Genomic DNA, 52,940 nt, shown 5'->3' on the forward strand with positions numbered 1-52,940 from the left:
TTTTATTATTTTAGCTGCATGTATGAATTTCGGTAACCCCATTATTATTATTACAGGAACTCTGGCTGTCTGGTGCAAATAAAATAATTCTGCAGACTAAATTCACATAAATAGATTAATTTGTGGATTTGGTTCAGTTGATAAATTCAACGAGCGACTCGGACTTGGATTGGAGGACCTTTATAATTTGGAAGCAGCGTCATCTCCGGTGCCGGTGTGGATGACTAACTGAGCACAGAATAATCCGTGGCCATGCCCATTCACTGAGCCACAAATTGGTAGTAGGTAATACACGAAACAGGGCTACGAATCTGACACTTGTCAACCTAATTAGGGCAAATCTTGGCTGTATATAACTGCAACATTTGTGTTGAGACAGCAATGCTAAAATTTAAGAAAAGAAGAAAGCAGGCAGTAGTACTTGGAATTAAGGTGTGTTGATCATCAGATTAGTAGAGAGAAAATGCAGGCTGTGAAGGATAAACTACATGATATGACCGCCATGCGCCAGGCCAAGGCTGAAGCAAAGGCCGAGGAGAAGGTAATGATTAATTAGTACGTACTACGTATAATCAGTGTTTGTTTGCTAATTACTGTATATGGTTGATAATATAATTTATGCAGGCGGAGAAGGAATTGGCAAAAGCGCGGATGGATGTTGCTCATGAGGTTCGACTGGCGAGAGAGGCCGAGGCAGAAATGGAGCTGCATGTGGCCAAGGCTGGGCAAAGGGTTGAGAGGGAGATTGCAAAGCATGAATTCAGTGAGAATAATATTGTGCCTCAAAATAATAATATTAATATGGATGGCAAGGTCTACAACCACGGATCTCAAAATGATGATGCCAGAAGCTATGGAGCTGGATATGCTTCTCAAGCTGACAGCTACTGCGGCGGCGGCGGCACTATTAATAGTAATGCCGCCACTACCAATCTCACAGGGGCTCCAGCTGATGCCACTGCTGCTGCAAATTATACCGGTGCTGGTCGTGCTGCTTCGTTTCCTCACAATGAACGCTTGTGAACTCCTTCTGTTCTGTCGTCTCTGATCAAATATTGATTCGTCTCTTCTCTCATGGACGTTTCAGTTCAATAACAAGCCAGTCCGATCAAAATTAACTGGTCGTTTATATTAAATCTATCTATATATGTTGATTTTAATTCAGTAATTAATAGCTGCTTCCTTCCTTTAATTTTTCCATTTTCTGCTTCATTTTATTTCACGGACGATACATAATTGTCTTTTGTAATTTGATCACTCCACGTAGTAGTGAGAATGCATTGATATTTGTATGTCCCGGTAATTTTCTTAATCACCGCATGACCAAGAAACTGTTTGGAAACGTGATGCAAACCGTGTTTTTAAAATATTTAAATTTTTTTTATTAAATTTTAATATGATTTGTATATTTTAAATTGTTTTGATGTGCTGATGTCAAAAATAATTTTTAAAAAATGAAAAAATATTATTGACATACATTTCAGCACGAAAAATTATTTGAAAAGCAACCGCTACCACACTGCCAAACATAGCATAAATCTACGAGTGTAAATATTGAATCGCAAAAAAAATTATAAAAAAAATTAATAAATAACAAGATTGTAAATTTGAATCTTGAATTTATAATTCTATTTTGAAAGTGACTGTATTTTAAAAAGTCTACAAAACCTTTAAATATATTAGAAAACTCTACCTCTACATAAAACAATTAAAACTTTATAAATCCAAATGAAATAAACAAAGAAATTCAAAATTAAACATGATATAAAAAAAACATAAAAAAAAAATAAAAACCATCAAAGCATCAACACTCGAAAAGCAATTCTAAAAAATTTGATGGTCTTTTCAATGATGATGCAGTAGCTTCTATAGGAAAAATTACCTGTAAAATCACCTATAAAAATTTAAACTCGATCTAATAATTAGATATACTGTTATCATAGTTTTAAGAAGTTAAATAATTCTGGACTTTTCAATTATTTTTTTAAACCTAAACCTATTTAACTTAACTAGTTTATAAAAATATTTATTAAGTAATTTATATATTCAAGCTAGACCAAATTAATTTTATTTAGTAATTAATTTCATATCCTCGGCCTAATACACTGAATCACCTGTGTTTATAAGCCCGGCTATTTCAGAATCTTTAATTAATTTTATGCATGGGAAAAAATAGAATTAAATGCGTAAGATAAGTCTTATATCGAGAAAACTAGGTGGAGTAGAAGAAATGTATTTCAATGTGCACTCCACGCCAGCAATGATTATATCTGAGATCATCATTTGAAAGAAATTACCAGAGATTGAAAGAAATTAACCACGAAAATAGGTGGGGACTGACTAAAATATGAGGTACAGTTGCGATTAGGTTTAAAGAATGGAGAGCAAGCAAGTGGCTGTATCTTGTCAATGGCGTCTTCATCGTGCCTCTCTGTCTCTTGCTTTATAAGCAACTGAAAATAAAACTAATTAGGTGCTCACGTACTCTTCCTCTAAACCACCACACTTCTCCTCCCTCTCTCGTGGTCAAATATACCCGCCCACTAATTGTACGTACGTTTTTCTTCTTGTCAAATGTCAAAGTTGCTGCTGAACCACCCAGCAAACCTCACCAACATGCATGCTTCTAGTTAAATTCATTAATCTCTTCCTGTTTTATTTTACTCCGATAATCAATTCGCTCATGTTTCTTTAGCTTGCTAGCAACAGCCATCATTGCCGGCGCCTCAGCCCCTATCAGATCAACTTAGACTTGTGGTTGGCCGGCACCGAGTACATGTAATAACAGCTAGCAACAAGATCAAGAACATGGCCGAAGCTGCCAAAGTAGCTGAGAAAGATGTGATCACCGCTGTCTACAAAGTTAACCTGCACTGCCAGCAATGTGCACGGGATATCAAGAAGCCTCTTCTGTCCACCCAAGGTGCGTGCATGCATGCATAGTTAATTAAGGTGGAGAATTGATTAGTCTTCGCTTAACTCTCAAAATTAATATGTAAATGCAATGAATGCATGCAGGGGTTCACAGCGTGGAGGCTGATGCTGAGAAGTCCGAAATCAAGGTTAAAGGGGTGATTGACGTGATAAAAATACACAAACTACTAGAGAAATTGAGCAAGAAAAAGGTTGAGCTGGTTTCACCATTGGTTAAGGTCACAGAATCTGTAACGGAGAAGAAGGAAGTAAAGGTTGAAACCAAACCAGCTGTAAGCATATATAGATTAATTGATGTTTAAGACGCAATTATCACAGCTCTATCTTTAATTCATTTCCATGTAAATATGCTGAGCTAACAATGATTTTAATTATCTGTGTTCTATTTTTGAAGCCAAAATTAAGCACCCATTCCATAAAGGTTCACTTGCACTGTGATAAATGTGAGAAAGATCTGCGCGATAAGTTACTGAAGCACAGAAGTAAGGATTTCTTCTCTTCTTTTTTTCATTTTTTAATCAACAATGATGTTAATTCGGACTTAATTCAATCATTATATAATTATTAGTAAAATTATTATGAAGGTATTTACAGTGTGAAGACGGACATGAAAGCACAAACTATAACAGTTGACGGAACAATGGAGGGTGATAAACTAGTAGCTTACATGCGAAAGAAGGTGCACAAAAATGCAGAGATTATACTCCCAAAATCTGAGAAAATGGAGGAAAAGAAAGAAAAGCCAAAAGTCGAGGCTAAACCCAAAGAAGAAAAGGCTGAAATGGTGGAATTCAAGGCAGAGAAGAAAGAAGAAAAGGCTGAAATGGTGGAATTCAAGGCAGAGAAGACAGTGGAGGTAAAGACTGCAGAGAGAGTTGCGCCTTATGTTGTTAACTATGTCTATGCTCCTCAGTTTTTTAGTGGTGAAAATCCACATGACTATGTCTATGCTCCTCAGTTATTTAGTGATGAAAATCCACATGCTTGTTTTATAATGTAGAAGATTCACAAATTAATTTTATATATGTGAGTGTGTGTGTTTGCATTTAATGCCTTAAACGGATACTAATATTGTAGATCCGCATCCGCCGAAGGGTTTTCTTTTGAATTATAAAAAAGAGCTACGAACTTGAGAATTCTTGTGGTGAAAGGGACACCTAGTTTTGCAATAATTCATAAATATGTTTTGTTTCTTTTTATGTATATTTTTGTAATTAATTAGTAAGGTATCTTTGGATTATCCCTCCGATCAACCGAGATTAAATCCATCATTTTTTTTCCTTTTGTTTTTTTGTAATTGCTGGTGTTCAAGTCAGGTTGCACGCATCTTGACTAATCTTACGGACCTTGAAGTTAACGACTATGTAAACTTTCAGTAACCATTATATTAGTAACTTCAGGACTCGAACTTGAAACCACAAGAAAAACAAATCTCTTAATCTCACACTTTTACTACTAGTAATTACTAGATGGTCAATCCATCATTTTTTGAAATATACAAGTCAGCGTGGAATATATGTTTTGTGCTATGGAGACACTTGCTACTTCATCTGGAAAATAACAAAATCGAAGGAGCCTTTTTTTGTTCATGATGCACCCAGCTATATATATATATATATATATATGCAGAAGAAATTAAAGCGCAGTACCTTTCTCATGACATCATTTTTATTACATAATTATGCATGTACTTGTTTAAGAAAATCGTCCAATCCGTCTGCGTGATATCCAGAAAACGCAATCTGTACGAACAGTACTGCCACATATGATTTTCTGCAAGAAAGGATCATATCTCACTGTGTGTGTGAGAGAGAGAGATTAATGAAGGTCCTTCATGGTCATCATCATGCTGAATGCTTTTGTTATTGGTGACTGATATCTTGTAGAAGCTCATAAATTTTGCTATGAACTCTGTTTAAGAAAAAAAAAACGATCAAATTAACATTTATAGCACTGAGAAATAACACTGAATTTTTCTAGTGATAGTTTTTTTTCTTTTTTTTTTACCTTCAATCCTCACAAAAATGTGATCAGCATTTTTCCTTTCCGGATCATGAAGCCTTTTACCAGCCTCCTCATGTCGACTGCGCAGAAATATCAGTTCGTGCTCACTGATCTCTAACATGTTTCCATCATTTCTCTGGTGCATGATGAGAACAAGAATTAAGAATGTAATAACATAAGCTTATAAGATAATTAAAACATATATATATATATATATATGCGCGCTTAATTCTCATACATTGTAGTCCTTATGTAGACCGTCGAGTTGGAGCTGAAATGGCTCATCCAAATGCTTCTTCAGTTCTCCAAGAAGGGACTGTATCAGGGATGATCCGTTTAGTCAGTATATATCAGAGCCTATGATCTGAATCACTACCTACACTGAATTTTGAGAAATTAAATAGGAAAGTTCCTAGCTACCTACCTCGAAAACGAAATCAGGAGATACATCATGCTCTATCAGATTTTGAAGCTTCCCACGGATGATATACAACCTGTTGTTAAGCAAAATTTGTGCAAATTAATTAGCAGCTATCATTTTCTTTATCTCTAATATACCTTAATTAGTTGGCAAAGACAACAGTTCCCAGCTGAATTACGTACTGTTTTGGGCTTTGCTCTTCAACCATATCCTTGGCGATATTTGCAATATCATCTTCCCATCCAGTCAGGATTTCTTGATCTTCCGTGAAGGGATAACTTCAAGCAGGAAAACAGGGTATAAATTAATTAATTACATTAATGAAGACAAGGATATTAAACATTAAGAGTAATTATACATTACTTCACCTTCCGTGCCAGGAGGCTTCAAATGATCGGATGGCTTGACGAAGGTTGTTCTTAGATTTGTCAGCAATCTTTTCAGCCAATGGATATGGCAATTCTATGCCTTCTTGTTCAGCTATGAATTCCAAAACTTGAACAACCTAATTATAAAGTTAACACGTTTGTAAAAGAAAGAAAGAAAGAGATTAATCGTAGCTAGCTAGCTAGTATATATAGTAATTAATATTCCAGTGCTAATATATAGTCACCTCTCTTTTTGAAGGTGGCAAAAGCTGGACAACAGTGCAAAGTGATCTAACTGGTTGAAGCCTAGAGACATCGTTGCAGCAGAAGAAAAATTTACTGAATCCTTTATACCTCTCCAGCACCCACTTAATATAGAGGAGGGCATCTGTAGATAGCATGTCTGCCTCGTACAAAATAATTGCTGCAAATATATATTGTCATTTTTTTTTTATTTTTTCAAGAAAAACCAGTAGGGATCTTGGTTTTTAATTGAATATATCATAGGAATAAAAATAGATAAATACCTCGGCAGTCATCAAGTCTTGACTTGGGATTCATAGGGTTGTTGGAAATAATCCTCTTATTATGATTATTATGTGTTTCCTTGATGAGCTCAACAATGACTTGCTTTTCATAGCCTTTGAGATCAGAGAGATTGACTTCTACGTGTTGGGAGGATACCTTCACTCTTACCTGTATACTTCCAATTTGTTCCCCCTGCATGCCATGCACGGCCACCATAATCATCATTTTTTATTTTTAATTAATTTATTAATTAATTACCAGATGTATGTGTATTAATTGAGAGATTAACCACCTTCAAGTTGAATGACTTGCATTCTTCCCTCGCCTGTGAAGGCATGAAGAAAAACATAAAGAATTCAATGAATTGTTTGTTCGAGCACGTAAGTGGGTTTAATTAAGATTAATCAAGGAATCAAGAAAAAAGAATTAAGCAGTGCGTGTATGAATGAAGGGCAATTGGTGTGTACTAATTAATATTAATTATGAAGGTTAAAAACTCAAGAAAAAAAAAAAACCTGCACTCTCTCCTGTCCAAAGGCTTCCTGAAGCATGGCCCTTATCATGGTTCTCTTTCCAACGCCTGCAGGTCCTTCAAATATGAAATGGTTGCAATCAAAGTCCCTCATCTGTAAATTTTATATATATAGAACGGATTATTTGGCTGTAATGACTCAAAACGCCTCTGGTTAGTAATTAAATTGATCACTCCCACTTGTAATAAATAAAAGAGAGAAGAACAAAACTCACTACACCCTGCATCCTAATGGCTTGATCTCGATTGCAGATGAAATCTTTCAAGGCTTTGGGCTGGTACTTGTTTGCCAACGTAAACTTCCTGTCAATATTCATCACGTCATGAGTACTTGGACAGTCCAGTATGTCACGATGATCATCATTTGTTAGAGATGGTGCTGCAGCAGGTGGTTTTGATTCTGATACTCTCTCCCTCAATGGCTTCTCTTCAGTAACAACTCGTAAGGCATTAACGTCAAGCGTCACCTTCTCTAAGGTCGTCCTGCCTGATGGTTGAGAAGAGAAGGAGGAGGCAGAATGACTGGGAGCTGCAGGTCTTGGCTTCATAGGTTTAATTTTGTCAGTGCTGGTAGCAATTACTGCAGCCGGGGCATTGTTCTCCTTGCCCTTGACGTTGTTAGATTTAGAGGAAATCGAAAAGCAAGAACTCCACTCTTGCATCTTAAAGATGAAAGTTGAAAGAGAAGAGGAAGTGACGGCTGTGGCATGGCTTTCACGGCAGGGACTGGTTGGGGGTATTGGCAAATGATGTCTCTCGCGGCTGATGATGAGGGAATAATCGACGAGGCCCTTGTAATAGGGACTGCATTTTGCGTTCTTGTCATGGAGGATGTTAATGGCTTCTTGTCTTCTATTATGTGCCTCGAGACTCTCCTCGGTTAAGTTGGAATGCCTGGATGACCAATCTGTGCTCTTCCTTCCTGGGAGGATGAAGGTGCCTAGTTTGCCGATGTTACTCCAAGCTTGCCAGTAGGACGACTTGGAGGAGTGATTAAAGTACGCAGATTGGTTGGACGGAGGTAGACGGGGGGCGGCTTTGGATGGTAATGATGTACATGACAGGTAGGGATCGGAAGTGGACTGAGGGATTGCTGGACTCGGCGGCATGGCATAATTTTCGGAGCTGAGATTTCTGTTTGTCCTGGGAAGAGGAGGTGGGGGTGACACTAACTATGGCAAAACATAGGATTATGTGTAAATCAATTTGATTTTGAAGGATATTCCAAAGAATGGCGATTGCATCTATGATCAACAAACGGGTATAATAATAACTTTATTATAATACCACTGCTGATCCGCGGGACTCTTGTGACACGAACTATGCAGAACCTGGAGTTCGACAAAGCACCAGCCTTCAGGTCGTCCATGCCTCTGTCAGAGCATGAATTTCAAGCTACAAAAATCGCTCATGAACTGTTTGATAAGAATTCCCTTCTTGATTTGATTCCTACTCGTGAACTGGTTGATTATCTGATTTTCTATTAGAGGCCTGCTCTATTAACAAGTGCTAGTGTGTACAGGGTCCACAATTTAGCTCTCTATTTTGCCCTTCGCTGTCCTCGAAAAAGAGTTACAGTGAAGCCAAGGCAAAAGAAGTGTTCAAACTCTAGGTTCTTGTAATGGATGGGTGGATTTCTCAGGAAACCACTGATTCGGTGTGATGACCTCCTTTTACCTGATTAGGGAGAACGTAGATGAAGATACAAGTCTCTCTAGGCTTGAGAACGGAACTTTCACCTTCAACTAAATAAATTTATCATAATGTTGCATTGTCTATTCGTCAAACTGGACAGGAATTTGCTGTTTTAGCAAATCGAAGGTGTAGCAAGAATCTTGAATCAGAAATCGAGCGAGCCTATAATAAATTCTAAAATAACTGTACAGAACTCTCAGATGATAAATTTTACAAAATTGCTAGTAACGATGATCTCACTGAACTGCTAGTCTTTGAAGATGATCCAAGAAAACTTCAAAGCTCACATCATCTGTAAACAAGACATCTCCGCCGGGAAGAAGAGTATCAGAGTTGTATGTAGCAGAAGGGTTCAATTTTGCCAGAAGAAAACGGGCCTGAAATGACATAATATGTTAGCAACACAGTACCAAATTAAACACATGTACCAGTTAATTTGATTACAACAGGCCAAATAACCATGCATCTAATACCAAGACACATGGCAATTGATGAAAATAGTTTCAATTTGGATGCATAGGCCCCCCTATAGTAAAGCATATGCAGCAAGCTTGTCTTTATTCGGTCAAGGATACAAGGCAAAAACTCTGTTCAAAACAGTTCAGAGAACTGGCAATAAACTGATGCGTTTGTTTTGGGGGGTTAGTTTTCAGATTCTACAAATTGTTGGCTACAAGCACATAGGAACTAAAAGCCCCTAGAGACTAGCCACGAGGTGCAAAATGCAAAAGCATGTATGTAGTTTTAATCTGTAAAATGTGTAATAACACTATTTGCAAGACACGACAGAAGAAGGCCCTTTTAAAAAATGGGGGAAACAATCTTAACAATGACCCTATTTAGCTCGAATGGTCAATCAAATGTTGTTGATAAAGGTTTCCCCAGATGCTACAAGGGTTTGAAACCTCTGTTTACTAACAGGCAAAAAATCAAATTTATCAATAGCATAAAACCATGTAGTATATGATAAGAAAATGTTTCAAGCAATGAATTTACCACCATCTATTCCATTCTTAGAAGGATAGAAACATTATCCTTGTAAAGCATAAGACTGGTAAACATTAAACTCTCTCTCTCAAAAAAAGAAAAAAGAGTACGCCAAAGTCCCCCTACTTGTCAAATATTTCTCCCTTTTCAGCTTACTTCAGGAAACAGTTGTGGGCCTAACAAAACAACTACATAAAAGCTTTATCTTTTATAAATAACAAGAATGAGACTGATGATAGAGATGATGGCATCTTCTTCCACTAGACATTTTGTCTCGATTGACCAGGCTCTTGGTAAAGAGCCTTGGTAGCAGGTGAAGTGCCTTGCTAACTTAAAAGTGTTTAGCCACGAAGAAACCTTCTGCATGGTGCCTATAGTTCATGTTTAACAACAGTGGTTCTACAGAATGTACATTGTGGTGAAAACTTGAACTTCCAGTCACAAACAGCAAACCAATGTTGCTTATCAAAAAAAAAATTCAAATTCATGTTATCCATAACGAAATGATCATTTACAAGTTGCTAACCTGTGAACCATGCTGATCACAAATGACTAAGCGAGGAACTGGAAACCTTTCCTTGATTATTTCATCTGCATCATCATGAGGAGCTTGCAGCAGCTGGGCAAATGCCTGCAAGGACAAAAATGAATTCACATAAAAAAAAGGGGGGGGGGGAATAAAAAAGAGAGACCATGGCAGCATTAGGGTCACCACTGCCACAAGATTCCAGAACCATATATTCAGTTGTTAGGACAAAATGAACCAAGATTCCAGAACCATTAGGACAAAATTTTGCAATCGCAAACCGAAAACCAAACTCTGAAGATATTTTCCCAGGAGTACATATATTCAGTTGAAAAACTAATTTCATACACATACCCATGATGAATCATGAGACCATCTGCAGGTAATATCTGATGCACTTGTTTGAATGTATGGTAAGGTGATTTGTCATCTAGGACAATTTTTATAGCTTAATGGTGCTTCTTTGCACCTCTAACATTAGAGCTAAGACTGACAAACTAAGCTTTATCCTATCAGTAGTTAGAAAACAAAGCTGATTTTGATGAGCAACCATGAGGTAATTTAGTGGTTCTCAATTATTGCAGAACAAAATGTGATATGAAGAGGTGGAACTGCAATTTTTTAAAAAAATAAAAATAAAAACCAGCATAGGAAATGGTTACTAAACATTTACATGTCACTTCATAAACTTTGAGAGACCAAAGCAAGCCTTTACTAATCACAGTGATCTAGTCAAGATAGTGATCATCATGCTGATGTCATGGGAGTAAAGTTCATTTTCTGAAGTTCACAAACATAGTTGATTATGTTAATTACGTCAAGGATTTAGGTTCTCTCACTGTTACGAATGACCTTGATTATATGTCAGTTTCAGGAAAATGGAGGGGGCTGACATTGGACTTAAACTAAAAGACATGTTTTTTCATTTGGTTTATATGTTATCTTAACAAAGTACCTGATGTTCAGGTTGATTATGATACCCAGCTTTCCGCCATTGAGCAATAGTTGCCCCATGAAAAATGACAACAGTGAAATAAGAGTCCAGAAGCAGAATTCTATCAGCTGCAATGGCAGCCACGTCAAGAAGTGCTGGTTCTGGTCCTGAATGAAACGAATAAGATATCAATGAAGGCTGTATCATCACAGCTGAATTGGCAACATTTTCACGATTCAATATCACTCTGAAGTATGCTGTCTCGTCTGGGCTGTTGTTGAAGACCTGTAGAATAATATTAACTGGAGCATATGAGGATTTCAATGGACCTAACTGGTGAATTTTTGTAAGGGTAAGTGCTTAGCAGATAAACCTTGAATTCATAATATTACCTGGACAAAGTGAATTTTTGTAAGGGTAAGTGCTTAGCAGATAAACCTTGAATTCATAATATTACCTGGACAAACTGAGAACGTCGTAGATGAAACATAAATTGAGGAAATATTGAAAGCCGAGAAGATAGGCTGAAAGAAGATGGACTATCCTTCTGATAGTCTCCAAATCGAGCACATATATGTATCAAAGCTTTGTCTAGCCATCTTATGGGATCAAACTCAGCCTGCTTGCCACGTATCATCAAATAATGCAATGGCAGAATGGTTAAAATTTCAAATACATATTACTCTTTTAATAAGGCAAGCCTATATAAAAAATTGACCCTTTTTCCACCTGTCATAACTTTGGCATGTATCAGTATCTTCCAGTCAACTGTTTTTATCACCCCTTAAAATATGCTAGCAACAAAACAAAAGCTAAAACAATTTCATGAAAAAAGAAACCCTGATTTTCAAAGATGGAAGGTTCTTTCAAAACTGTGTTGACACTCCACAACAAAATGGTGTGGTGGAGTGAAAGCATCTGACATATTTTAAATGCTGCTCATGCCTTTAAGATTCCAAGCCAATTTACCTCTTCCTTTTGGGAGGGAGGGAGCGTGCAGTTACAGCAATTTATATTATTAATCGTGCACGCACCCTTATTATCTGGACATAGTCCATAAGAAGCTCGTTTTCATGCAAAACCTTCATATTCACACGAGTTTTTGGAATTCTCTTATATGTCAGCATTCTTGCATACAATCACTCAAAATTTGACCCCCGAGCATGAAAATGCTTTTTCCTATTTTATCCACATCCTCAGAAAAGATGGAAAAGTTTTTGATATAGAAAATCAACATTTTTTTTATCTTGAAAATCAAACATTATCTGTTTCTAGGGATGTAGTCTTCCATGAAAAAAATTTTCCCTTTGAAACTAATCAGCAAGAAAGTTCCACTCTATTATGCTAGCAACAGAAGGGAAGAAGCTAAAATAACTTCCTCATGAAAAAAAAAACGGTTTGAAGGTTCCCTAAAACTGGGAAGTGGCATAATCTCAATTAACTCATTCTTATCTTCACAAACCATCAAATAAGTGGTACTTACAAAAACAAATAAAGAGTGGTTCTTATTCTAATATTTTAGTGTTTCATAAGCCACTCACTAGACTTGATCAATCACTGTTTGTTTCTAAATTTAGTTGTGCGCGTCTTTCTGCACAACAGAGAGCTTAAAATTTCTGATGCCAAGGGGATCCTAGAAGAAAAAACTATGAGAAATTCTCAGCATAAATCATTACACACTCCTTTAAAACTTGTAAAAGAAATCCTCAGTTACTAGAGTGAGAGCAAATCCAATATATTCAGATACCAACATAGATGGTAAAAAGAATGCTTGCACATACTTTGGGTCTCACTATTTCATATCCAAAAATATTCAAAAGCCATCAAAGATTTTATAGCTACCTCATTTTCCATTTTGAAAGACACTAGGCGTGCCATAGCTACAGCAGCTGCTTCTTGGTCAAATCCAGCAATCAAATCCTAAAGCATATAAAAATAGATTGAGTTACAAATAAAAATTCACAATCACTTGGAAGAAAAGGGAGGGGAAAAAATGATCCATACCCTTCATTAGATGAAAGAATGAGCCCCCTAGCATTTCTATTCCATTAATTTGTGGAAAGAGCAAACAGTAAACCAAATATTGAATATGATTTAAAGCACCAATAGATATATTTGTGTGGTCAACACACCCATTACCTGACCAAACTTCAGTAACCTGAAATAACATGTGCACAGCCTTCTATCCTTAAGCATTTTCACACACAATATTAAAAAGCATAATTGAGAAGCCCATGTTGTTCTGGAAGATCACAGGAGATATTGTTAATAAAATATATATTTAGGGACAAGAGGTTGAGAAGCTTGACAGTATTTTATTCTGCATGACATACTGCCTGTCAACGCACTAATCTCCTATAATACCATGTGATCACCTTTCATCACTAGATCAAGTCAAGATGGCACTTTGTTGCTAATATATAAAGAGAGAGTATCACCACAATTCATTAAACATGTATGGGAATTTCGAGTTCCCGGTAACAAATATGAGAAGGAGAACTACTATATTCAGAGAAAAAGATTAGGAAAACCCATTTCCCCATGTCACCTGAATGCAGTTTTTTATTATTATTTTATTTTATTTTTTTGTGACAGAGAGACAGGTATGGTATGGTATGGTCAGAATAGCTCAGTAGGCCACAGTTTTATTAAGGCAATCTGTTTTCCTACTATTCATGGATTTGAGATATAACAGCTCATCACACAAGAAGGCAGATAGGTTGAGAAGCTTGACAGTATTTTATTCTGCATGACATACTGCCTGTCAACACACTAATCTCCTATAATACCATGTGATAACCTTTCATTGCTAGATTAAGTCAAGATGGCACTTTGTTGCTAATATATAAAGAGAGAGTATCACCAGAATTCACTAAAAGCATATGGGAATTTCAAGCTCCCGGTAACAAATATGAAAAGGAGAACTACTATATTCAGAGAAAAAGAATAGGAAAACCCATTTTCCCATGTCACCTGAATGCAGTTTTTTTTATTATTTTATTTTATTTTTGTGCGACAGAGGGACAGGTATGGTATGGTCAGAATAGCTCAGTAGGCCACAGTTTTGTTAAGGCAACCTGTTTTCCTACTATTCATGGATTTGAGATATAACAGCTCATCACGCAGGAATGCTGATAGGTGTGACACATAAAATAAGTTCATAACATAATTTCTTCACTTCTATTCTTCTCCCACATATATCCCAGTTCTATAGGAATGGCTGGCAGGAAAACAATACATATGAGAAGTATAAGATCAGAAATACCTTTTTGGACTCAGATTTTTCATAAATACAATTGATATTCTCTTTAATAAAGCAACATGTACACAAATGAAAAAATTACAAATTTAGTAATAATGGCATGGTAAGAATATTAAGTATATTATGTCTCTTAGATTGATGTCTAAAATCCTTGGCCACCCAGGACTTTCCTCTTTCTAGTCAAACACCCAGAAATATACTAGTTACTTTTTTATTTCATAAATGAGCCCTGATTATTAATGAGATTGTATTTTATTATATTAAAGAGCATCCCTGCTTGTTTTAAGCTCTAATAGGATTAACTAGTCCAAGAAAAATAGATGGAACAACAATGCTTCACATATAAGAGGGCAGCAGAGCTTGCCTGAGCACTTCCAGGTCCAGCAACCCATCTTCTTGAGAGGGTTGTTACACGAAGTCTCATTTGACCACTACCATGCTGATAGCTGTAGCAAATTACCATTAATAAGTCAGAGGTCCATCCATCTTTTCCAAGAAGAAAAATATCAGGTAACTGACCACTCAAAAAATCATAAGCTTGGCATACTAAGTCAAAAATTGGAAGTAGAATTGATAGCTTGAGGGTTGTTGAGCAGTAGCATCTGGGCTGTCCTTCTTTGCAATTTCAAATATTAGACATAAAGTTGTAGCTTTGTCCAGGCCACACATCTTCCATGCACTTGTATTTCCCTGGCCTACAACTGTGTCTGAGCACAAAGGACCTTTCTGCACAAATTCACGGACAAGTAAACATTGAAAAAACCCAAGAAGAAAAGGAAAACCACTCAAAGATCCATTGGATTATACCTTTTCAAGTGATGCACAAGGACCAATAATGCCTTGAACTTTGATATCCTTTGAGCAGTTTACCTCAAATATACCACTACATTGCATGTGAGAAAAATAATTTCTTAATATAGTTTTGCAGTCCAAGTAATCAAAAATAAACCAAAACAGAACAACCTAGTAAATATCCATTGTTTGGTTAGATACAGTATACACTTAAAACACTTATGATTAGAGTTCGACATAATTGAAAATAATGTCACTTCATAAAAAAAAGAATTTAAAAAAAAAAACACACTCTCTCTCAGCATACTCTTTCTATCCCTCTTTCCGCAGCCTCTTTCTCTCCATCTCTTTCAAAAAAGAGAGAGAAAAGAGAGAAAGGGAAGGAAAAAAACAACACAAACTTCCTTTATGCCCATTAGAATCTGAATTTTACTTCACTAAAACAAATTATCAAGTTATTTAATTATGCTTGATTAAGAGATTAAAAAAACTAACAAAAAAATCAGAAAAGATAAAAAGTTTTGATTGTAACTCTCCCTTTACCTTTGCAAATCCAACTCCTAATTCACTCCTTTTATTAATCAACAAGAAAACCCTAAAAAGTTTATAGCTTTGATTTCAATTCTTGGTTTTTCATACTTTATACCAAACAAAATGCTAAACTAAACAAAACTCATTTTTCTTCGTCAAAAGTTTTGTATTTTATACTAATTTATTGATTGACATTCCTTCTTTCTACAATTTGTGCATCAAATCAAAACACGCGTACCATTTTTAAATCAACAGAAAGGGTTTGTTGAAACAGAGAAGGGTGGAAAGGAAGGGACCAAGCTAGAGATGGAGAGAAAGAGTCTGTTGAAGGGCAAGAGAGAGAGAGTGTTATTTTAATGATGTGGCTTAATTGTTTAATGACATGGCATCTGTTTTAGTGGGACCAAGCTGTAACTTATAGTAGTTACAACTTGATAAGTCCTAGGAGGAATTAGCTTTATTAGGTTTTTCCCGTTCTACATAGACCTAGTATTTTCTTATTTAGGAATCTAAATCCTTTAAGGATTTGGACTACTAAAACTCTATAAATAAGCATGTAGTCTTTCAATATTATTAATTGAAGTTTATGAATAAAATTTCAGCAATTTTCTTTTGATTAAGTGACTCAATCTGCCTTCAGTGTTACTCATAAGAGCCCTAGGTGTGAATCTTAGGTTTTGCTATCCTCTAGGTGTGACTCCTAGAAATCCATCCACATGCTTCCTCATAATCCACAAGAAATCTACATCAACACAGCCTAAACAGCCTCTGAAACTTAGATTCAGAACAGCCCCTAATCTGTACCGCATCACCACAAACCCTAGGTATGTCACTAAACCAATTTTTTCCTACATTAGTTAGTTTCTAATCCTTATGGATTAGATTCACAAATTATTAGAAGATTGACAAATGAGTTTTCAGTTACAAGTTGATTTATTTCATCCAAAACTGAACATATATCCTTGGGCTTAGACTAAACCCCACACAGATTTCCCTAGTTGTTCACTACTTCAATCATCGAATCAACACTAACAAAATGCATGTCGCCACTGCAGAATTTCCTCCAAGCTGAAAATTCAGTCACCCCAATAAAGTCATGAACACTCTTGTTCCTCCTTAAATTCAAACCTAGGCTGTTTGATGGAGTGATGCATAGTCAGTTGGCCACTCATGCCCAAGAAAACTATGGTTTTATTACCTTTTCATTTTATTTGCATAAATGAATACTAAAACTAAAGTTATTTCCTATTTTGTTCAGAATATAAGGGGGAGTTTCAGCAGTTTATTAATGTCCATGCTACTGTTACCGCTACAAATCACGACACTACAGTATGCTATATTCATAGCTAACTCAAATTTTCATGTATAATTGCATTGTAGGTTCAGTGTTATGATGTAGGACAACTTTGGATTACCGTCCCCCAAAGGAGTCATGGTGACCTAGGTTCTGAGAATTGAGAATTAGGAATTCTAGGAAGAAATTAGGGGTTTTATTGCAGTTAGGAATAGTAAGCAATTACTGAAACAAGAAGAAAAGGAAGAAAGGGAAGACAAAGAAGAAAAATAGTGCTTAGAGAAAAAAGAAGAGGATAAGCAAGGCCAAAACTGTTAAATCAAACTAAAATACTTATAATCTATTATTCAGAATCCTTACAATTACATAGAATAATTCTACATTTTAAGGCAACATAAGCCCTTGTTGACTTAAACTAAGAAGCAAATCAAAAACTGAATACGAAAAGGAAACTACAACTAATAGAAAACTCATAATTAAGGAGTACTGTAGTTTCCTAAATTGTAAAAAGATTCCCAAGTAAGGTATGTTACCAAACAATGAAAGAACAAAAGAAAAGAAAAAGAAAATACAGAATTAAATATCAAAACAAGGAATTAAGGAGCATCCTTGGCTTTTGCTGCATCATAATAATATTTTGTCGTTTAATTTGTGTTTTTGAGCTCATTGGCCATGGTGGATAAGATTGATTGCTATTAAGGTTATGGCAATGAAAACTCAGTAACTTAAACAAGCTTAGAAATGTATTATCCAGTTAAGAACTTGTGAACATGTAGGAGTTCATTTTTCTTCGAAATCCAGTGCTTATGCTTTGTCAAAAGGTTTGATTACTTGCACCAGCTAATGTGAATCTAATTGCTTGATCTCCATAAAATTAAGTCAGACTAAAAAATAAAAATCACATACAGCAACAATAACACAGCAAGCACATGCACGAGGCCATACTCACAATGACCAGATTTATAGTTGCTTTAAAGTAAAGCCAAAAGTTTGGCAAGTGACAGGAGAATTGCAGAGTTTAAGAAATCTCAAAAATAATAATGTGAAACTCCATAGATAAACATAAAAGGAGATTGAAGAAATCTCACTTTGATGATAGTCCAAGATCATGGTCACCCGACTGGAAAATACGTCTGAGAGAATCCTTAAAGACTGAATGGCCAAAGCTTTCTGCAAGCACAACAAGCCCACCAGTTTTTTCAATGGCAACTTTAAGCTCAGCAACTCCCACCTAGGAAGACAGACAAGCAAAAGAAGCGCATCATGATTTTCAATCCATATAGCATTCAAGAAAGTTGCAACTATAACAATGATTATGATGAGAATAAATATTTAAAAATCAGAAGGCAGCATATCAAATGTGTGTAGGGACCAAAAACGTCGCAACATCATACTGACTTTGTTCCCCAAATGGCTAAGAACAAAAATAATTAGAGAGCCCAAAGGGAGAGTGACAAAGAAAGCATTATGACTGCCACGCTATCCAGAAAAGTTAGACCAAAAAAGATGGATAGCAAAGAGCTCAATTAATAGATGTCTAGTGAATAAGTACTCAACCATGGAGCAACTGTAGTATACAAAGTTATTTATGTATTTGACACAAAAAAGCTAATGGCCTAGTTGTTGACATTAAGTTTTTTGACATGCAATGTAGCTCTACAGCACCATGTTATAAGACTCGACTCAGCCTAGCAGGTCAATCTAGTGACCCGCCGACCTAGGGCTTGGCCTGGGCCAAGTTAGTGGAAAAACCTGGATTTTTTACCAAAACAAAGTCATTTTGGGTTTTTACCAAAAAACCATTAATAAAAATGAAATGATGTTGTTTCACGGTTTTTTAAAAAATTTAAAGCTCGAGTTGAGCCGTGGTCAACCCACCCAACCTGAGACACGGGCCTTGGACCGGGTTGATCCCCGGGTCGGGTCTTATAACCATGTTGGTGCATCTTGTTCCAACAACAAAAAATATTTCTAAAACTACAAAATCCATTCAAACAGTTTCAGTAAAAAGGTAAACTAGAAAGTTGTGCTTTACTTTGTGAGTGCCCTTTCGTCAAGATATTTGCAAAAGGAATACAAAAAAGGATATATATATAGCATCATATGGATTGTAAAATTCCCCTTCTTTCTTCCATCCATACATATAGATACAATGTACTCATAAAGTTACACACACACTAGACCAGTAAGTGCTTCTTGTAAGAGTTGAATATTACCTGGTCAAGTGCACAAGCAAAAAGATCGAGCACATGGCCTTGATGTACAAGCTGCTTAGCAAGTCCCTCATAGAACTTGACAGCTTTATGATAATAAGGAGCAGAGTCCTTATCGAGGTCCTTGTGAGAACGAATTGGTTCAGAGAGATTCTTTGACACAATCTAGAAGAAATTCATGAGCAATAAATAAAAAAATAAATGCCGGGAAAAAAGACATAAAAAGAAAAGAAAAATTGAGGATGCAATATAAGAAAAGGTAATGCATGAATATACTCATAAAAGTTACAAGAGATGAAGTAGAAACATTACAATGGAAAATGGGATAACTAACTAAGAGCAAACATGGAAGCAGTATCTGGGTAATTGACTATACTGTAATGTACGAGTTAGAACTGAGAAACACAAGTTTAGACGCAGCGAAATCATGTAAGATCCATGTAAGCAAGCAGAAGTCCAGTTTAGAATTAGAATTTTGAACCAACAAACATGGTGAGGTATTAGATAAATAAAAGGAAACATGGTGAAGTCCAGTAAATCAAAGGAAACAAAGTCCTTACAGCACCAAGTCCTTCAGTAGATGGACCACCAATGAAAGCCAAGATTCTAGCACCGGAACCAGGAACACAAGCTCCTAACAAACAAGCAGCAACACTGAGTGCAGTGCTGGTGCACCTGCTAGCCCGCTGATCGGGAGGAACAGGCCAAGGATCTTTCTGCAGTTCCTCCAGCACCTTTTTTCAATTTAATAAATTTATCAAATTAATTAAACAACTCCATAAGAAGATTATACTGTAATTATCACAAAATGCAGTGTAAATAGGAATTGAAAAAGTACGGAATTGAGCGTAAATTCGCATTGGGAGGCAGGCAAGAGGAAGCGGGAAATGCTATCGGCAGAGAGACCATCCTTAGCGCCGGCAATGACACCAGTAGGGGGCTTGGGTTTCTTAAGAAAGAATCCCATCTGCTCGAGAAGCTGCTCCTTGGAGACATCCTTGGAGCCCTTAAAAACGTAGGTCTTGGTGATTTCACCAAAGCCAAGCTCGTGAACGTGGACCAGAGTACCAAATGTGATCAGACCCACCAGGGAGTTCTCATGGAGGAGTTCGATGGCCTGAGACAGGGCCGACTTGAGGAAAGCCATCTCCTCCTCGATCATACACGTGTCCACCACGAACATGAATATCATCGGTGACGGAGCGGAGGAAGAGATCGTCTGAGGGTCCTCGAACTCGATAGTAGTGTACTGAGAGAAGAGCTCGGCGGGGAGGTTATCGTCGGAGATGGAGGCATAGTGAGGAGGGAACTGGTTACGTTGAAAACAGAAGGGGCAGATCCAGATCTTGGCAGAGAAATCAACGGTGCAGAATGGATTGAGGATGGAGCGGCAGGCGCGGCAGCGTAGGGGAGAGTAGGGGAGAACGGGCATGTTAGGGAAGGGCTTGATCGGAGTGTAAATGGCGGAGACAGGGACCACACAGTTGCTCGATTCTTGCTTGGTGCCCGGCAGTACGTTCCACGGCATTCTCACGCCGTCCTGAGCTTCAAGCTCGACGAATTCCCCCATCACCCAATAGTTTTCCGATTCGATTCGCAGGTTCCAACGGATCACTCCTCGCCTCCTCCTCTCTGCGTTCCTATTCTTTCCTTTTCCTTCTTTCTTTCTTTCGCAGTAGTTTTCACTTCTTGTACGGGTTTTTTTCTTCCTTAAAACCAAAATAAAAATATAAGTTTGTTTTAGCCACTCATGTTCTAGGAAATTCTTAATCTTGTCCAAGAGAAATTAGAGATTTCAATTTCATCCAGACGACACTGTTGATCAAGGTTGTTAAAATTGCGATTCAACTCGTAAAATCGTATGATATTCGATTTTACGAGTCAATATAGGCTAAACGTACTAAATTGTTCATAAAACTCAGAAAATGGGTAAAATCGGGTTAAAATCGTTAAAATCGGGTGAAATCGCGTAAAAACACGATTTCACACGCGATTTTACGCGTTTGGCAGAAAATAACAATTGTGCGCCACTGTTCCCTCCAACTCCAGGTGTCAAGCGCGTATTGGCTTATTGGCTATTACACAATACACAACTACACACTACACATAATCACAGAACAAAAGCAAATAATTAACACGTTCTTTCTTCAATCTTCATCTTTCTTCATCTTTCTTCATCAACTTTCACACAACATAGCAAAAGGAAAAATCAAAATCCCTAAGTCAACAATTGCTTTCTTCATCCTTATTCTCCTTCTCTCAGCTGTCCAAGTTCCAAAAATCAACCACTGGTCCACCACCAACAACCTTTTTTCTCACTAGCCACCGTGAGATCCAGATTTCAGACAACAACAGCGGCGGCTCTCCAGTTATCCAGTCTTCATCAGCCATCGTAAGTTATTCTATTTATCTTTTTTCACTTTCTGCAAATAGCATCATGATTTAGAGTTTAGAGTAATTTATTTGTAAAATTGCAAATATGTTCATGTCCCCTATGTCTTGGGTCTCTCACCAAATCCCAAACACGGTGAATTTATAGAGAACTGTGAATTTTATAATTTACACAACTGTTTGAATTTTTATTTTTTGATGGGTTAGGTTTCGAAAACAAGTCTGTGAATTTTTTGATAACAGTGTTTGCTAATTGTTTGTGAATGCTTGAGTTGAGTACGTTTGACTGTTGTCTAGCAGTGTTTTGTTTTGTTAAATTTGTCTGTGAATTTGTTTTGATAACAGTGTTTCGATAACAAAGTCTGTTAAACAAGTCTGTGCATTTGTTTTGATAACAGTGTTTCGAACTTTCGATAACAAAAAATGTTTTGATTTTGAATGTTATATAGATGGCAGAAACAAGTCTGTGCATTTGTTTGTAGTGTTTTGGTTCACAGTAGATAACTAGAGAGGAAAACACTTTGACAGAATGGTTTAACAGAAAACTAGGTTCTGATTTTGAAAATGGTTTACTTGTTTATTTTTCAGAGCTTACAGGTTTGAGAGGAAAACATTACAAACAACAATTAAATCATTTTTCGTTTTGGATTCAATGTTTTGGTTACTGATTTTAATTAGTTTTTGAATTCAGTATTATGGTAATTCTTTATTGATAGCTGGATGTTTAATATCTAAAATGTTTCTGAATTCAGTATTAGTTTTTTTGATAGCTAAATGTTTAATATCAAAATTAATTACAATCATAAAATGTTTGGATTGATTACAGGGTTGATTTGAGTTGATCCTTGAATTGTTAAACTTATGGCATCTAGAAAAAAATGTTTCTGGTAATAAGCTTGATATGGGATAGCAGTATGGTATAGATGTTGATAAGAATTTTAGAAAAGTTATGTGCAGGTATTGTCAAAAAATTATTAGTGAACGTATTTTTCGTTTCAAACAGCATTTGACTTGCACTCGTAAGGATGTTGAGCCATGTCAACAAGTACCAGAAAATGTTAAGCAGATGATTTTGGGTGTTTTAGTGAAAAATCTAGAAGTAACTGAAAAGAAAAGAAAGACCCATCAATACAGTGAGAATGATGATGATGATGATGGAATAAAAGAAATTAGCTCCAAGGGCAAAGGAAAGAGAGTAGCTAGTGGGAGTGGAAGTACACAAATAACTCTAAATCAATTGCTAAAAAAAGATATTAGAGAAGAAGCATGTTGACAAATTGCTAGGTTTTTCTACACTAGTGCAATTCCATTTAATTGTGTAAAAAACTCTGAGTTTATTAAGGCACTTGAAATGGTTGCAAAGCATGGGCCAGGTTTCAAGCCTCCATCCTACGATGATATTAGAGAGAAGTATTTGAAGCAAGAAGTGGATCAAACAATGAAATTGCTTGAGGAATACAAGCCAGAATGGAAAAAAACAGGTTGTTCAATAATGTCTAATGGATGGACAGATAAAAAAAGACGTTGTATTTATAACTTTCTGGTTAATAGTCCTAAAGGGATAGTTTTTTTTATCATCGGTGGATACTTCTAATATGTCCAAGATTGCTGATAAGGTATTTGAGATGCTAGATGTCATTGTGGAGAGGATTGGGGAGGAAAATGTTGTCCAAGTAGTCACTGATAATGCTGCAAATTATAAGGTTGCGGGACAATTATTGATGGAAAAAAGAAAGAGTTTGTTTTGGACACCATGTGCTGCTCATTATATTGACTTGATATTAGAAGATTTTGAGAAGAAGTTAGAGGTTCATCAAGTAACTATTGCTAAGGGGAGGAGAATCACCTCATATATTTATTCAATAATCATTCTTATTTCCATGCTAAGGCACTTTACAAAAGGAAGGGATTTGATTAGGCATGCTGCCACTCGATTTGTTACTGCATATTTGATTTTAGGATGTTTGAATGATCATAAAATGCAGCTGATAACTATGTTTACTTCCAAACAATGGAGTTCATGTAGGTTTGCAATAATAGAAGAAGGGAAACGAATTCAAAATTGTGTTTTGGACAGCAGGTTTTGGCATGATGTCACTATATCTATTAAGGTAGCGTATCCTCTAATTAAAGTTCTTCAATTAGTTGATTCAGATGAGAAACCAACTATGAGTTTTATATATAAAGCAATGGACGAAGCAAAAGAAAAGATACAAGTGAATTTTGGTTCAGTGAAAAAATGGTGTATATCTTGCTAATTTTTATTTCAAATGTTGTCATCTATTAATATGAATGTTTTCCAATTATGATATTCCTAGATTGAATGATATTTTTATTATTTTTTTATATAGTTATATACCTATATGGAATATTATTGATGCAAGATGGGAACTTCAACTCCATAGACCCTTACATGCAGCAGCTTATTATTTGAATCCTCATTATCATTATAATCCTATTTTAAGGTTAATGTCAACATTAAAATTGGATTATATCAATGCTTAGAAAGGATGATGCCTAATGCAAGTGAAGGTGCAAAATTGACTTATAACTTAAATCATTCAAGGATGCAAAATGGTTGTTTGGCATTGACGCTACCAAGACAGCAAGAGATAAAAAAAACTCCAGCTCAATGGTAGGATTCTTATGGGGATGAATGTCCAGAATTACAAAGGTTTGCAATCCAAGTTCTAAGTTTAACTTGTACTTCATCTGGATGTGAGCGTAATTGGAGTGCATTTGAAATGGTGAGTTTTTTTTTATTTTAAATGTTGAAATATTTGATAAAAATCATATAAATTTGAATTATTTATTTAGGTTCATACAAAATGAAGAAATCGTTTGCACCAGAAAAAAATGAATGACTTGGTATTTGTAATGTGCAATCTGAAATTGAATGATAACCAAGTCAAAAAGCAAGCTGATGATTTTGGTGTAGAAGATGATTTTTTATCTGATGATGATTGGATAACCGAGAGAGAAAAACATTCAAACTTTGATTTGCTTGGTGTTATTGACAGTGTAACACGAAAACAAAATGGTAATGAAGATGAAAGTGATGAAGAAGAAATTCCTAATGATACTGAAATGAAGAGTCATGGTACTAAAGATGATTTAGAGATTCAAATGGATGATATTGGTGTTGATACTAGTAGTAGCACTAATGTTCATAATATTGGTGTTGGTACTAGGTGTTGGTACTAGTAGTAGCACTAATGTTCATAATATTGGTGTTGGTACTAGTAGTGACACTAATAATCCTCTTGATGCTAATAATATTGATGAATGCTTGATGAATAATGAGGAAGATGAAGGTAATGAAGCTGGTTTTAGTTTACATGACACACCAGCAGATTGTTTGTTTTAAGTTTGTTAATTATTAGCTAATGAAAAGTTATTTAAATTATGTATGAATTTTTATTTGAACAATGTATTTTAATATGCTTGAACTATGTATGAATTTTTATTTGAAGGCTTGAGTTATGTATAAATTTTTATTTGAAGCATGTATTTTAAGGTGCTTGAACTATGTATGAATTTTTATTTGAAGCATGAATTTTTTTTAATGTATTTTAAAATTCCTTACGATTTTACGATTCGAGTTTGTTTTGCATTTTTCGTGCCATGTTAAAATTGTGATTTTAACAACCTTGTTGTTGACCGTCCTTGGCCGAAATGAATCATCCAACCAAATATTAATTTGCCTGATTTGTGAATGGTGAGATTAACCAATTTACTATAAGATTTGGGTATTTTCTCAGCTGTTTCTTTTTTTTCAAAAAAAAAACCTAATTTAATAAGATAAATTTCAAATTATAATAAAAAAATAAAATTAAAAGATAAAAAATCACAATATAAAATAATATATATATACATATAATCTCAAAGTTTTTAGAATTTTTCTTTTGATACATAATTTGATGGTCCTTAGATTTAAGAGAAAGAAAAAATCATATTCTAACAAAAAAAAATTAATATCAATGTCTTAATATGTTTTATTTGATAAGAGAAGTTCGATAATACTAGTTTTTTCTATAAACATGCCTACAAATTAAATCGAAACTCAAAATAGACTTTACAAGCTCGCAACAAAATGATTTTGATGATCTATTTAATTTTTTTTGATTCATTGGATTTTTTTTTATTGATTTTCGAGTCTTTTGGAATTGATAAATGGTTTGTAAAGGATTTTATAGTATTTTTTAGTATTTTCATATATAAACAACTTGTAAAATTAGATATTTGAAGTGTAAAACCTTGAGCACTAATTTTTTTATAATAAAAGATAAACATTAAGTTGTGCAACATATAGTCTAGTTCAAAAAAATAAAAGAGATGACAGGCTTTTGAGAAAAAGAAAACTAGGTAGTGGCCTGAGCTTTGTGGGCCTAGCTAACAGTATCTAATTTATTTATTTATTTTTTGTTAGTTTTTCAATAAAAAGAATAATTAATATCCTCTATATTTTAGTGTGTGTTTTATATTAATTTTTTATTTGAATTTCAATTAATATCATTTTTCTCTCTAATATTTTTATTTTTCTTATTCATTTTTTTAAATAGTAGTTATTCTTTAAATTATTTTTTATTTTTATAATATTTCAAAAAGATTGATCTAATTTATATTTTAAATTGTTTTCTTTTATATTTGATATAAATAGAATTATATTTGCATGATGTATTTATAAAAATAAAAATCTATCATCTAAGATAAAAAATACATAAATTAAAAGAAAACGTTGTGGTTAAATGTTTGCATACTCTCTAGTATATTTTGTCTTTTAAAAACAGATTAATTTTCTACATAGCTTTTAAATAATATTAATAACTATTTCCCAGTTTAGTGGATGATGAATTTATTTTTTTAATTTAAATCAGTACCTTCTCTCTCTAAGTTTTTAAGTTTTTAGTTTATATTTTTTAAATAGTATTTTTTTAAAATTATCTTATATTTTTATAATGTTTTAAAAAATATTATTTTTTCTTTTATATTTTATATAAATAGAATTTATTTTCATGATGTATTTATAAAAATAAAAATAATGTGTTCACGGTAAAAAAACAACTTCTAAGATTAAAAAAAAATAAAAAAAAATTAAAGAGAATAGTCAGGATTAAATATTTGCATATTCAGTTATCTTTTGCTTTTAGAAGAAAGATTAGCTTTTTATTTAAGTATTCAATTAATATTATTAACTCTTTCATAGTTTATAGATATATATATTTTTATAATTTATTATTTTAAGCACATCTTTGTTTTCTCAATTAAAAAAAATATGATGCAATAAAACATATTTGTAACATTAACATATTCTTTTACTACATTTTAAATTTGACTTGAAATCTTACTTGCAATGTAAATAACATGTGTTGCTTTTCTAAATTTTAAAAAAAAATCATGATATTTTAAAACACTTCTAAGTACGAGATAAAACTAGTAAATTATAAATTAGTTGTTCTTGTCTTGTTAAATGAATTAAATGAAAATATAACTATAACCTTGTCTTGTTAAATGAATTAAATGAAAATATAACTATAATATGTAAGAGCTAAAAAATAATATCCATAAAGCTCACAAATGGAAATATTGATAACAAAAAACTCTAAAACAGCTAGGAAATTTACTAGTTATGTTTAACATTGTGATAGATGTTGTGGTTATAGTTTGAAAAAATTCAGTTTTATAAAAATTATTTTTAGTTGAGAATTGTTTTATAAATTTAAGTGTTTAGTTAAAACATATTTGAGATTGATTTTGAATAAAAAACAGTTTAATATATTTGATTAATATGCTTATCATATTGAGGTTTGGAAATGAAATTACTTAAAATGACATATAATAATATTGGACATTTTCAATTTAAATATTGCAGATTTAATTATTATTACATAATTAAATTAATAATCCATTTAGAAGGTTCTTTTTTTATTGACCCATCAAACTATTTGTAATTTCATTGCGTACAAAATCCATACGTGAAGGCCTCTACAATCCTTGGCTATTTGAGCTAGCAACAACATCTGGTAAAAAATCATCGATGACAAAATTAGGATTGTGATCATATTCTGCAAGAGTCACATCATCTTGTGATCTCATTCTAATATAGTTATGTAGCGCCATTGATGCAGCTATAATCTGAACTTGCATTTTATATGGATAAGCAGACATGTTTTGTAAAATTCTCCACCTCTGTTTCCATACTCTAAAAGAACATTCTATTACATTACGTAGTGATGAAAGTGCATGATTAAACACTTTTTCCTTGTCTCTTGGTTGTCCACGACACCTAAAATCCTGTAAGTAATACTTCTCACATTTATATGGATCTAAATACTCATACTCATTGGGATATTCAGCATCAACCAAATAGTATTTACCAACAATTGAGAACAACATGATAAGTTTTTCATTAAAATTAACAACTAAAAAAGTATTTTATTAAACTTACAGTAGTTGTTCTTCAATTTATATCATATTAATACCTTTCGGTGGTTTAGAAAATTTTATACTGCTATTTTAAATAGCCTCAAGAAAAATACATATATTGTGTGCGCTACTTTCTCATCCTGCCCACACAAACATGAACGACATGTCACAAACAGCCCAAATGTTTTGTGTTGGTACATCTTTTATTTTAATAAATGGAATTTGATTTTTAAATGATATGTAGGCACGAACATGTGTGCTATCAATTGCACCGACACAATTCTACATGTAAAAATAACACATTTAGATTGTAAATAATTATAAACATTCATTAAACAATTGAGATTGATTGTACCAATAATAAATAAAATACATCTTACCTTGAAATGTGGCATAAATCTTGGATTAATTGCAATTTCTTTTAAGGTGTTTGTAAATTCAGAATCAACTGGTTTTATGACATCTACAACAAACAAACATACTACTATAAGGACTTCTTTTATGTATCTACTAACAGTTTTACCTGAATATTGAAATCTCTTCTGCACTTTCCTATTCAAAGCCCCTAATGCTATTATATATAAAAACATTGTCACATTTTCATTAACGCTCATCTTTTTTAAAGGTTTTAACCTATATTGCGTTTCTAAATCATTACATAGGCTCAACAAAGTCATTATGTTCATCTTGAACATGTTAACACATCATTTCCAATGACCTTTAAAAACTTCGTTCAACCAACGCATGTCTGTGTTGTATGAAACCATACAAGGTTCTTTATGCATATAATTAATATAATACATGTTTATAGCTCCAGCTATGCATAAAATTAATATATGCATATCAAATTATCTCCTTATAAAAGATTCGTCATCCTCATCATTGTCATTGTCGTCGTCGTCGTCGTTGTCATCATTGTCGTTGTCATTGTTGTTGTTGTTTTCATTATCGCTAACTCTAGAATCACCATTCCTTACCAAGGCATCATTTCCTTCACAACCACAATAATATATGTGGTCTACAATGCGGTTCATTATATTTTTATAATAGTCATCAAAATCTTCATTAAATATAGCATTAAACCATGCATCATTCATATCTTCAATCACATGTAAATAGAAACATTAATAGTTTTTTAATAGAATAACATAATTAAAAAAAATATGCATCCTTGAAAAAATTAATTAAAGACTTGGAACGAATGACTTTATGACTAACCTAGCAAAACCAAAAAAGTTGATGCACTTGCTAATAACTATTTCAGTTGAGATGTTCGTTGTGAAGATAGATTTTTTTATCACAATACATAATAGAAGCCTTCCCTTATATATAAATAAAAAAGGAAATGTAACCTAGCATTAAACATTTGAAATTATTTGCTGACATTGATGAATTATTATTTATGTATCTTCTGTATATATTTTTCATTGTAAATAATTGTCTGCACAACTTATGTTTATGAGTTGGAAAAATTATATTTCAATATCCTATCATATAAAACCTCTTTTTTTTTTCATGTGATTTCTGCCAAGTTATTATTCTTTCTTTATTTTTCATGAGACCAAATCCTTACAGTTTTGGACTATTTATGCATGCATTGTCAAGTACATCTATAAAAAAAAATGAAATATAACATTATCATATGCTTTGTATTCACATGCAAGTCCCCAAAGAATGTAGCTCATCAACTTTTTTATTTTCTTTTGTCAAAGATGCATTCATTGCAGGTTGTGTCATCCTTTTTTGCATATTTCTATATTTTGTTTTTTTTTTCTTCTTTGTCTAATTTTTGTAGTTTGACAGATAGTGTCATAAAGTTTTGCTTCTTTCTTTATTTCATTGTTTTTAGCATAATTTTTCTTGTTATGCAAGATTGTATGATCAACAATTGCTTCTTTCTCTATTTTCTTTTTTTGTTTTCTTTTTCTTCTTATGGTATTTGATAATATAAAATGTTCTAATTTATCATATTATTTTCACCAAATTTCACAATAGAAATACAAATTGAGTTATTGTAACCAATATACATAAAAAATGAAAATTTAGGTTGAATTAAAATTTAATCCTCAAACTAATCGATGCTCTATTTTATTTCAAGTTTATTTTGAAATAGTTATACTCACTAATATATTACATGTCTAAGGTTAATTAAACAAAGTTCACCTAACAATGCATTAATACAACATCGATAAAAGATGAATTTGTCTAAAACTAATAGCTAGTCTCTTAAATTACAATTCGAAAACAAACAAACACATGCAACTCTGCAATAAAATAACTCATGAAACAAGCTCATAACTTCAATAACATTTCAATAAAGAAATAATGTAATGATAACCAACTGAAATGGAAATGTCTATAACCCACAAGTTGAGATGTTGAATAATAATACAAACCAACTTTAAGGATTCATTAAATGACAATTAATCTTCTCAAAATTACCAGCTCAATATTCTACAAGTGTAAGCATGTGTAAACAACATAACACAATGAATTTAGCTAAGATTTCAAAAGAATAAATAAATTAATGCATCAAGAAAAAAAAGGCATATCATGTTAGCTAAGCCCATTTACTCTATCTGTGTATACATTCTTTGCAGCCATTTGAGCTTGCTTTCAAGATTTTTCATACTTTACCACATTTCTCTCTTCCTTTTAAAACTCAGATACTCAGTAACGAAGTTATGAAAATCATCATCAATTGTGACTCTTGGAATTGAGTGTAACTCAGTCATAACCTCTAAGATACTACATCCTTTTCGATCCATATATAAAGATGTGGAATCACTCTTGGTTGACATGCTCTCAACAAGCTGATCCCATCCTGATAATAGTTGTAAGCCAATTTTAGAAGTCTTCTTCTTTCCAGCTCGAACCTCTGAATGATCTTTTTCTTTTCTCTTGTCACTATTCCTTATGTTGTTGTTGTTCAACATATTAACTCCACTAACTATTCGAGAAATGTCATTCTTGAAATTTGGGATCATATCTCATCTGAATCATCGTTTCCTTATTTCAAATCATCCTTATCAATATTGGCATTGCTAATGCTAGCATCAGCACCATCATGGCCACCAAAAACTCCTAACGATGGTGCCCACACATACTCTCAAGTAGTAACAATGTTGGAGTATATTCGGTCAAATTTGAATTTCAAAGACGACTCAATATCAACATTTTTGAATTTTTTTGCTCCTCTTATTTCTTACATAAAAGAATTACATGTAATTAATGCAATATTACATAGTATAGAAATTTAAAAAACATAACAACAACAAATGAAATAGTTAAGATCATGAAAAATAACTTGGATTTTCATTTCCCATCACTCATCACTAGCCCATATTGTTTCTAATTCACTACTCCAACTTACACCAGTTTTAGAAATAAATTTTGTCCATATCCTCCAATCCTTTTTGCATCAATCCTATTTGTTTTTCAATTGTGTTTTGGTGAATGCATGGCTGGTTTGTTCTTTGAATGATGTTATAAGAAATTTCCAACCCGTTTTATCGAAATGAGTATTAGGTCTCATTCCCATGTCAATTGCCTTAATGCATAACATTTATGCAACATTTTCTTTGTCCAAGCAACCTTATCTATAGATTCTAGACCTTCCATTGTACCTTTTAAAACATTTAAGGAAAATGATGCAACCATACTATTCGATAGTTTCACCCACATTTAACTAGTGTTTTGCCTATGTTTTATATATAAAATGTCTTGATATTCTTTGTTTTATGTTTTGAAGGCATTTTTGGATGAAAGATGCAAAAAAGAGTAAATTAGAGATAATTGGTAGATTTAACCTTCAGTCGATGTTTTGTGTAGAGTGTAAGCTCTAGAGGTCAAAATGAAGTGATTCCAGTGGCATTAAAAAACTAACATTCATACATTTCTAGATATCTAAGGCAAGAAGATAAAATAAGAAAGAGCATGGAAATCGCAGCTTTCAAAGTCAAATCTCACAATCTGCTAGTGTTGACTTTCAGTCATTCCGACTTGAATATCTGGAGCTACAGAAGTTCAATTGATGCATACTCAATTTTTTTGGATTCCTGACTCAAAGGCCTATAAATGCTCCAAATTTAAGCCAAAAATGATATCATATGAGGGAGATATGATTTTTCAAAGATGACCGCTGAATTTTGCCAACAAATAGGTTTCGTGAAGAAACAAGTCCAAATTACATTCTGAAGCATCTAAACCGATATCCAAGTTTTTATTTCAGCAATTTAGCTCCTCTAAGTCAAAGCTTGAAGATTTCATGCAAGGCTATTTTTTTTTTTTGAAAAATAGCTATTGAAGTACTTAAATGTAAACAGTCTACTTAAAGGAGGACTATTTTGTAAAATATAGACTAAGGTTTCATAGGATATAAAAAGAATGAGAAAAGAGAAGGGGGGGCAGCTACCTAAAAGGAGAAAAATGCCCCACTCTAAGAAACCTGAAATCATACATTCCTCCTCATTTTTTTATTAGTTGTTCAACAAACATGCAAGGCTAAACTCGTTTTTCTTGGTTGCAAGGACATGAAAACCTTCGGATTTCAAGAACTGTGAGATTTATTTTACCTTTTTTTTCAGTTTATATGATGAACATGTTTGTTCTCCTATGCTTATTTTTTTTTATGATTGTTTATTTTAATTGCTAGAGCGGACTCTAAGTTATGATTGTAGATAATCTATTGCTAAGTTTGATATCAAAACCGGAGTTGTGGTATATGAACTTGTGAAGCAACTGAGTTTAATAATTGTAATGAATCTACGTTATTAATCTTAGAGAGAACATTCATTCAAATCAAACATAGATTGCGGACAATTATGTTTTCTTGATTAATCAACTTATCTAGTTCTTAAGGCTGACATTAAATTAAATTACTAGTACAGACACTATGGTTGTTTGATGGTTAAGGTTAGTTATATGGCAGATCTGTTAACTAACCAATGTTAAGAAGATATAAATATTCAAAATATAAATTGATGCTTCGTTTCCATAATCAGTTCTGATTTCTGTAGGTGGATGTGTGTTTGCGACCAAGGTTTTTTTCTTTTGATAATTTTCTGATTGTATTAAATTTTGTTTGATAGTTTTCTATTTTCTTTTGCTTTAGCCTAGATAACATCCAAACCCCTCCAATTGCATATTATCTAGTATAAAAATCTGACTTGAACCTACCTCGTGAGATTGATCCCTTGCTTGCTTTATATTATATTGTATGTTGTGTTTGAAGTTAGGGTAATTAATTTGTGCGACCGCGACATCGCAACAGAAACAACCAATGATATCATGCTTATATGCAAAATTCAGCATTATCACAAACATTGCATACTTATTATAAATAATAAGACAAACTGAATAATATATAATGCATGTTATGGAACACTTTAGTTATTGAATAATTGACAAGGCAACATCAATTTCAAGACCATGATTAAAATTGTTATTGTTATCATAATTTTCCAATCTTAACTAGTGCCAGTTTTGAAAATCTTTGCACGAATTAATAACCAAATTTAACATGCATAATTTTAGTAAGCAACGTCAAAACCTATATCAAACAACATATGATGAATATAAGCATATATATTGCTCATCTCCAGTTATAGTTAGCTGAAATGGATACTAGAAAGTAATTGAAAGCAACACTGCTATACATAATTTAGATACTTTAAAAACCCCTAATAATTTAAATTTGTTGAAATATAATGTTTCAAATTATTCAATAAAATCCAGTCATTAAAAAGTGTTAAACTAGGCTGTAGAATAAACAAATTCAAAGGGAAGAGATTAATAAGAATGGAAAGAAAATGAGAAAAACTAAGAGACCTAAAACAACAATAAAGACTAAACTTAATGTTATTAGTATAATAATTAAAGAGTCAAGAAAGAGCACTGTCCAAAACAACTTTATCAATTCAGAAGATGAGAGAGTAGCAAATTATTGAGAAAAGTGTTGAGATCTTATCTAATAAAACCCTTATAGTTCATCAAAAAGCATTAGTAGAAGTGAGAACAAAATGGTATTCTCTATTATTAAAAAGAAAAGAAGAAAAACCCTTCAAAAATCAATATTATGAGAAAACATTGGACTGTGTTAAAAACCCTTCTTTAAAAAATTAAAAGCATGAGGTGTTAATGCAATGTATTTTTAATAATTTGTATAAAAAAACAAAATAAAAACATCAAGGTGTGGGGGACAAGTATAAAGATGAATAAAGGCACGTCACATGCTTGCTTTTACAATCGAATGCCTTTTTACAGTGCCATGTTTTCCCTTTGAAGTGCAAACTAAAAGCATGAGCGACTTCTAGAAGGGCTAACAACAAAGTAATTTAGTACAGACTAAGGTCCAAAGTTCAAAGAGGATGGGGGTATTAAACTTTCTTTTTCAAGAGAAATGCTTAAATTTCTTGCAAATTTCCCTCCTTTAATTCAATCCTAACCAGGTCACCCAGTTACAACAAACACTGCTTTCTATAAATGAAACCCAATACGCAATTCAAGACTATGTCTCTTATAAACAAGATGATTATTTACTCCTTTTAAAAAAAAAATCAAAACTTCATCAATTATACAACACCCTAATTCAATTCATACAAAACAAAATATTCCATTTCCTTTTGGCTATATACAAAAAGAAAATAAAAAAGTAGCAACTAAATCCAAGCATTAAGCCAAAAATAAAAGCAAACCCATCTTAGAGCAGACAAAACCAATGTTAATAAACTAACCAAACATACAAAACTCCATCAAACATGAATTAATGAAAAAGAGAATTTTTTTAAAAAAAATTACCCACCTTCAAGAACAAATTTGAATATCAATTGTAAAAGGTAGTGGTAAACAATATATCTCGGTTACATGCAAGTGTTGTAGTTTATTTAAGGAAGATATACATGACTAAAGAAACATAAATTAATCAAGCATCACAAAAATTAAAATTTATAGTTAATTAAAACAAATTTTTGGATAGAGATAAGGAAGAAACTCATAGTCAGTGCTTGTTACGAGAGAACAGGTTTACCAACACCTTTACTTGTTGGTGTTTGAGTTTCCCCAGTACAAATCTATTGTTTATTTATGCAAAAGAAAAAAAAAGCAATATCAGAAACATCATAGGCAAATCTAAGTTAAATTTGATTTGATTTGATTTGATTTGAAAAAAAATAAAGAAGGAGGTTTAGGGCTATCAAATTTGAATTTATAAAAAATATCATTACAATGCTTATTTTTTTTTTATAAATAAGCTTACATAATCACTTAAAATTACCTTTTGTAGAATGAATCTGGCAAGGTAATCTCAAAGAAATAGGAGGCAAGCAAGAAAAAATATCAAAAGAAGAGAAGAGAACAAAAAGGAATAACAAGGCTAAAAGTTTTTTGGAATGAGATGATAAATCTCAAACAGTGGTTAACAATGGTGGTAAGGCAAGATTTTTAGATTTGTTAAGGGTTGTTTTAGAATTTTTTTCCAACAGTTAATTTCTCCATAATTTTATGGATTTTTTTTTTGTTAAAAGGTGAAAGAGAGGTCTTTAAGTTGTCGGTGGAGAGGTGAGAGAGAGGTAAAGCAGATATAGGTTACTTTTCAAAAATTAAGGTTCAACCTTTGTTTCTAGTGGAACCCACATAAAAAAAGGTTCATGGGTAACCAAATGCTTGACCGCTTTTTATGTTCGGCTTGTTTTAACTCGCAAGTGCACGAGTGTGCGATGTAGCAATTAACTCGGTAAGATCGAGGTCATATCCACAGAGAGCTAGATCTGGAAATTAAGCTAGGTAACAAAACAAAACTCAAGAGAAATTAAATTAACAATAACTTGGTTGAAAATGATTGATGGATTTGTTTTCAAAGATGAAAAAGTGTAAATAGATTTTAAATGACAAGAAAAAGTAAGTCTTGGTCCAAATCAATTTTAATGGTGATGTATTGGTGATTCCTTCAACATATATAAGATAACTCAACCTAATATCAACGATGGTGATATTAGATCGGAAGATATTACAATGAAGTTTAAAAGGATGAAGATTGATTATTGCTTAAGAATGAACAAGTATTTTCATATTAAGTAAGACATTGAATCAAGCAATCTCTATACCAAAACTAAGGTTTGTGCATAAAAATTCAAGATTATAACATTACCTAAATGATTTCTAAAATTTCTTTGCAATAATAAACATTCATGAAGAAAATGAAAAGATAGACATTAAGATTCATTCATATCTTAAAGAACTCACCTCAACCACCATCATCCTTGATTTGGATCCAAGAAGAAGATTAGCCAACCATGATTATATATAATAACACTTTAATAAACATAAAATGACTTGAATCAAACTGAAATAATGAGTTTTACAAGCTAAAGAACCGAAATCTATAAAGAAGAACACAACACAATTTCAGTAAAAATTCGGACACAAATCTGACTCTAACTTTGGACAGCAATTCGACCCTTTTTGAAGCCTCCTCTGGAGATGGCTATTAGAGACATATTTATAGGCCATTATGTTAGCTTTCCAGATCATTAAAGAACAGCTCATTTGGACATCTGAGTCAAAAGTTATGGACAAAACACCGAAAGGTGTTCTGGAAAATCAAACCAGGCCAGCTTGGAGAACACTTTGGTGCACGTTTTTCTTCCTCCTTTATGAGTTGTCTCTTTCTTCTTTTGACCCAAAATAATGTCACAATGTCCCCTCCAGCTTTCCATCCATGTGCTTGCCCTCTTGGATCAATGAATTACCCAAATAAATCAAATGTTATTTATTGTGTGAACATGTAGGATCATGGATTGTGTTTGGGCTGATTTGGAGGGTGATTTGGGGCTGATTTGGGGCTGATTTGGGGCTGAATTTAAGCATCAAATAAGGATACAAATGTACCTATTATTTGGGCTAAGATTGACATTGAAACCTTGAGTGTTTGATGGTTGAAGTTTGCTTACAACATAAGGCATGTTTGGGCTTGAAATAGATCGTATGATATTCTTTTCTAGAATTGGACTAGAATTGATTTTTGGGGCAAATTTGGAGCACTTATTTGAACCAAGATTTGCTTCAATCTTCAACTAAATTTCTCTTCAATTCTTTGTTCCGAATTCCGACGTTGAATTTTCTGAAATAATTCATTTAAGCTCCAAAAACCTATCGAGACATTAAAAGAAACTTCATTACTAAAAAGCACATCAATTATTATAAAAAACCCAAATAAAAATAATAAATACATATGTAAAATAAGAGACTTAATGATACTTTTGATGCACAATCACCAAACACCAGATTTTTGTGTTTTAACACAACCTCATCCATGACCGCAACACCAAACACCTTCTTATTGTGTGGGTATTATGTATCAAGATTCAATAAACTATAGACTTACATAATGGGTCTTCATACCTCTTCACTTTCTAGGACATAAGTCGATTCTCTCTTGGCTGCAATATGATTTGATTTTGGAGGGTTTTGGTTGGGACTTGCTTTCTCTTTTCTAAGCTTTGGCTGGTGAAGACTCTTATGGTTGCATTTGGTTTGTTTTGACTAAAAAGAGTAATTTGCACATATCTTTCTTCGTTTTCTTATGAGGTTTGGGTGAGCTGGGTTGGGTTTGGCTTGGGTTTTCTTTTGGTATGTTCAAACTCCTTTAAAGCAATGTTTCTAGGATTTCCTAATGACTTGGGGATTAAAAGGATCCTTTATTATTGTTATGGATGTGTTCATTTTCATTCGATTATAGATTTTGGCTTGGAAAAGATGGCTCATAACGATGATAATACATTTAATGCACTACCCACTTAGATGGGCCTATGCTCCTGCAACATTAGAAAAGTTGATGTTTACTTGGTGAGATTGGACATTTACTTGCATTTGAGCAATTGATTTCCCATTTGTGTTATTAAGCTAATTGGTTCTTAGCAAGTTTATGATGTTTTTCTATTGTTCTAGTGTAGTTTGTCTTTTTGTCAACCTTAATTTGTGTTATTAAGCTAATTGGTTCTTAGCAAGTTTGTGATGTTTTTCTATTGTTCTAGTGTAGTTTGTTTTTTTGTCAACCTTAATTTGATATGTTGTCATTTTAATTCTTGTTTAATTGGATTTCTTTACTCTAACATGCTATTACTTTTCCTGGGCTTTCCATGTTGGGGATATTTATTTTATTTTTGAAGTTTTTCTATTATAGGTTCATTATTTTCTCTTTTCCTTTTTTTTAGCCTTGGTCATGGTTCCTTTATTGATATTCAGTTATTTGTTGAACCATTGATTATTTTTTAGGTTCTGACTATGAAGAATTTTTTTTTTACGTGGATGAATTGTTGCTTAATAGCAGTGGCACCATTTATAGTTTTTTTAAGCATATTTGCTTTTAAAGTAATGTTGATTATAAATTAGTTTTGATGATGTATTGATTGTTATTAAAGAATCCTTTTATCTAAAGCCTCGAAACTTGAAACCCATCTTTTTTTTATTTTTTGTCACCCAAAATGCTCTTAACCAAGTGTTTTTATGTGGGAAGGTGGGCTTGAATCTTCATGCCCGACACACACACACACACACACACACACACAGAGTAGATGTAAAAAGAAATGATGTGATATACTTGTTAATTCAGGAGAAGTTGCCAAGTCGACACAACGATAGAGAACTTCAACTTGAGCTCAGTTGTTATGTAATTATGCAGTGCCTGAATTTATTATTGGTCAATATATTTATTTATTTGATTAATTATGGGTAATAAATTAGTAGGTGTTATATTGTTTACTTGAGGAAATAAGATATATGATGCAATGACTAATTCCTAGATTAATGGAATTAGTGTTGTGATAAATGGGCAAATTGTTGAACTAATTCCTGGACTAATGGAATTAGTGCCCTAGTAAATGAGTGTGATAAGAAATTAATTTCCTAGTTAATGTGATTAGTACTCTGGTGAATGGGTAAATCGTTGAACCAATTCCTAGTTTAATGGAATTATTGCCCTGACGAATAGACATGATGAGGGATTAATTCCCTAGTTAATGAGATTGGTACCTTGATAAATGGGTGAATCGTTGAACTAATTTTCCAGGTTGATGGAATTAGTGCCTGTTGAATGGATGAGTGAGAAATTAATCACCTATTAGTGGAATTAATGCCCGGGTTAATGGGCGATAGGAAGAATTATATTTTTAGTTAATGTTCAAACTGAGGATTATTAAAAATTTTAATTGAAATATAATACTAGATGAACGAATTAATTTAATGATCTTATGAGCAAATTTTCAAAAAAAAAAAAAGTAAGAAAGAATTTATTGATATTTTATTTCATCTGTCTAATCGAATTATTATATTAAATCAATTTTTAAGCACATCTTCATATTAGACTGAAAAATAAATTAGTTTTCCTTATATTTTGTTGGGTACCATTTTGTAATGAATAAATTTATTATTTTGTTATGTAATAAAATTTTCAGAATTTAACGCATTAATAATTTATCAAAAGTTTTTTTTTGTAGTATAATTTTAATTATGAGTTTCTTCTTTAATTGTGTACTTATTTCAATTATAATTTGGTTGATGGTCCTTATTTGTAAATTTTTGAATTTGTAATGTACTTTAATTATAATTGTAGAATAATTCATTGAATTGCATCTATGTAAATGTGTTATATTGAAATGTTTAAACATGTGTGATTTTGATTATTGAGAAATGGTGATGTAATGAAAGGAGGAAGTTTTGGATGATAGGACAAATAAGAAATTTGATAATTGAGAATGGTGAAAGAAGAGTCGATAACTTGGTCTCTAAAAATACGAAGGAAACTTTGCCAGATTTTTTATTGATTACAAGAAAAAAAAATTATCCTAATCTTAACTAAATTATTATGTCCTTGCCTTTTGTTTTGAACATAAATTTTGAGGTTGTTACACATTCCTTTATTATTCTGAATAATAAGGTCATTTCCTAAGTTATTAGTTTTCTAATTAATAAAATCATGGAGTTTTTACATTTCTCTCAAATTGGCCCAAGAACCCTAACTAAGACAAATTTGAAATGTTTATATCAAACTTACAATCTCTATTCAGAAGGTGCCCAAAACACTTTAGTTTGTGTTTTTAGCTCTCTTGAACCCCCCTTTTTGTCACATTTTCTTCTTACTCCTTATGTTCCTTTTTTTATTAAGCTTAACTAGTCCTTCATTTCTTCTTTGTGGCAACTCAAGTTTTCATTCTAGGTTTCTAGTCCTTTTCTCTTATTGTTTTTCTCTCTTTAAAGGTGTAGGGGTGACATGTAAGGTTGATTTAGGCGGTGTAGCTCTAATAAAATGGAAGAAGATGGAAGTTTCTTCCTTTCTAGTTGTCGGCCTTTCTCCTTAAGAGAGGATTGGCTTCTTTTTCCCCCCTCTTAATTACACTTGTTTAGGCTACTTAGTTTCCCCTCTTTGTACTTTTCAATATGGTTCTGGTTAGGTTATTATCTTTCTATTCTTAACCTTTAACCATTTAAATTTACTTTCACAAGTTTATTTCTTTATTTTTCTTCAACTCTATAGTTATTATTTAACTTGTTTCCTTGCTCTTTTCTCTCTTTCTTTTTTTATATCTTTTAGAAAATGGGTCAGTCTTCCTATAGCTCCTTTTGTTTCAGGATGGTTCGGACTAAATAGGAGATCAATACTAACTCGAATGAGATGAATTTATAAGCAAACATAGACACAATGAAGTTTATAAATATTAATGTTACTTACATAACTTCAATAAAAAGAATGTAAATCATTGCATTGTAATAACTTGATGTGGTACATCTTTTTCTTTGTATTACATCTTATACGCAAATGTAATTTTCAATATTAGACACCTTAATGTCCTTTATCACCTATAATCTGGGTCAATCAAATCAATACCGATATCGATTCCAAATCGATATCATTAATCATCATTTCAATGACAACAAATCAAGAATATGTCAATACCATTTTTCTCGGTATCATTAGCTTTCACTTCAAGGATAACTAATTAAATTTTCAGATAATGTCAACACAAATGTAACCTTACTGACATCATTATCCTCCATGACTCGAAATAACTAATCAAGTCCATCTAATGGTCGATGCCAATATAATCATGTCAGTATCATTAGCATTCACGACCTGAAAGGCCAATCAAATTACGCTCAACATTTTCTTTTCCATACTTTTGGTAGATTGTCGATGTCAATAAAATCTTATTAACATCATTAGTCTTCATATTCAGGAATAAATAAGTTCTTATTCAAGTAAATGTCGATAATAATGTATCACATCGATATCATTAGCTTCCAAACTTCCTTGGACAACTAATCAAGTTCACAATTTCCATATTTTCTTTCTCCTTATTACTTTTTTGTTTATCGTTCATGAATTGTATTTCTAAAGAAACTACAACTAACACAATTTAAGCAAAGTAATTTAAATATATCAAAGTGTAGGATTGTCTATTTGCTGTGCTAATCTTGTACCTCCAACACCCTAGGGTCTGACCATAACAATATGCCCTGTCAAACAAGATTATCATACTACCATCATTACATTAATTTTGTATCCATACCTGGGTCCAAAAGTAACACAAATTTATTTAATATATTAACATCTTATAACAATCCAATTGAAATCATTTAATCCTTGTTGTCGCACATGTGCTGCATCGTGACGAAATGCATCAACTCTTGGAATGTTTTTGAAAATTAGGGAGACAAGGATTTCTTGTTTTTTATCAGTAGAAAGAGAGAATGAGAGTCATCACCTAGTATTTTGATCACTAGGAACCCTAACTGGTCTTAAAGATTGGACACGAGGGCTGGTTGCTAAAGAGAAAGTATTAGCCCCCCAAATGCGTCCTACCTAAGGTAAGTTGTATAGTTTAATTGTCTGATAGAAAACTAAGGTATTGTCGTGTTTTCAAATTGTTGGTCTGTCTAAGGTTTAAAACAAGTCCTCGGTAAAGAGATCTTTACCTTATCGGGTAAAAACCCAATCGTTCTAATGTCTATAAAAGCAATACCTTTTTAATATCAGAAATATGTTTTACGTATAAATTCATGATCTCAGATACTAAAAGAAAACAAAATATTTTTTAGGTTTTTTTGAAATATTGGCTTAGTTCTCATGACTTTAATAAACCGGTTATTAAGCCAAAATGAATGTCAAAACATATTTTTGAATTTTTGTTGTATGAAAATATGATATATATTTTTTTCTTTGAGAGACTTGGCCGTATGCATAGAAACAAGATATTTTTTTAATATATCTTTTGCAATGTTTCGACGGAAATCGGGTATTTTAATACTGAATTTGTATCTTTATGGTATAAAAATACAAACCACTATTAAAAAAAATTGATAGAAAAATACTCGGGAAAATCACAAATTTTTTGAAAGGATATTTGGATTTTTTAGGACTGGGCCGGACCTGGCCCAATGCATTTTGGTTTGGCTCGGACTATTCACATTCAACGTGAACAATTGAGAGTGAATTAATTCACTCTCCACTATTTACTTGCAGAACAGTGGAGGTTGCAAATATAGAAGGAGAAAAAAGGAAAAATAAGAAGGGGGAAGCTGACCTGCGGTGGCTTACGGTGGTCGTCCGTTCTTGCTGGAGCTGGAGTTATTGGTTCTAGGCTGTTGGGCAGTGGTCTGCCCCTTCTTTGTTTTGTTTTTTCTATATTTCTTCTTTTTTTAGTTTTTGTTCTTCCCTCTTTCTTTATTTTGTCTCCCTGTTTCCTTCTCTCTTTGATATTCCCCCGTGTAAAAATGTCTACTCCTTTTGTCAAAATGCCATCTCCCCTTCTTTTGTAAAAATGTTATCCCCCCTCTTTGTTCGTCCTCTCTGTTTTTGTTTTGTGTCCCGCTGTTTTTCATTCTTTTCTCTCTTTAATCTTTTTAGAATATCCTTGTTCTCCAAATCTTGCGCTCTCTAAAAACGTCTCCACTATTTTTTCGTCCTCTTTTCAAAACAATATCTCGTCCACCTTTTTATTTTTTTCATCTTTCTCACTTAAAAAAACCTTCTCTGTTCTCACCTCCCCTCTCTCAAAGTTGTCCTCTATTTTTCTTTCTTTTCTTTTTCGTTTTTATTTTTTGTTCTTTTCTCCTTTTCTCTTTATTTCCACTAAAAAAATCTTTTCTTTCCCCCCTGCTCCTCCCTGCCCCCTGGCATTTATAAAGGACAAGAGGAGAGGGACACCTTACCCCTGCCATGGCGCAAGGTAAGGTGGCTACCCTGCCCATGCCTTGGCACAGCGTAAGGCGGTTGCAGGGTTCCTCTCCTTCCTCATTATGGTGGTAGGTTAAAGGGAGTGGGTTGTGTTAGGGGAGGGATATAGAGAGAGTGAGCGGGAAAATAAAATTTGAAAAAAAAGCCTCTTCTTCCTCTGCTGCACGTCCAAGGGAAGAAGAAGAACAATGCCTTTTGAAATGACATTATTTTGTGCTTCTTTATATATATATATATGAACAATGCATGAAACGACGTCGTTTTGCACTAAACATGTCGTTACATTTAAAAGGAAATGAGGCTAAAATGTGCAAATTTCCAAATTAGTCCCTGATTTTTTATTTGTTCAATCAAGTTCTCAATTGCAATTTTGATTTTAAAAATCAATTCAATTGCATCCCTACCAAATCCCAATGTTGGCCCTAATGTTGGCCGTTTTTCACTTTAGTCATTGGTCTCGGATTTATACAATTTGACTCTCAATTGATCAACAAACTTTCAATTTCTTCAATTTAGCCCCTGAACTTAATTAATTCAGTCAATGCCAGCCCCTTTATTTGCATGCCTTTTCCAGTTTGGTCCTTAGTTTTGGATTTCTTCAATCAAGTCCCTAATTGACCATCAAATTTCAATATATATGCAATTAAGCCCTAATTTGACCAAATTAACTCTTAAAAATTATAATTTGACCCCTGAACTTTAATTTCATCCAACTTAAAAATTAATTTTTCTTGCAATCAAACCCTCCATAAATTCAATTAAATTTTCAATAAAATTTAATTGAGTCCATAAATATTTGATTTTGGATGTTTCTTTCTCACATTGATTTTTCTTTATCAACAAGGCTCTCATCAATCAACAATATACTATCAAATTTCAATTTTGTATTTTAAAACCTCCTCAACCAATTTTTAACTATTTTCTAGGCACTTTAGCATCCTCTTCTCACTACTACATATATTTTTTTGTTTTCTTTTGAATATTTTTTTTGATATTTTTGTATTTTTTCTTTTTTACGTGAGGACCTAAAAATGGATAACAACACCTGCATTATCAAATCTCGACCGAATGACCAGCAACATTATCCTTAATCATCCTTTTATTTCCTCTTGATTGATGATCAACAATAGAGAACAAATATGTTTTCAAAGAAAAACACATTTCTACAACCATCGCAGTCATAGTTACCATTCTTTATTCTTTATCTTTTATGGTCATTTTGATCGAATTATACTTAATGAAACGTAGCGGTTCCCTTTGCTTTTACACATTTAAATCAATCAAAATCTTTAATTTTACACTTATTTAAACATGATTTAATTCAACTTCCATGATAATTTTAACCAATTTAAGTCATCTTTATTCCAAAATTTAAACCAAACAAAATAAGGGAACGAATTCCCTTTTGATTTTTAGACAATGTAGTCATTTGACTACTTTTCCTTTACTTTTGATAACATCAATTAATGTAAAATTCTAAATCTTTTCAATTTGAAAATTTCAATTCTTCTTTAATCTTTTTTGTTGAACCATATAAACAAAGAATGGTATGAATTATTGTTTGATTTTCTATAATTGATACATTCCTTACTTATTTTTCATGCAAATGAATACAATCAAAACACAATTTGATAACAACTTCATCAAACAAATTTAAACCCTATGTCCACATCTTAGACTGAAACCTTCTCTCTAAAGGAGGGTGTGGTTTTCTTCTTTAATTTTACATTTGGCACTTTAACCACTAATTTTTCATATAAAAAAACAACATACAAACTAATTTTCATGTCAATTAAATGAAATGAATTTAAACCATTTTTTCCATGCTTTGGTTGAAACATTGCTTAAGTTTCTTCCCTCTCTCACATGTTGTCCAGCCAGCTAGTTACACCCCCTCTTCTTCATTGATTCCAGCCAGTAACCTTGATCTCAAGTTCTTCTTTTACTCACACAATCAATGAAGGGGACATGCAGCTGGATTGGGTCTAGTTTTTTTTGTAGAGAAGAGTTTAAGGAGCAAGAGCATGCAACTGGACACATGTAGCTGCTACAACTAGTCTTTGGGAAGAGGAAGGGTCACCCTTTTTCTTTCCTTGTATTTATAGCCCCTATAAATGTACTGGGGTGTTTGAGGGTTGTTCAACCTTATCCTTGTTCCTCGTTAAGTTATCCTAGAACTGTTTTTTCCCCTTCCCAAGGTCTCTCAAGAGTAAATTGGTTTGGTTCCCTTAATTTTATTTAGTGTTGGTCGGCCTTTTGTTCAAGTTTTCGTTAGGATTTCATTTTTTCTCCAAAGTTGGCTGGTTTTTCACCCTTTAATTCTTCCTAGTATGGTTTGGCAAAAGACAAGAATTGTCGGGTTTTACAAAACGCATGGATTTATCAACATACTTAGCAACTGTTGACTTAGAAATTGTCAATGAAAACGGAGTTGCTACCGACTCAGAAATCATCAACGAAACTGATTTCACAGTTGACGCATGGATTAATCAGCGCACACAGCCCCTGTTGACTTAGAAGTTATCAACGACAACTATGTCGCTGCCGATTCAAAAATCAACAATGAAAAACTGTGTCGCTGCCAATTAAGAAGTCAACAACGACGATAGAGTCGTTTCTAGCTTCACCCTTTTTTTTGTTAGGTGATTACAATATTTGAAAGTACAAATGTTTAAATTTGTAATAAATAATTAATTTTTATATTATTTTAATTTCATTTTATGTATTTGATTTTAATGTTTTTTAATTATTCTTCTACTTATGGTCAATATATATTTTTTAAAAAATATTATAATTTATTACTGACGGGGTTACTGACAAAACACTTCCGTAAGTATATTTCAAAGAGTTGGAAAATCATTATTGCAAATGTCATTGTTATGGTTAACTCTTTGATGGAATTATAGATGATATTTCTTTGGTGATATGTTACATTTACCGATAGATATACCGACAAACAAATAAAAACACTGATGGAATTGCATATGATATTTTGTTAATTACATGATAAACATCTCATGGGAAATAATAGCAGAATGAAGCAGGTAAATTTTTTTTGTGTGCAATTACCAATAAGAGTTTTGCCGATTGATGGTTTTCATTCGTGAGCTCGTAGGTAAAATACTTATTAACAAACTATGAGTGTAAATACTGACAAAAATTTCCATCGATAAAACTATAAAATCTAGTGATGCGAGATTTGAACTGAACTGAATTGAATAAAGCAATATCCATTATCTATTCAAAACCCAACTTTGTCCTTGTTATCTATACTCAAATCCATCATGAACACAAACTATCTATAAAATATTATACCATTCAAACCAATATCCATCCAATTCCTATGAAATTGATATTTTGTAAAGACTTGTTTGGAACTAAATTATATACTAAATTGAATTCAACTTATAAGCATATTTTGATAACTTAATATAATTTTTATGTTTGAGATAAAATACTAAGCCATATAATTGCATTCAATTATACGGTTTGCAATACTTATGAAAATAAATTGAATTAACAATCTTAAATATGTTGCTCTTAATTTAGAAATTATTTTTATTACAAGACAACTTCTCATTACCCTACGAGGTATCGATACTCCATTTGATAATTTCTTAGCAGTGTTGATCGTAATGCAAGAAGAAGAAGATTTAGAGCATATATGGACTGCATTCCCAAAATTTTTTATGTTTTTTGTTTTAATTTATTTTTTTATGTTTTCAGATCGTTTTAATGTGCTAGTATCAAAAATAATTTTTTAAAAATAAAATAATTTTATTTTAATATATTTTTAAGTAAAAAATACTTTGAACTGTCACTGCTAGGGGGTGAGCAGAAAAACCAAAAAACCAATTAAACCAAAAACCAGAAAAAAATAACAGAAAAAATCGAACCGTAAAAAAATCGATTAAAATTTTGAAAAAATCAGCCGGTTCGGTTCAATTTCGGTTTTATAAGCAAAAAACCGAACCAAACCGAACCGAACCCAAACCAAAAAAACTGGAAAAAAATTGAGCCAAATAGAAAAAAAACCGAACCGAACCGAAACCGATTGGTTTGAACAGGTTTTAGTTTTTTTTTAAAAAAATTTCAATTTAATTTTTTTTAATTAAAACTAAATCGAACAAAAAAATAATCACCCCTAGCCACCACTAAACACAATCCAAATAGTCACTTTGAGAAATCACTTTCGCCATCTTCTTCAGAATAATTAAGCACTCGAAACATGTTAATTTACTATCGGAATCAAGCACCCGAGGCTCACGGCTATCAATGTGGCTCCATTCATTGCTGAGCTATAACTGAAGACATACCTCGTAAACAACTTGCTTAACATTTGTCAACATCCCATCCCAAATTTGATTAGAAAAGACTTTTAAATAGAAGTGTGGTTGTAATTATAATTGTTTTTTAAAGTATATTTTATTTAAAAATATATTAAAATAATGTTTTTTATTTAAAAAAATTATTTTTAAAATATTAAAAAAATATTAAGTTGAAGAAACAAAATAAAAAATTTTAATTTTTTTAAGAATATTTTTAAAATATAAAAATAAATAACAAAAATAAAAAAACCCTTAAAAACCAATTTATAAGAAATATGAAGCTAAATCTTGATGATAAACTAGGGATCTTAGCGCAAAATTCCAGATTCATCGCAGCCAGCACGTGCCCCCAGTAAAAAAAAACAAAAACATAAAGTCAATAGGAGAAGAGTATTATTATTCAGACCTGCACTTCCCATTGGTCCAGAACCCCGCAGCGCATCAAGGATCAATGATGTGTCTGCAGCCATTTCCTTCACCCGCGATACAAAATATCACGTGCTTTAATTCATCTATCTATATATATGTATTTGATAATATTTTTTAAAATATTTTTTATTTAAAAATGTATTCAAATAAATTTTTTATTTTTATTTAACGCACCAAAATATTTTTAAAATACTATTTTTAAAGAGAGATATATATATTTTTTAAAACCGAATACCCAAGAGGCACATTGATAAAAGCCGTCCCAACTCCCAATGCGCTTCCCAACACAGAGACAGAGACCACAAGCAAAGACAAATAACAGAACCGTAATTCGCATCGATCATAAAAGGGCCGGCAAATTAAAATACACACGTGTCACCATAATCTTGGCGGCCCGTAACCCACTCCATCGAACGTGCCTCTCCTCTCTCTCTCTCTCTCTCTCTCTCTCTGGCATCCTTTTGTACTTTAATTCCCTACAGCTCAAAAAGAAAAAAGAAAAAGAAAAAGAAAAAAAAAATCCCTCCAAAATCCAAGCACACTCTCCCACGCACTAAACACTCTCTTTGTTCTCTCTAGAATCTACCGTCAGATCTGGATCAGAACAAGAAGAGCTCGCCGGAGCCGGTTGCTGCGATGGCGGAGTCGCAGCAACGGAGTTCGTCTTCTTCTTCGTCTTCTTCGAGTTCCGGAGAAATCTCGGTAAGAATCGAAGGGGAAATCAGCATTGGTGTTGAAACCAGCGGTGATGGTAATGAATTGGAGAGCAGAGAGGCAGTTGATGTTGCTTCAGTTAGTAACGGTAATTCGTCAATTTGTTGAATTTAATTCCGTTGTCAAAAACAGAATTCTGTAGTTCGTTTCTAATTAGTAGATTCTGATAACATTGTTGAGCATAGGGATGAGAAATTTCCGTTGACAGTTTGTTTCTTATTGTGTTTGCCTCATTTCTTGGTTTTATGGGCTTATAGATTTCTTTGTTTAGGAATCAGCGGCGGTGGGACATCAAACACTTCAAGGGCTGAAAAGCCTGGTGTCAGCAAATCAGAATCAACTCCGAGTCGGCTTAAGTTAGAAAGATCCAAAACTGAGGGGCAAAGGCATCAAAATATACTTGCTGAAGAGGCTGCAAAAATTTACGATGACAAGCTTCCTGATCAGGAGAAGGTATTATTAGCCTTCTGCTAATATTCGGTCTCCAATTCCTAATTACGATAATTTTGGGACAGTGATTAGTTGTTCCTAGTTGATTTAGGTTTTTATTTCCTATAATTGTGGTGTTTTAAGTTGTTGAAGATGATGGAACCATGGTTAGAGTTTTTATTTGATTTTTTTTTAAATATGCAGCGTATATTGTTGAACAGAATGGCAACTGTCAAAGATAATGGAACTGTAGAAGTTGTGGTTCCAGGGGATGTCGAACCCCGAACTCTTGGGGTCGGATCTGATTATGCATGTAATACAGTTGCTGATGACGAGCCTCTTGATGCAACAGACCAGTATATACCGCCACTGCAAATAGTAATACTCATTGTTGGCACGCGAGGAGATGTGCAGCCATTTATTGCGATAGGTAAACGTCTACAGGTTAGTCGATGATTCATATTATCAGCTTTTCAATGGGAGCCCAATTCATGAACAGTTGTTTGAAGTTTTAATCGTCAAATTTAAGCATGTGTAATATGTTTGCTATTTATTCCACAGAAGCTTTAAAAAAATATGAAGGATGGGTTGACTTAGCCATTATTCATTCTTTTGCTGCATTTGATCACCCCCATCATTTTTGGCTTATCTTTCTAATGGTTTTATTTATCTACAATGCTGATTGTGTGAACAAAGAAAAAGCTTGCTTCTTGCTATGTTTTGTGAACAAAGAAAATCTAAGTTCCATTTTGTTCACTGTATTGTTTACAATGAAAGCGTTAGTAAATATAAGGTCAGATTATTATCAACTATTTTGTTTTCAAGACCTAATCATTTGCAAATATCGGTTCATTTACAAGGGCTTTTTGTGCAGGATTATGGCCATCGTGTTAGACTGGCAACTCATTCAAATTTTAGAGAATTTGTCTTGACAGCTGGGTTGGAGTTTTATCCTTTGGGTGGAGATCCTAAAGTTCTTGCTGGTTGTATGTATTTAGAAATGCCACTTCTTTTAAGTTATTGGGCTCTTTCCCCCCCTCAGTCTTTATGTTTTAGTCTTTTGGAATAGTTCCATATCTCTTAAGTCATTGAAAGAATTCCAGGAAATGGTTTTCATTGTTCATGCTGCAGCCTATGAACCATTCTTTTTGTGCAAAATGCACTGTTGGTTTATTATAACAAAGTGAAGTTCGGATGATCTTTTGCCAAATTTGTAGGATTCTACCTGTGGATTTCTCAGCATGGACAAAAAGTTTTAAGTTATACTTCAACAATAATAGTAATCCGGTCTGACTAGCAACAGATAATGCATACTTTTGTCTTTGTATTTATTTCTGTATGTTCAAAAGAGTGCTGTAGACAAATTTTTTATTGCAAAAGTTTTGACTGGAGAATTTTGGAGTTTATCTGAAACAATTAATTTTTCTTTCAAGACAGCTTTCTAGCCCCAGTAAGTTGCTTTGTGTACAAGTTTCTGTTACAAATTTCTTCAAATAGATTTGAGACTGATTCTCCAAAAGATTACATTGTCGATTGCGAGTCTGATTTACTAGAGTTTATGCTTTTATTGGATGCTTGCAAATTCAGAATTTAAGTTCCTTCACTAACTTTCATGTTTTGTTTGGCTTTAATGAGCAGACATGGTAAAAAATAAAGGATTCTTGCCATCAGGGCCTTCTGAGGTATCCATTCAACGAAATCAAATAAAAGAAATTATATACTCCTTACTTCCTGCCTGCAAGGATCCTGATATTGATTCCAAAATCCCTTTTAAGGCAGATGCTATCATTGCCAATCCTCCAGCATATGGTAAAACTTCTTCTGAAACTCTCATAATGTTTTGTGCTTCAGTTGAAATCTGCTGTAATGTTCATGCATTACCTTTTTTCTTAATCCTCTGCTGAGTTTCCAGCACCTCTGTAACTCTTCCTGACTATAATCAACTGTTCGACATAAACCCTAATTGTACTTGTTCTTCCATTAAATGGGATCATGATTTTGTAAATGGTGTGTCACTGTACCTTAGGATAAATTCCTCATTTCCCTTCGTTTATTCAATCTCAAATTTTTTCCGTTCTTTATCAATTTTTGGTTTCATATCTGGCATCTCACTTGTTATGTCTAAAATTGCTTTCCTAATACACGAAGATCAAGGTAATTGAAGCATTTATTTTTTAACTCCATCATTTGGCATTGTTCTCCCTTTTATTTTGAAGTGGGGGTTGAGGAATGGGAGTTTTTTTTTGGTTTGTGAAATGATTCTTATATTTCTCTGTTCACTCAATTTTGTTTTAGGAAAGGGCAATCCTCTTGCTCTTGTTCCTCCTGTGGTAATATTTTGTAAATTCCTTGGATGTGCATCCTCTCTCTCTGTCTCTCTCTCAGTTTTCTTCAAGTTTTGGCCATTATATTGCTGTTCTTTGCTGTTTTGCATCATTTTCTCTTCCACCTCTACATTTCTCTCTCTTGTGTGTGTCTGCTCTTACCACGTTATGCAGATGTGGCATGTGTATTTTTCTTTTGCATGGAACATCTCTGTTTGTTTCTTACATAGATACATTCAACCTGTATTTATATTTTCATGTTCAATATTCTACAACTTACCCTTGTAATGTTTTCTTTAGGGCATACTCACGTGGCAGAGGCCCTAAGAGTACCACTTCATATATTCTTCACCATGCCATGGACGTAAGTTTTCCCTGGGTAATGGAATCTTGATTAGTAGGATGTAGCTTCAACATTCTTACTGTTTGTCAATGTTGACATGTATAATTCTCTTCAATGGGTAAATCCTCAACTGTTTTAAGCAATTTTTTTTTTAATCTTTTCTTGCCAGGCCAACTAGTGAATTTCCTCATCCCTTGTCGCGTGTCAAGCAATCAGCCGGATATCGAGTAAGCCCACTGGATTTTTTTCCCTTTTAGCTCTCCTTGTTGCTTCGATTTCTTTAAAATATCTGGTTATTTCTGACTTACTTTTGGCCACGTGCAATTTCTGTAGCTTTCATATCAAATAGTCGATTCGATGATTTGGCTGGGAATACGTGACATGATAAATGATTTAAGGAAAAAAAAGTTGAAGCTACGACCTGTCACTTATCTCAGTGGTTCACAAGGATCTGATTCTGACGTGCCATATGGATACATATGGAGTCCTCACCTTGTCCCTAAACCCAAAGGTGCTGCATACAGGGAGAATGTCGAAAGTTGGCATTACAGTTTTACCTGCTTCTGCTAATCTTCTGCCATACTAAATAATTATAGCTAACATTTCATATTGAGTGCTTTTCCTGTTGCAGGACAAATATAGGGGAATGTTCGTAGCTGGATGTTTATTAGGTTAGGTTGCATAATATGAAGTTTTAGGGCTTTAGGAATAGAAAAACAGAACAGAGAATAAAACTTCTACCCTCACACTAAAAGGTTTAGGATTCACTTCTAGATTGGAAGCCTCACTCTCACATAGCCTAGCAAAAGCTGCAATTTATTCAATAGAAAAATTCTCTACTAGAAATCAAAATACTACAAGCATATTTATAATGCTCGAATGACTCCTAATCCTGACAGGACTTGGATTCCTATGTAGGAAAACATTAGGATTCCAATATAAGAAACATAAACATGTCCACTTTTTTAAGGACTAAATAAAGTATCTGAACAGGAAAAATAAAACAACAGACTCCTATCAAAATTCCAGCAATTCAGTAAAATTATCGAATTGCCCTGGACAACTTTGATGCAGCTCTGTTGGAACTAAACAACATCAGAAACTTAAACCAACTCCCACAAGCAGTCCTCTCCTTTATCCCACCAAATTATGGCGTGTGCCTTGAGGCTTGCATATCTCCGCCATATCCCTTTTGTATACTTTAGACTGTTTTCTACCATGTCCGCTCATGTGTCTTTATGAATTTTACACAACCAGGGTTATTGTTTTAGACAGAAGAATGATTATTTGGTAGCACCTGAACCTT

General features: G+C 33.2%; 4 protein-coding genes across 5 annotated transcripts in view; 2 read left to right on the forward strand and 2 right to left on the reverse strand.

Moving 5' to 3' along the window:
- Positions 1-2,679: 2,679 nt before the first annotated feature.
- On the forward strand, positions 2,680-4,174 carry LOC133681571 (heavy metal-associated isoprenylated plant protein 4). Its single transcript, XM_062104654.1, has 4 exons — positions 2,680-2,923; positions 3,019-3,206; positions 3,329-3,416; positions 3,519-4,174. The coding sequence occupies exons 1-4, from the start codon at positions 2,809-2,811 to the stop codon at positions 3,932-3,934; spliced, it is 807 nt and encodes a 268-aa protein (XP_061960638.1). The 5' UTR covers positions 2,680-2,808; the 3' UTR covers positions 3,935-4,174.
- Positions 4,175-4,647: 473 nt separating this feature from the next.
- On the reverse strand, positions 4,648-7,896 carry LOC133682944 (replication factor C subunit 3-like). The gene is made up of 11 exons (XM_062106470.1): positions 7,003-7,896; positions 6,771-6,881; positions 6,548-6,580; positions 6,255-6,447; positions 5,973-6,151; positions 5,728-5,864; positions 5,542-5,637; positions 5,363-5,432; positions 5,177-5,254; positions 5,002-5,074; positions 4,648-4,845 (listed from the first exon to the last, which is right to left on the reverse strand). Exons 1-11 carry the CDS (start codon positions 7,894-7,896, stop codon positions 4,721-4,723), a joined length of 1,989 nt encoding a protein of 662 aa, XP_061962454.1. The 3' UTR covers positions 4,648-4,720.
- Positions 7,897-8,507: 611 nt separating this feature from the next.
- LOC133682351 (protein transport protein SEC23 C) lies at positions 8,508-20,727 on the reverse strand. The gene is made up of 12 exons (XM_062105657.1): positions 19,860-20,727; positions 19,582-19,755; positions 19,025-19,186; positions 17,897-18,039; positions 14,999-15,074; positions 14,739-14,917; positions 14,556-14,637; positions 12,772-12,849; positions 11,387-11,548; positions 10,951-11,214; positions 9,996-10,100; positions 8,508-8,859 (listed from the first exon to the last, which is right to left on the reverse strand). The coding sequence occupies exons 1-12, from the start codon at positions 20,589-20,591 to the stop codon at positions 8,719-8,721; spliced, it is 2,298 nt and encodes a 765-aa protein (XP_061961641.1). The 5' UTR covers positions 20,592-20,727; the 3' UTR covers positions 8,508-8,718.
- Positions 20,728-48,219: 27,492 nt separating this feature from the next.
- The window catches only part of LOC133682549 (sterol 3-beta-glucosyltransferase UGT80A2-like), an 8,323-nt gene continuing 3,602 nt past the window's right edge, over positions 48,220-52,940 (forward strand). The window contains exons 1-8 of one of the 2 annotated variants that reach the window (XM_062105930.1): positions 48,220-48,626; positions 48,810-48,991; positions 49,172-49,411; positions 49,842-49,953; positions 50,606-50,776; positions 51,592-51,655; positions 51,804-51,861; positions 51,968-52,145. In XM_062105930.1, the coding sequence (XP_061961914.1) occupies positions 48,461-48,626; positions 48,810-48,991; positions 49,172-49,411; positions 49,842-49,953; positions 50,606-50,776; positions 51,592-51,655; positions 51,804-51,861; positions 51,968-52,145 (1,171 nt within the window). In that variant the 5' untranslated portion in view covers positions 48,220-48,460. Of the gene's footprint in view, positions 48,627-48,795; positions 48,992-49,171; positions 49,412-49,841; positions 49,954-50,605; positions 50,777-51,591; positions 51,656-51,803; positions 51,862-51,967; positions 52,146-52,940 lie in introns of both variants that reach the window. The other variant, XM_062105931.1, reaches the window with a different exon arrangement.

The sequence above is a fragment of the Populus nigra genome, chromosome 2 (assembly GCF_951802175.1).
Source record: "Populus nigra chromosome 2, ddPopNigr1.1, whole genome shotgun sequence".
NCBI classification, from domain to species: Eukaryota; Viridiplantae; Streptophyta; class Magnoliopsida; order Malpighiales; family Salicaceae; genus Populus; species Populus nigra.

What these genes read in the sequence shown, in the direction of transcription:
- LOC133681571 (XM_062104654.1), top strand. Translation starts at nt 2,809, where the DNA reads ATGGCCGAAGCTGCCAAAGTAGCTGAGAAAGATGTGATCACCGCTGTC. An exon ending in AGGTTGAAACCAAACCAGCT is followed by an intron (nt 3,207 to 3,328) that starts GTAAGCATATAT and finishes CTATTTTTGAAG; the next exon opens with CCAAAATTAAGCACCCATTC. An exon ending in TAAGTTACTGAAGCACAGAA is followed by an intron (nt 3,417 to 3,518) that starts GTAAGGATTTCT and finishes ATTATTATGAAG; the next exon opens with GTATTTACAGTGTGAAGACG.
- LOC133682944 (XM_062106470.1), bottom strand. Translation starts at nt 7,896, where the DNA reads ATGCCGCCGAGTCCAGCAATCCCTCAGTCCACTTCCGATCCCTACCTG. An exon ending in TGCCACCTTCAAAAAGAGAG is followed by an intron (nt 5,865 to 5,972) that starts GTGACTATATAT and finishes CTTTATAATTAG; the next exon opens with GTTGTTCAAGTTTTGGAATT. An exon ending in GAAGAGCAAAGCCCAAAACA is followed by an intron (nt 5,433 to 5,541) that starts GTACGTAATTCA and finishes GCTTAACAACAG; the next exon opens with GTTGTATATCATCCGTGGGA.
- LOC133682351 (XM_062105657.1), bottom strand. Translation starts at nt 20,591, where the DNA reads ATGGGGGAATTCGTCGAGCTTGAAGCTCAGGACGGCGTGAGAATGCCG. An exon ending in TTGCTTGTGCACTTGACCAG is followed by an intron (nt 18,040 to 19,024) that starts GTAATATTCAAC and finishes CTGTCTTCCTAG; the next exon opens with GTGGGAGTTGCTGAGCTTAA. An exon ending in GACGTTCTCAGTTTGTCCAG is followed by an intron (nt 11,215 to 11,386) that starts GTAATATTATGA and finishes ATTATTCTACAG; the next exon opens with GTCTTCAACAACAGCCCAGA.